The following is a 72089-nucleotide window of genomic DNA, read 5'->3' as shown; positions in this document are numbered from 1 at the left end:
CGCCCTAGCGATTTACAATCTACCTACTAGGCGAAGATGAAAACTTTTAACAAGTTCCTAGATCCTTTTATTCAAACATCTTCCCAAGAAATACACCAAATAAACCAATTATATTACTAATTTGTCTATTATCCGATACTCTCACGCGCTAGACTGAAAAATGTCAATTTAATAACATTAAGATAATTAAAATCAATCAAGGAGCATAACTTTTCTCAAGACCAGATGGACTCACAAACCAATCATATAGTTAAACATAAAAGGGCATGCGTATATATGCATCATATTAGTATAATATCAAAATTTTATTAAAATCATATAAACATAAGCATTAATCAAACCGAACAGTCAAAGAAGAACAAGATTCATGTAAACCTAAAAGATTAAAATAAACTAGTCAGTCATAGTCAAGAACATAACAAACTTAGTTGCAAACATTTCTGGAATCAAATGAACAAAAACAAAAAACGAATACAACCGAGCCGATTAACACGAATAACATTAATCAAATGATAGATCTTCACTTCAGGCTTTAAGATGTCTTAGTTTAGGCTCTACTCCAAAACCATCCCTTATGTCTTCCTTCAAACTCTGATCTCAAAACAAAAAAAAAATAAATAAATAAAAAAAATTCCCCTTTTGTCTTCCGACCTTCAGTCAAAACCCTTCTGTCTAAATTAAATTCGTGATGAAAAAGAAATTGCCCTCGTCCTCCAGTAGCCCAACTTCATAAAATATGCCTAGGCCATTTGAAATCTGAATCAATTTTAATTATGCTTTGGTTATTTCACTCTTGGCCCACTAAGTTTTGAAGCCCAAAAACCAACGTGCATGTTTCTTAATCTTTTTATTATTGCCATAAACCGATTGTTATTATTCTTAGAAGTTGCTCCACGTGATATAGTTATCTTTTTTGAATCCCGCCATACATAGATCCATGCACCAAAGATATGTTAGTGAAAATCACAATCAGAATTCAAAATATTCGACTTAAATATTTAATAATTTACTCTATGCTATAATTAAGTTAGTATTCATGTACAAACCTGCCATTAGATTTAATCTATCTCATTACTTATATTTGTATTAAAATATGTTTTACTAAAATAATTATTAGTGATTGTTCGAATTTAATATATATTGATTAATTTAGCTCGTTCTCTTGAAATCTTTAAAATTCAAATGCGAATCACTTAAGAGTAATTCAAACGCGTTTGGTCACAATGCTCCCTGTGCTATGGCTTGGAACAATTGGGTACCGTAAAAGGATACATCTTCGTTTGGCTGGTGGAGATGGATCGTATTGCTACCCGGGAAGGCCTCGTTTTTAGGAACATTCCTATTAATTAACACCATTTCTTGTCAACCATGCGAGGATTACACTGAAAATGCAGACCATCTTCTCACAACTTGTCAAGTTGCATTTCGGGGTTCGCACATGATTAGTTCATGGTGTAAAATTCCTGTCATTCATGCTTTCTCGGTTCATGACCTTCTATCCATTCACAAAACTGCTCCTTTGTGCTCTAAAAAGAAAAAAAGTTCTTCATGGCATCATCATGGCGGCGTGCTGGAGTATTTGGTAGGCAAGAAACGATGCAATTTTTGAAGACGAAACACCACCGGTTTCAAAGTTGTTGAAGGACATCAAATTCTTGTAATTTTTATGGATTAAAAATAGATCTTCGTTTCATAGCTTAAATTAGAGCGAATGATGTAATTTTTCTTTTTAATTCTTACTCTGGTGCTATTTTTTGGCTCTAGCTTCTTGCTAGGGTTTTTTTAATGAAATTTTCTGTTTGGAAAAACAAAACTTAAGAGTAATTTTTAATGAAAACTAACTCAAAAATTAATTTAAAGTGTATGAAATATTTATACAATATATGTATAATTTAAAATACATCAATTGTTTATGTTCAGCTCGTTTCATTAATGGTTTGTTTAGAAAGTCTTGCTTTATTTAACAAATCTAACTTGCGTTTGGTTGATATTATCATAATAAAACTGCTGATTGGGGAATGATTATGTTTACGATTATTATTATCTCAAGTTCTTAACTTTATATTTAATTAAGGCTATTATGTCTAATGTTTTGAATTAAAAATGCTAATTTTTTTTCGTTTGCATTCATGAACTAGCAAGTTCAATTCCATAACGAATAAACACGAACGAGATTTTTTGTTCAATTCCTAAACGAACGAACATGAACAAGGCTTTGCTTGGTTTGGTTTATTTACAGCCTAGTGGTGGGCCTAGTTATATTAAGTCGTTATTTTGTTAGTTCTTTAATGGCGGGGATGTAGTAAAAGCACTTGTTCGCCTTCATATGTTAATTACATGCGTTGATTTAACTTAAAAAAGCTAACCGAGTTAACCATAAAAAACGAAAAATGGAAAGAAAAAAAAAAGAAGAAACGTTAAGGATGGTCAGCATGATTTTAAAACATTAAAGATAGAATATGTAAGCTGATACAAACGTAAGCAATGCTTTCTGTAATTTTCTCTTAAAGTCATGACATGCGCAATACATATGAGGGTAAATCAGTCTTTTTACCCCTCCTCTATTGTAAATATATTTCACTTTTTAGAAGTAATAAATAATAAATATATTCATTTTTAAGTTAAGTCATGACATGTATAATAGTTATTCTCATTACTCTTAAACAAATGTATTATTATTTTGAATCTATACACGCCGACACTGCCCCTTGCTACTGATAGTTTGTCGCTCCTCGGCCGCCCCCTCACCAGTCACCATTGCTGGCCCTCGCCACCACTCTGCCCACACCCCACATCGCACTGCTAAGTGTCAGTCAAGTGCCAAGTGCCTAGCAACCCATTAATTTCATGTTTTGTTTGTTCATCTTAGGTTCTTTGCTATTTTACATTTGAATTTAATATTGGAATATTGGTTTTAAATAATCCCAACTATGCCCTATTGGCAAATATCAGCCCCAATTTTGCACTTGCCTGCTGGCAGTCCCAACTATTGATATATTTGTTTTTAACAGGCTGCAACTACCGGATGACTAACTCCGTTAGTGTTTTGCTGATGGCACGCCTAGTTGTCAAAAAATTGCTTTGTGTCAGCTTAGGTGGCAACCCCCAACAACATAAGCTGGAGTATCACCTTAGATCTCAATAAATCCATCTTCTTACCTCCACCATCTGCAGCTCCTCTACCTTTTTTCACTTCACGGCCACCCACTTCCACCACAGCCACACCAGACTTTCCGCCACCATTGCCGCTACAACCGCCTCTCCTCCAAGCTTTCTTCTACGCTAGCACCTGCAACCTCCGTTAACCACCTCTGCCGCCCGCCGCCGCCGCCACCTATAACCTCCGTCCCACCCTTTGCCACCGCCCTCGATCACCAAACAAGAAATTACCAAGAAATTTCTCCTCCCTACACCGGCGGAGATCAAAACGAACGTAACTTGCATATGAAGAAATCCACCAAATATTCCAACAGAAATCGCGATTCGAAACCTAAATATTTATCAATTGGTAAATCGAAATAAAATTCTAGATCCGGTTCGTTTAATTCGTCGAGAAGCATGTCACCGGTGCGACGGAGTATTGGTTGCTTGTGGTGTTCACCGAAGAAGAAGAAGAAGAAGAAGAAGAAGAAGAATCAGTCGGTGTCTTTGGGGGATGATTATGATGTCGACTTCTTCAAGACGAAAATAATGAGGAAGGCGATCGAGGAAGAAGAAGAAAAGAAGCAATCGAGTTTCTGAAAAGGGCTAGGGTTTGGTGGTGGTGGTGGGTGAATTGCAGGGGAGGAAGAGAGAGAGAGAGAGACTGATAAAATTGTTATACTGAGCCACGTAAGCTGCCATATAAGCAATTTTTGACAACTAAGCGTGCCACATCAGCAAATCATTAACAGAGTTAGTCATCCGTTAGTCGCGGCCCGTTAAAAACAAATATACCAATAGTTGGAACTGCCAGCAGGCAAGTGCAAAATTGGGGCTGATATTTACCAATAGTGCATAGTTGGGATTATTTAAAACCAATATTCCTTTAATATTTGATACAATGTGGGACAACCAGCACATATTTATTCCTTTTGCATTTGATACTTTTGGGTTCCTCGCGTCTGAGGTTGTGCTTAGTTGAGTTCATTAAGTTATGCATTGTAATGTTATAACTCAAAGATCAATCAATGTAGTTTACAAAAGACTTGGTTGGCAACTTATTGCTTGCTTGCCTTTTATTTTGATGTAAATTAAAATCAGATTAAAATAGGCAGAAATTGAAATTAATTTATTTGTGGTGGTACTAATTTGCTTGCCTTTTACTACTTCTTGTAAATTAACGTCAAGTTTGTATAAGTTATAACCGATCTGATTTGTTAATCGTGTCAAAAACTTGAACTCTAAACTGGACATGTTTAGTACGTGTTAGCCTATTTACAACCCATTTGAATGACCTGTTTAACCGATCCGAACCGTCAAACTGACTCGAAAATTCTTATGTTTAGTCATATGAAATTGAAGTATTTAAGATTAATACTGAATCATTTGAAAAAAGATTCCTAAATACATCACTGTATAAATACATCACTGTATAGTATGTCAAACGGGTAAAACAATTGTATGGTTAATTTTATCTTGAGGTTGCATGGAACCGGTAACGGTCATCACATCCAAGAGACCAAGACAACAGAGTAGGATATATATAAAATTTATTTGTAGCCATATATCATATTAATAGTTATATAATACCTAACAGAAAAAAAAAAAAGACTTCTGTAGCTATCTCGGCAGCAATTAATGCGTTTAAACTTTAAACCAAGGAAGGATTTTTTTAATGTGGATAGAGCTGAAAGATATGGAAAATATACCAATCATGGTGTTGTCATGAAATTAGTTAAAACTTGAATTAATTAGTGAATGGAGATTGAAAAGCAAAAATGATGATATTTGTGGTGGGAATTAAAGGCAACGACAGTGAAGAACATAGGACGGCAGTTGCAATTAAATTAAGAGCAAGAATAACAAGACATAATCATGTGCTGGCTAAATCACATGGGTTTAGTTACTTATATATAAAAATGTGATTTATGTGGTCTGGACCACTGCATTAAAAGAAAAAGAACAAGGAAATGACAAGTGTACGGGATTTGGCGACAATTTGGTCACCGGCGTTCATTATGCCGGAGACGGCACACTTTGCTGACGGCGTATTCTTAGCATTTTGAGTTGAGCCAAGTCAAGCAGAGTCGTTTATTTTATTTTAGTTAGGAGCTAAAACTGGACTCTATCACAATGGTTACAAAATATCTGAAGCCATTATAAGAGCATTCTCATCCAACCCCCCATATTATGTGAGGGGTATTTTTATAATTTATAGAGTGATTCAAGGTGTTGTGAGTGAAGAGTTTTTTATATTTTGGAAAAAGTAGTGATTTTTCTGTATATTTGAAAAGTTACTGTTCATCCCCTATAATTTTTTAATATATTTTGAAAGTGGTTGTGAGTGAAGAAAAGAGAAAAGGTAATGATAAAAGGTATAAAAAGTATTATTTAATTGAAATGGAGAGAGAAAATAAAGTGAGTTTTAGTGTAATTTTTGGTTTGAAATAGGGAGTGGGATGAGAATGCTCTAAGTAGCTGTATGACAAGGCCCCCAAACATTAATATGAATTGGCTCAAAAATTTTGGTAGTAGATGTAGAGCTAATAGGAAAAGGCAATTTATGTTGTCTTGCCTTAGGACAAATATCACAATGCTCGATAGATTTGAAAGATGAATTAGAAACGAAAGATAATTTTTTCAATTTGTAAACTGGCAAATGTCCTAGACAATTATGCCAAGTTTCAACGGTTACAGCTGAGTTACAAGATTTCTTGAAAAGAAAAGAATTATTAGCAAAAGTCTTGGTGGCTTCGAGAAGATAAAGACCATTGAGCATTTCACCAAGAACCAGATGGCTCTTCAGAAAAGGGGTCTGTAAAACACAATTGTGTCACACCCCGACTTACGGCCTAGGCGTGACACCCGTAGTTGGTACCTGTTTAGAAAAAATATATCAGAGTTGAAGGTTATTAGCGGAAGTCTTTGATTATAAATAATTTATTTTGAAAACCTCTTGAATAATAAATATTCAAGTATTTGTTTTACAACCCTTTGTTTACTCTCATTTACAATATTTTATTTAAAAACTGAGCCATCTCTATCTGCAAGCATTTATCTCCAAGAGTGACTCTAATGCCTTGCTACCTGTGCTATTCTTGTTTTCCTGTAATGAGGGGAAAAATACGTCAGCGATATGTTGGTGAATCGTTGACTATGAAAACATTTGACTGACAAGATAGTTTTGGAACAAACTCAGCAGAAACGTCTCTTATTTCTGGGAACTTGTGCCACTGCCATACACCCACAATTATGGTTCTCCAATAACTGATGCTCATTGGAGAACTTTCGTTATGTCTGTTAACCTGCGGCCACGTAGCCTTGATTGATAGGTTAACAGATATGTTTGAATCCAGACACATGTGTACTCGGTCTGAGTTGCTTTTATTATCTACCTTGTAACTTAGGGATCACGTAATCCCTTAAAATGTAGAGATCACGTGATCTCATATTTGACTGACTGTTTAAGATAAACAATCCGTTTATCTGACTGTAAAAGGTTTACCGTATTCACCTGTGATTGTGATTGTCTTTTCTTGAATGATGTGGTGATCTCGTTTGAAAACCCTTATGAATGAATGGGACTGATCTATAACAAAATAGGTTTATATAAATACCCGGATCGTCTCTTGATCCAGCTGCAGACCTTTAGTATGGTTTTGATAGCTTTAAACCTTGACTAATCATTTGTTTGAATAAAATATTTAGACTCGTAGTCTTTTCATATGTTTAAAATCATGTGTTGAGTTTCTTCTTCATGAAGAAACATCTATTGATAGGTTTCTTTGTCAAGAAGAAACATTGAATTGACTATAACCCTGGTACGTACAATCTTACGTTTCTTAGTTGTGAAGAAACTATTATATCTACTTGTATATAAAAACTTATGTTTCTTAATTATGAAGAAACATCATTTTAACTATAACCTTTGCATTTATAATCATAATAATGATGATCAAGGTTTTGGGCTATACCCTTGACTATGGTCTAAGCCATATAAAATAATAAAATAATATTTAAGCAGAACCCCTACCTTAATAAGTACTCGGGAATGTTAATACTAATACAGAATGACGGCTTGATTGGCAGAACCTTGTTTCCTATTTGTTTAACTGATCTACGACGCGTCAGCACTCCGATTCTCGCACGAACTTCAAGAAAACGGACCTCGGAACTTCTCGGAAAAGCTAGCACGCTTCCCAACACTAAGTGTGTGTTTGTAAGTGTGAGATTGTGATGAATGGGGCTTAATCCCGTAGCCCCCTTTTATAGGCGGAGTTTTGAAGGCCGTCGCGTAGCGCGATGGTCTTTTCCCAGGGCCATTGCGTAGCGCGACGCCGCAATTCACCAGGAAGTGCCACGTGTCCCTGATTGCTTAATGGGGTCATCGCGTAGCGCGATGCCCTTTTGATCCTAGACCATCGCGTAGCGCGGCGCCCTCTTTTCAGAATTTCTAGGGAATGGCATCGCGTAGCACGATGATCAAATCTGTCCACCCATCACGTAGCACGATGGGTCTGGAAACTCAGAATTTTCATTTTAACCCCTTTAAGTTTCAAAATTGTCATTTTTAGCCCAATACTTGAATGGGGTATTTTCGAGATGTTACATCCTCCCCACCTTGGAATGAATCTCGTCCTCGAGATTCGCTGACTTAGGTTCGGATGATTAGATTCTCTCTAATCTAATTTTCATATTTAATTCCAAGTTGATGAGTAGTTGGAACCTTTGAATCGTTGCATCATAATTGATATTATCAGTCAATGGTTCAGAATATCATAAGTAATTGTAAATTGCTAAACACAGTGGCCAGTTGTGTTTAATTATTTATCTTACCTTTTGAATTCTAAACATTTACTGAAGTTAACCAGAATGCCTTTTGGATTCAGTCTATTGAATCTTTTCCACTTATTTATTCAGGATACCACCACTGTCTCGCGTTGTCCTTTATTTTATGATTTTAACGGATTTCTTCCGTTTATATCCATCGGTTATCTTCTTGAACTTTTTCAATGTTCATACAACCGATTAAAACGCACTCCTTTTTATCCAATTTAATGCATCCTTTTCTTTACTTCATCTTTCTTATAGATGATGGACTATGTTAACTATATAGTCTTTACAATCTTGTTGTATTTCGGATAAAACCGTCTCTTTTATAAGTATAAGCATTATTGTGTGAAGACACGATCTATATGCTAATATCTTTCTTTTTTACATTTAGGGATTTAAAGACCCTATTATGGTTACAAAACTTCTCGTTTAAAACGAGTTACTAGCAGTTTATAAGAGCTAACTTAACTATTTAGTTATTTCTAATGCCTTGGAATCTTGCACATTCATTCAGCATACTCTTATCTGCTTCTATTCTTGATCGCCAGATGCTTCTTGCATGTTTAACATATTGATTCTGGCGTTTCCTTTCTTAGCTCCGCTTCCACTTACATTATTTGTTTTCTTCGGACATTCTGTGCTGAAATGCCCATTCTCTCCACATTTAAAACATACAACTGTTTTCCTTCTGTAATCATCTTCTGAATGACCAATTTTTTTGCAGAAGGTGCATGTGACAAATGGATTGGTTTTGGGAATGTTATTTGATCTCGAACATCTCCCATGATGTCTTCTTCCACAATTCGAACAAATTGGTCTTGTAAATTTAAATGACCCTTCCTCTTTAGTTTTATTCATTTTCTTTATCTCCATTTCTCTTTCCTTTTGCTTCTCATTCTTATCTTCCTCTTGATTTCTGATAAGACCATTCATAAGATATCCAGCCAATTCCATGGCTGAGTCAACTGTTTGAGGAAGATTAGATCTCACCATGTCTCTTATTTCTCGAGGTAATCCCCAGATATACCCGGTCACTTTGTTGTATTCAGGTGTTACCATATGTGGTACCAGTCTACAATCCAGTCTACAATACTCATGTGCATGATATACATAAAGAAAATAAATCTTTTGTAAAGCTTGTTAAAATATGAAAACCACAAATATGATAAGTGTGATGAGGAACTTAGAGTTTTCATGACCACCATGGACTCTTGTATTCCAACACAACATCGAAATTTTGAAAATAAATCGAACCAAAAGCTGGTTATTCGTGTATCACCACGACTTGACAGACTTTCGGTTAAAACACATTGTAAAACATAGAGGGTCGGAGTCACACGTTGCATGAACCACCATGATTTGTTTGACCCCTAAGAGTGCAACCATATCCTTATCACAAAGAGGACATGATCACGGTTGAAAACATAAAGTGGTGAATCGTATGGCGTTTGGTGTAGTATGCTTTGGTCTAATAAGTTTCATGCCCTTCCCGAACTCTCCAGGTAAGCAACCAGGTCTCGCGGCTGATTGGGATTTATACGCATTGCTTATCCTTAGGTTTCATGAACCTTGGTGTCAAGAGTTCAAGAAACAAGCACGTCCCCCTTCCAGTTAGTACATACCCGCCACGACGAGTCATCTTTATGCAGAGAATTATCGGAACACCATAATAGAAATTTTGAAAATTTTTGCTTTTAGGCATAAGCCTTGGACTTGTGTGTGCTTTGTGTACATGAGGCGTAAACGAATTAAGCAATACGTTAATAGTATGTGCGTTCAAACAATCAAGTAAAGGCCCACATAATTTCTAATCATGTAACCTAAACAATTTAAACAATTAAGCTATAGCTAATCTTAGAGCACTATGTCTAATGTCCTATCTTATAGCCACGGCTCTGATACCAATCTGTAACACCCCGGCTTAAGCAGAAATGCCCGAGTGTGATGTACAGATTGCTCAAACACACGTGGCACTATTAAGTGACCATAATACATTAATTTATTAAATAGCCCAGTACACAAGTTCAATCAAGTAAACAATACGAGTTTAAATCAAAGATAAACAATAATCAAAATGTCTCGTTTATTAAATAACCTAGGTATTCTAAGTGTCTTCTAGTCCTTCATCCTCTAATCACGGTACCTGTAACATTTTTATAAAATATGGTTAGCTATAAATATAGCTGGTGAGTTTCCACAGATTAAATACGTACATAAAAACCATACAATTCATAAACATGTGATAAACGAGCAAGTAAGTCCTTTCCAGTTGGTACAACCAACCTACTTGGATAATCGCGCAAGTAAGGTCCTTTCCAGTTGGTAACAACCAACGTACTTGGATAATGAGGCCCTTTTCCACTCGATACAAATGGACCGGAGTGCAAAGGGGGCGTATGATCATACTTAATGAGGCTTCCCAATCGTGCAAGTAATATTCGTGCAAGTAATACAAGTAACACACAAGTCCATATACGAATTGTAGTTTTGTAATAGGAGAAATAATACTTGAATTTTTATAAGAATACATATGCTACCCCAAAATATGAAAACGTTAAAAAAGGGTGGTGAAAAACTCACCTTAGTAATTGAAGTGAAAAGGAATAAGAATAACTCGAAAGCGTCAAAGGGAACCGAAGCGGTCAATCCGTACGAACTATAAATAAGAATAAACACGACTTTTTTTTAACGACTATTCTAACGGGATTTTAAAGTTGATTAATTGCATGAATAATTTTAGAAGTTAGTTATCATTTTATAGTAATTCATTACAAATTTTATGGCTCTTAGATTATTATATTATTATTTATGTTTTAACGGCAATTTGGTTATTAGTACAATTTAAGCACTTTAATGGCGAGAAAACAAAGTTTATATGTTTGAAAAGCTTGAACTATTGTTTACAAGTCGAAAATATAATTGTTGCTTTAACAAAACGATTTTTAGAGAATTAAAGTTTACTTGGCAATTATTACACAATTTTTAATAACTACTTATGAAAACGAGAAACTTGATTTTTATATGCAAAATGGTGAGATATATTTTATAGTTAGTTTACATAATTTTTATTTAATTTTAAAAGGTTTTTATAAATTTATTATGATTTTTAATGATTAAAAAGGATTTATTAATTAGGTGAAAAATTAAATAAAAGGAACATGGCTGACCCGGGTTTCGAACCCGGGTCTTGAGGTTTACATGTGCAGTGTGTAACCAGTTGAGCTAGGATGAACATTCGTTTATGCTTGGTTTCCCTTGTTTAAATATAATAACAGTTTCTAATAATTTTGGTTAAATAATAATAATGACATGTTATAAAAAAAAAAAGAAGGAAGGCATGCGTGACCCGGGTTTCGAACCCGGGTCTCTTGTTTGTTATCCTAGCATGTTAACCAGTTGGTCTAAAGAGCAATTCAGATTAAACTTGAAAAATATTATATATATATAATAATAAAAATTCATCTTCTTCCTTTATCAAGAACATAAACCCTAATTTTATCAATTGGGGTTTCTATTCTATGTTTGTTCAAATTAGTTTGGGGTTATTAATCATTGATGTTACGACAGTACAAAGCATATAACAATTACCTTAATATGCTTTGTTTTGATCGAAACCCAGTTGCCGGAAAGAATTTATAAGAATTCCCAATTACAGAGTACTCAGTGTATTAGAGGGGGATTGAGAGGAATGAGCGAGTTGTAAAGGTTGTGTAAGGTCATATTTATACTACTACTGGAGCGTATACACGTTAAATGCTTTAATTTTGATTCCCGTAAAATCCGGCGAGTGTCACGGGATTTGATTCGCGAATAAGTTTGTTATGATGTAATTAATATGCTGATTACCGTGTAATATCGATGATACAACGCGTTAAACAACTTTTTCAGGTCAAATTTTAGGGTTTAGAGGCTGCTTGGGATTTGCCGGCGCCGCCACCGGCGGCCGGCCGGAAAAACGGGGAGGGGGCGGGTAGGGTTTGAGCTTGATTATTTTATTATATTTTAAATAAGAATATTGCAGTTTGGCCCCTGAAGTTTCAATAACCCTTTAAAAGATAATTTAAATTCTTTTAAGTTTAAATAAGTTTTCAAGTTTACATTTTTAACCCAAACTTTATAATTAAATTATAGAGTCTTCGGTTTTGGATTATTTATGCGTTTTATTTGCGCAGCTCGATTAACGTTAAGGTTCGGGAATTTATAAATAACAACGAACAACGAATAATGAACATTAAATGTCGGGAATCACTTTATTAAATATATTTAATACATCGAAACGACCCAACGGGTCGGGTTTACAATACGAACACGAATCGAAAATTGACGAATGTCACATGAGTAGTTTGTAAAACCAATTAAAACCTGTCGTGTGTCCTTAAACTAACCGGAACGAGCACGTTCACTAATCATTTACTCATCACGACTAAATAAATTTCACGCCTCATAATCAACGCCCACGAGTAATTCATAAGTCCTTTAGTTGCGACGAGTAGATTATAAGGTTAAACTAGTCGCGACGAGTTAACTACTAATAAACTACACGTGTAGGGAATGCAAACCGGGTAAATTAGTCGTCGCGACTAAATGACTTATGAATTACTCGTGGACGTTGATTACAAGGCATAAAACTTATTTAGTTGTGACGAGTAAATGATTAGTGAACGTGCTCGTTATGGTTAGTTTATGGACACGTGACAGGTTCTAATTGGTTCTACAAACTACTCGTCACGACTAGATTATAATATCTATTTCTGTAACTTGCAAATGATACCTAAAATTTGAAATTTGTTTTCATAAATATTTATTTTGGGAATTTTCCCTTTGATTTATCAATTATCATAACCGTAGGTGAAAATCCTGACCGACTTTCCACACTTGTGCTCTTTTAGTTTCAGTTATTTATATAATATCACGGCTTTCTTGTAGGTAAAGCATAGAGAGGGTTAGGATCAGGTCCTTTCTTTAAGATTTTATATGTATCTTAGTGTATACTAAAAATGAGTCTATATATATAAGTTTATTATTTCCAAATTCAACTATAAATTATTGTAGCAGTAATTAAATACAAAATAAAGTTAAACGAATCAAGAGACTCTCCTTCATTCATCGAAACAAAGTCATTGATCAATTATTCATAGTTCAAATTGATGCTCTCTAATTGTGTGTGAGAGAGGAAGAGAGAAAGAGGGAGGAAGGTAACAGAGATCGACGATAAAAAATGATTGATTAATCTCAAGAAAATTTTTTATATAATATCTTGATAACTATAGGTGCATGCATGCATGATAAAAGCTACTCTATTAGTAAATTGGATCCTTAACATCGATTTGGCTTAACATCAATTTGGTAAAATGAAACTTTACCTTGGTAATCGTTGCAAATGCACACCAAAGTTTCCAAATCTGGTAATGCCATTTACCATGTCACAAAACAAAGAGTGTCTGAACATGCGCACAGCTGTGAAAAAGCTAGCTAATTATCAGTAAACCTAATTAATGTTGTATAAATAGAGAATCTAAGCCGTAAACTAAACCACACCTTAACAAAACCTACCAACTTCACCTCAGCAACAGCATCAATGGCATCCATCGAAACAGCAGCTTCACATGCCGCCCTTAGCATGGATGTACTACTCTCAGAGTACAGGTCATGTGGTCCTAGCTTCAAGAAACATGCGGTGGTTGATATGGCGTTGCGGGTGTTTCTGTTTGCAACAGCCCTGGCCAGTGTCATTGTTATGGTCACTTCTGAAGAAACCAAACAGATTCCAGTTGCTCCGGGCATCACTATAAGCAGGACTGCCAAATTCAGTTCTTCCCCACCTTTAGTGTAAGTATTATAATCAGTTTTTTCAGATTCAAAAAATCACCAAAACAATATTGATATTGAATATTGATCAGCCAATGGTCGATCATAAGAAAATAACTACTAAAAAATACATGTATGATATAGTATTAAAACTAATAATATCTAAGAGTGTCTAGAATTAGCACGTATAATATAATCAAATACGCACCAAGTCAAAAATAAAGAAACTTAAATCATCAAGCTGGTAATTAATTAAGTTTAGTCCTTAAGCTTTAGATCTTCTCCATAACCTCCCTTTGAGATCGACCGAACCTGCCGCTCGAACCTCATAGTCGCCCAAGTCTTCAAGTTCTTATTGGATATATTTTTACACCCGCTGAATTCTGACTTTGCCCATGTGCAAATCGACCGAAACTCCAACAGCTTCCACTTGGGCAATCCATTTGTTAAGGCATCAGCTATCTGAAACTTAGTGTCAACTGTCAACATACTTAAGTTCAATTTCCCTGTCTAACATATTCTCTCAAAGAAAATGGTATTGAACTTCTATGTGCTTCGTTCGAGCATGGCATGTCGGGTTTTCTGTCAACTTTATTGCAGACGTATTGTCACAAAACAACTTAACCTTGTAATACTCTTTTTGGTTCATATCTTTCATTAGCCGCTTTAACCAAACGAACTCTTAAACTGCAACAACTGCCGCTCGATACCTGGCTTTTCCCTGTCAAAAGACACCGTGTCTTTTATTCACTTGGATATTGCATTTTTACCTATAAAGAAAACATTATAAGAATAAATATATGTATTTATATATTTACATACGGCCATCATTATCATTTATATAATCATGGATCAAAATAATTAAATTATACGTTATTATTATATTAGCTACGTAATTGTTGATAGACCATACCACTTACTTGCTAATCAAGGGTTTCCCCCTGTTGTATATAAATATATGAAGAGATTAATTAACATCATAACATAACCTTAAACACACATATCAAATTCCTCTCTCTCTCTCTCTCTCTCTCTCTCTCTCTTCGGTTTTTCTCAAAGAACCCTATCTCTCTCTTATTCTCCATCATTAATATACATCCTAAATGAAAACTCGACAAAACTGACAATCATGTCGTCTGGATCATTTTCATCAGTCGTGGCTACTCTCTTTGCTGTAACATGTATGTTTTAGTTATATGTTTATCATATTATTCGTGTTTTGCATTACTAACATAAAAAACTGATCAACAAACATATATACCTAGTCATTGACCGTCTACCGTTGGGTCCCCGACATAATCTGTATCACAAAAAACGTTAAGTTCAAAATTTGACTGTCTCTTGAATTCAGTGGCGGATCTAGACGAAATCTTTGGAGCAACATTCATTTTTTTTAACATATTTCATACAATAACCCAATTCTTTTTTACCGTATTTCATATAGTAATTGATTTTGAACTTGATGTTGGATCGATAGCATTATTTTCTTGGAATTGTCGTTTAAAAAGATTGCTAATAAGACTTTGTCGTTTCATCTTCCGAGCTCCCTAATTTTTGAAGAAACAAAATTTAAACCATAAATTTATAATCAATTCCAATTTATATTATTCAAATATCCAATAAACCATAATCAATCATTCAAATATTCAATTTCTCATAAGCAATTCCAAAATAACAATTTATATAAACAAATTAAACAATTACAATTTTAGATAAAAGTAGAAGTTCCTAAATTGAACAAGTAAAAGTCGAACGGTGGAAAAGTGAGTAAGGCATCACCGGTCGTCGGCTACTAGGCTGCAGCGTGGAGGTCCAATGGCCGGAGGAGGGCAGGGGGTCGGGGCAGCGTGGGGTGAACGATGGCTGAATGAAACTTTGTTTTGTTGAATGTTGATGCCCAGGCTAAACCAAACGTCCAAGCATAAGGGAACAATGAACAATGGTTTTATTTGGTTTGAGCTTTAAACTTTGGTTGAGCTTTAATTAACTTTAGCTTTAATTTGGTTGGGCTTTAAACAAAGAGGTGTGACGTTATATTTTTTCAAGGGTAACGAAATATGAAAACCAACAAAAAAAAATAAAAAAATTTGCACTACCGACAAAATGTTGAGTGGTAGCGGAGGTTACCGCTAGTTAATTACTAAGCCGCTAGTTAATTACTAAGCACATGTGCCCGTGCTGAACCTGACCTCATAATTGAATGCATCTTTCAAGTATCGTAAGACTCTTTTTGATGCATAAAGATGAGGCTGTTGTTATCTTGGTATATGGCAATCAAATATGAACACAACAAAGAACAAACACGTTTGATACTATTTTATTAAATCAAAACTTGAATACAAATGTATCTTTCACGTATCGTAAAATCTTAATGTTTGTTTTGTAACGACGCAGATACCATGTAGCAGCCCTCTCGGTGGCTGCTTTTTACAGCTTCATCACTTGCGTGATATCGATTTTGGTGATGATGAAGCCATGTGGAAACTCCAAAAAGCTAAAGTTTCGGCTTGTGATACTTGATTCGCTGTTATTAGGCATTATGGCTGCAGCAATGGGAGCAACAATAGGAGTGGCATACATCACACTTAAAGGAACCTCTCATAGCGAAAACGACAAGTTCTGTGATACATATGGTTCCTACTGTTTCCACTTTGCAACAGCAATTCTCATGTCATTCATTGTCTCCATAACATTGCTACCGCTTATTTGGCTCTCCGTATACGTGCTTTCCAAGATTGCAAGGAAATAGTTCCATTGATACCAGGAATATATATTCTCGCTTGGTGTATGGATTCATCATTCATGCTATTTTCTTTGCAGTAATTTTTAAAGATATATACACATGTTTTAGATTTTTGTCCTGTGTTGTGATTGTAAAGTTGGTTAAAATAAGTTAAATAATACATCACATTGATGTCGTTTAGACTCATTTTCAAACCAGCTGGTTTGATCCTATCTATGAAACGATGACACACCTTTTCACAACAATAATAGAGACCAAGTAAAACACATTACCAGAGAAAACAATGCTGGCATTGAAGCAAACTAGCATCATCTGTTGGTTATCTGGATCGATCACTTATTTATGTACATAAAATAAAATATATCAATATATTACACATGTTTTTTAAGAGCGCATCATTCCAATATTTGAACTCGATTTAAAAACAAGTTTTCTTAAGACATTTCACTGTGGCTTGTTCATTTTAACTTCTACTTGAGATAGAACCCGCCTTGTATAGCCACATCTAAACATCTCTGTCTTAATTTCGTCGAGACACAAAGGATGGTAACTATTTCATATTTCCATTTAATGTTGTTAGGTTTTCAAATGTAATTTTTCTAATTTCAAATGGAAAATGACCAAAATGTCTATTTTGACCACAACATGTCCATCAAAATCCATCCGAGTTCATCTAGTCTATTGCAAAACAACTCGGTCCGCCAGGATTTTTTCCAGTAGCCGACAGCTTTTGAAAATAATTAGGCACAGCCTAAATTAATTCAGTAACCACATGGAATCGAAAAATATCTTAGCTAGTCTGATGCCTACACAATTTTCCAAGCACATTTTGTTTTTATTATTTAGCAAAACACAATTCGATTATCGTTCCAATAAATGCAAATAAAATAACAAAAGACTTAAAAGTCTTGATCAACGCGAACTAACAGTTACATTGATTCAATCATCGAATGAAAATATGGAATAATAACAAAAAAGACTTAAATGCTTAATACGACAGTTTAGGACCCATATGGCCGGACTAGATGAGTTTCACAATTATAATGCCAAAAGATCAATCCATCTTATCATGTTTAAATCCAGAATTTGTGTCTAACAATAAACCACACTTTTGAGAGAAACCCAACCTTCAATTTGCCACATTCATGGCATCCACTGACACCAAGGAATCAGGAGCACAACCGGAAAACACGCGTAGTATTGCACCGGTGGTTGATGTTGGATTGAGGTTCTTGCTGTTTGCAACTGCCTTGGTTGCACTCATCATTATGGTCACTTCTAAACAAACCAAACTGATCCATTTCGGGCCCTTAGCAATATCACTTGTTGCAAAGTTCAACCAGTCCCCGGCTTTTGTGTAAGTACATCAACGAAAATCCGATGTATAGAACTAGTTTTAACTTTGAAAGAACAATGATTGTGAGTTGTGACTAATTTACTTACTATTTGTGGTTATATATTACTTAGATACCTTGTAGCAGCACTATCGGTAGCTTGCTTGTACAGCGCAATCACCGGCGTTATATCCGTGTTGGTTCTGATAAAGCGTGGAGGAAGCTTCACAAAGCTACAGTTTCATTTTGTGATATTTGATGCTGTAAGCTCTTGAACCACACTCATTTCCTTAACATGAATTCAAGTTGGCACGACTTTAAGTTGGAAAGAATAAACAAATAATAATTATAATAGTAATAATAAAATAACTTGAAGTTTGGGGCCTAATATTTAAAGTTGTCAAATTTTCTTGCTTGACATGTTTGACTCGCATTTAATTATTTCTCTCGATCACAACTCCGGCCCTGATAAGCTCATTATAATCTCTTGAGTTTTCTTTTATTAGTTTAACTTCGTTTAATCTTCATATTTAACAGAACATATAATCAGTAAGCTAGCTAGCTAGCTTCCAAGACTATGTAGGGTGATTGTCTGCCTTTTAGAAATCGTATACAAAAAATATGTATTATACGTGTTAGGATTCTAACAAAAAAAAAAAAAAACATTACTTTTAGTGAAAGGGACTCTTTTATAGAATTTTGTGGTCACTTGTGTAGCACTCTCTAAAATATTACTTTTAGTGAAAACTCTCCAAGATGCCCAAAATAGGCATGTCTTGGCCTCTCTATTCATGTTTACACACTTGTGTAGCCTCGTTGAGACCCTTGTCGAGGTACCAACTCATGACTATTGTATGGAATTTCTTCTATGCTATCTTGGTGCCTAGAGGTGTGCAAGCTGATTATATGTTGATTATGCTTATTTGGTTTGGTGTTTTAAATTTCTTTGCCAGTTGTGAAGAATTTTTGTTCAAAATATATATTTGGTAATTTCTCTGATAATTAACTTATAAAATATGGGTATGATGCAGCTGTTATTGGGCATCATGGCTGCAGCAACAGGAGCATCAGGAGGAGTTGGATACATTGGATACAAAGGAAACTCTCATGCGGGTTGGTTTAAGTTCTGTGATAACTTTGGTTCCTTCTGCTCACGCTTTGCAGCCTCAATTTCTCTGTCGCTCATATCCTCCATAACGCTTCTGCTGCTCGTTTGGCTCTCTGTTTATGCGCTTTCTAAGAAGATCAGCAGACCATAATTTATAGCTGGTGCTGAAATTATTTCAGATGTTGGAGATTTACGTAATCGACATCTGAGCACCATGCATGAGTAATTAAAACCTAGCTAATTAGCATGCAAGCCTCACATGAGTTGAAAGAGGATGGTGTAAGTATGTATTCATGTTTATGCTTATATATTTCTAGTTTATTTGTCAATAAGGAATTGGATATATTGGCTAAACCTTGGAATTGTGTTGTTTTAGCATTATGGTGAAATTTGTGCATATTTACCATTTATAACTACAATGTTTTACTATTATAAGTCTGATTACAGTACTGTTATAACTATGTTGTACTAGGTCTTATCCTCCTGTATTATTACGGGGTTGTTTTACATTTTTTGTCACATACTAACTTAGGGCCTATAAGTGTAACCAATAGCTAGTACCTGTTTTGTAAATATATTAGAGTTTAAGGTTGCAAAACGGAAATCTTGATTAAAACTTTATATAATTCAAAAGTTAGGAATTAAACACCTGATAATTAGTACAAAAATGTTTGACTTAGAAAACTATAATTTACGTTGTCTTAGTAACAAAAACTGCATCTGAGCCATCAGATTGTCTAGTGGCTATCCATCATCTCCAAACATCTATTTCTGATTACCTGTAAAACAGTTTATAAAATACGTCAACAACACATGCTGGTGAACACGTTGATACTAAAATAATTGGTGATACTTAATTATCCCTCGGGTATCTTATGACCCGGCCCATCGTGGCTCAAGAAATAATCAAGTTCTAAAAGTCTGAATTACTATTACAAACTCCAACTCAACTTGAAACCACTCAGCAAACACCACGGCGTTCGAGTACTTACCTATCAACTACCCATATACATAAGATTATCCCCACTCGAGCATTACTTAGGCTTGGCCCAACATGGCGGTGTCATAATCAGGCGTGGTGCGGTGCGCCCCCCGTCTACCCACATATGAAAGGATCCAAACAAAAATATACGATAGCCTGAGGGCCAGCGATTACCTTTGTTCATAAAGTTTTAGTGATACATAATGCCATGTAAACAGTTGTAAGACTCGTTATAAAAGTTTGCTTGTAAAGAGTTTAGACGTATTCATCTTTTGCTCTTGATCAGTGTGTCTCACTGAGTTATGCTTGCTTGTTACCTCGGACTTATACGAGAATAACCTTTTATAAATAGCGAGATCAACGATCTAGCTTTAGATCTCTAGTCTATTTACATAACATTTACCTTGATAATAATTTCTTTATAAAATATAAGGACTTTTAACCCCCTCTTTGTTTATCATTCATGTACCATGTTTCTTCTTTATAAAGAAACGTATGTATTCTTCCTCAAGAAGACACATTATAAAAACTTTGTATTATAAAGAAATAATAATTTAACCAAGTCCTTGTTTTATAAAAATTGTATTCTACTTATTATTTAATCAAGGTATGGGTTATATCCTCGACTAGGATCTGAGCAATATATAATAAAATAATCGGCAAAACCCCTACTTTGTATGGATACTTTTATAAGAAATGCCTAGGCTTGACGTGGAGAGCACTCCTATTTGTCATCGGGAATTTGAGGGAATAAACCGACAGAACTTCCACCCTTAGTACGTACTTCAAGAAAAACGAACACGTCGGAAATGTTGATCGAGATCGTGGCACACTTTACGAGGTTATGTATGTGTGTAAGGTTTTTGGGATAAATGGGGTTTCACCCCGTGGCCTCCTATTTATAAGCTGAAATTGTGTTCCTTCGCGAAGAACTTCCATCGCGTAGCGCGAAGAACTTCCATCTTGATCGTTCGCGTAGCGCGAAGGACAGACTAACCGCCATTGAATATTTTATTCCTTCGCGTAATGCAAAGGATTCTTGGTTGTCCATTCGCGTAGCGCGAAGCCATCCTATAGGTCTGGTGTGTCAACACCTAGACCTGCCACGTGACACCACGGAGTGACATGTGTCCCGTCACGTGTCGATACGTGGTACAATAACTTCGTGGCTACTTCGCGTATCGCGAATAAGAAATTGGTGGATTTTCCGTGTAGCGCGAAACCACTCTTTCTTGGTTTTTGTGTTTTGTCTTTCACTTATCGTGAAGTGTTCCTTTCTGATTTCTTTGATATTTCAAAATTTTTATTTTAATCCCTTGACTTTTAAAATTTACACTTTTGGCCCAAAATTTTAAAAATGTAACATTTTTTGTTTTAATATTTATATTTTTTTTGTTTTAATTTTATTTATTGTAAGGAACTTAATAGCATACTTAAGATTTCATGATGAAAGAGTTTCACAAATAAATGAGATGTTATAACCCGCTTATTTTTTAATATAAAATTGTTTCTTAATTATAGATAATATCTTAAAAAACGAATATTAATTTTTAATGTATACTTATTTTATAGAATTTTTCATATCAAATATTTGGTTAGATTGACTTTTAATTTAATGAGATGTTATAACCCGTTTAAGAGCTATCTAGGTTTGATGAAACCCATACCAGTGAATTAATCAAATGTATGAGAAGCCTATATTTACAAATAAAACAATCTGGTAACTTGTGAGGATGTAAGAAACAACTAGAGAGCTTTTAAATATTTCATTTATATATATTTAAGATTTGATAAACCATTGCCTTTATACCATACAAACTTTGTTGTACTTTGTGCACTTAATACCCAAGAGCCTCTACAACAACAAATTCATGCAAGCCATCACATCATAGCTACATCAAATTTTAAACATTTGTTAAAAACTTCACTTTTTTTCTACAACAAATTAACATCCACACCGCTAAATCATCATCCACCCCTACAATAATTTAATCAAATAATTTTTTTAACAAATTAATTTTTTTGTATATATTTAAATATTAAAAAATATATTTAAAATAAATAGAAATCTATAACTAAAAATAAAGCATTTAAAATTAAAAATAAATACTAATGTTTTAACCTTTTAGTTACCAATCGGTTTTTGTAATAAAATAATGGACAAGAAATTGATTTTACAAATTGTTTTGTTGTAATGAAAGTAAAACAAAGGTTTCTTTGTTGGTTAGGGGTACACAACAAGAAAGCAATTGCCATATTAATTTATTACAGAAAAAGGAGAGTAAATCTCATGTGGAGTCTGCTTATCGTTGGTAAACTGCAAACTTTATCTTCAAGCATTCAAGCAGCACCCAAGAACCAAGCCCACATCGGTAAAGTCCAGCACTCTTTTGTCCGCTAGTATACAGCTAGATATAGACAATGCCACATTGGCACTGTTGTAGGGGCTCTAAATGAACACAAATACCGTCGGTCCACAAAAGGAATCACATTTATATGAGACACGTTCTTATTCCGCCCTACCAAGAAGAAAGCCTAGTGTCCGTGTGTTGTCTAATCAATTGAATTACACTAACCGACCTAAAACGAGTTATTGGAATCGATTACCATTCCTTTAAATTCTAATTCTCTCACTAACATTCTACGATCCTAACGAGCCATAGTTAAATTTATTGAATTTTTTTTATAGTACTAACCCATGGATACCATACTTTAAACTTAGATATCTATCTGTAATATATATAAATGAAACCACTAAAATCTTACGTGTCACGATGTGGTCGCTCCCCCTTTTTATAGAAGCCACCAGATTGCTTGATTTTTAAATGGAGGTCTCTCATTGATTTAACCCAAATTTATGGGTATGGGTCTTACCAAAACCAGATAACTCTTAAACGGGCTATAACTTCTCATTAAATTAAAAATTAATCTTACCAATTATTTGATATGAAAATCCTATAAACTAGCGATATATTAAAATTTAGTATCCAATTTAAAAAGAAAAGATATTATTATTAATAAACAATTTTATAGTAAAAAATATAAGCGAGTCATGGGCCACTAAATCCAGATAGTTTTTAAACGGGTTATAACATATAATTTATTTATGAAACCCTTTCATCATCAAACCCTAAGTATATTATTAACTTTCTTACAATAAAAAAAATTAAAATCCAAAAAATAAATATTAAAAAACAAAAAATGTAAAACAACCATTCTTTCAAGCCATCAGATTGATTTATTTGTAAATGAACCCTTCTTACGCACTTGACCCGAATTCATGGGAAGAGGTCTCACCAAACTCAGATAGTTCTTAAACGGGTTATAAAATCTCATTATATTAAAAATTAATCTCATCAAATATATCATATGAAAATCCTATAAAATAGGGATATACTAAAAATTAATATCCTACTTTATTTAAAAAAAGATATTATTTATAATTAAGAAAGAATTTTATAATAAAGAAAACAAACGGGTAATGGGTAACTCATATAGCTTTTAAACCGGATTATAACATATTTTTATTTGTAAAATCATTTTATTATCAAACCTCAAGTATATTAATTATTAACTTTCTTACAATAAATAAAATTAAATCCAAATATATATATATATATATATTAAAAACGAATAATGTAAAACAATCCACGTAATACAAGAAATAAAATCTAGTTTACACTTAAAAGAAGATATATTATTTACGTATCTTTCTTTAATCTTTTGAGTTATTGATGGCTACAAGGAGTATTGAAGTCCCAACTCCCAACCTTGAGTTGGGACTTCAATAATAAACCCGTCTGTCCTACACCCACAAGTATATTAATTAACTCCCATATTAATTAACCTTGAGTTGGGACTTCAATAATATATTAATAATTAATATACTTGAGTTAATTATTAACTCAAGATTAAAGAAAGTTAATAATTAATATACTTGAGGTTGAAGTCCCAACTCCCAACCTTGAGTTATTGATGGCTACAAGGAGTATTGAAGTCCCAACTCCCAACCTAGTTTACACTTAATCTTTTGAGTTATTGATGGCTACATCGACATAATTGTTAAAGCACTTACCTTGATGAACATACGATTGTAGGACAAACCGGAAGCCTCGGGATGGATGAAAGTCGCCCTAGAACACCTATTCTGCCTCTGGAAGCCGTTCTTAACTGAATGGGGAGGTTAAGGGGTTTATATAAGGCAAAACCTAAATTTTTGGCCGACTTAAGCATCTTCGCGAAAAGGGTGCTTTTTCGCGTATCGCGAAGAACAAAATAGTCGCCGCCGAGATACGCGAAGTTGCCCTTCCTTGCATCTTCGCGTATCGCGAAGATGTACAATATCAAATTTTCATTTTTTCTTTTTTTGAATGCCTCGTGATGTGTGCACTTCCAATCTTTCACTTCTCGATCTTCGTTCCAAGCCCGTAAATATCCTCATTAAGCTCCATAGCTTCCAATATCCTGAAAACACGTAAACAATGCTTGAAGTACCAATTTTCATTCGTTTGTTAACCTAAATATAACTAATTAATATATAATAATAACTAACTTTTACCCAACCATCACATCCCCACACTTATCCTTTTTCGTCCCGAAAAAGATTTTGCAATGGAATCAGAATCAGAAATCATTCTCGAAATACTTCATAGATTATCTTATTTAAGCACAAAGAACACAAAAACCGCGATTGTCGATATTGTTGTCCACTTAAACCCATGCCTTAATACTTACCGGGAAAAATAAGGTGCGACAGTTTTATTAGTTCATTGATTAAAATGAAACCCACACCTCAAAGCCCTGAAGCCGCCTTACCATGCTTCATTATAGTTTTACCGAATCAGACCACCCCAACTTGACTTAAACCTTAAAATTAGACGATCAAAATTTTGCACATGTGTACAACTTTTAAGCCCATATGTAATAGCTAAGACAATCTAGGATATTTTTATCGAACAAAAACCCAAACTTAAGTATTAAAGTCTACCAAAATGGCCGTTAGATACGATTAAGGTGCAATTAGGTAACCAACTAGTAAATAGCCCCCACTACATGACATACCCCCGTTAAAATTTAGTATCCAATTTAAAAAGAAAAGATATTATTATTAATAAACAATTTTATAGTAAAAAATATAAGCGAGTCATGGGCCACTAATTCCAGATAGTTTTTAAACGGGTTATAACATATAATTTATTTATGAAACCCTTTTATCATCAAACCCTAAGTATATTATTAACTTTCTTATAATAAAAAAAATTAAAATCCAAAAAATAAATATTTAAAAACAAAAAATGTAAAACAACCATTCTTTCAAGCCATTCTTTCAAACCATTCTTTCAACCGTCTGTCATACACCCCCAAGTATATTAATTAACTCCCATATTAATTAACCTTGAGTTGGGACTTCAATAATATATTAATAATTAATATACTTGAGTTAATTATTAACTCAACTACGTCCCCCTTTCAGTTAGTACATACCCGCCACGACGAGTCATCTTTATGCAGAGAATTATCGGAACACCATAATAGAAATTTTGAAAATTTTTGCTTTTAGGCATAAGCCTTGGACTTGTGTGTGCTTTGTGTACATGAGGCGTAAACGAATTAAGCAATACGTTAATAGTATGTGCGTTCAAACAATCAAGTAAAGACCCACATAATTTCTAATCATGTAACCTAAACAATTTAAACAATTAAGCTATAGCTAATCTTAGAGCACTACGTCTAATGTCCTATCTTATAGCCACGGCTCTGATACCAATCTGTAACACCCCGGCTTAAGCAGAAATGCCCGAGTGTGATGTACAGATTGCTCAAACACACGTGGCACTATTAAGTGACCATAATACATTAATTTATTAAATAGCCCGGTACACAAGTTCAATCAAGTAAACAATACGAGTTTAAATCAAAGATAAACAATAATCAAAACAAATGTCTCGTTTATTAAATAACCTAGGTATTCTAAGCGTCTTCTAGTCCTTCATCCTCTAATCACGGTACCTGTAACATATTTATAAAATATGGTTAGCTATAAATATAGCTGGTGAGTTTCCACAGATTAAATACGTACATAAAAACCATACAATTCATAAACATGTGATAAACGAGCAAGTAAGTCCTTTCCAGTTGGTACAACCAACCTACTTGGATAATCGCGCAAGTAAGGTCCTTTCCAGTTGGTAACAACCAACGTACTTGGATAATGAGGCCCTTTTCCACTCGATAGAAATGGACCAGAGTGCAAATGGGGCGTATGATCATACTTAATGAGGCTTCCCAATCGTGCAAGTAATATTCGTGCAAGTAATACAAGTAACACACAAGTCCATATACGAATTGTAGTTTTGTAATAGGAGAAATAATACTTGAATTTTTATAAGAATACATATGCTACCCCAAAATATGAAAACGTTAAAAAAGGGTGGTGAAAAACTCACCTTAGTAATTGAAGTGAAAAGGAATAAGAATAACTCGAAAGCGTCAAAGGGAACCGAAGCGGTCAATCCGTACGAACTATAAATAAGAATAAACATGACTTTTTTTAACGACTATTCTAACGGGATTTTAAAGTTGATTAATTGCATGAATAATTTTAGAAGTTAGTTATCATTTTATAGTAATTCATTACAAATTTTATGGCTCTTAGATTATTATATTATTATTTATGTTTTAACGGCAATTTGGTTATTAGTACAATTTAAGCACTTTAATGGCGAGAAAACAAAGTTTATATGTTTGAAAAGCTTGAACTATTGTTTACAAGTCGAAAATATAATTGTTGCTTTAACAAAACGATTTTTAGAGAATTAAAGTTTACTTGGCGATTATTACACAATTTTTAATAACTACTTATGAAAACGAGAAACTTGATTTTTATATGCAAAATGGTGAGATATATTTTATAGTTAGTTTACATAATTTTTATTTAATTTTAAAAGGTTTTTTATAAATTTATTATGATTTTTAATGATTAAAAAGGATTTATTAATTAGGTGAAAAATTAAATAAAAGGAACATGGCTGACCCGGGTTTCGAACCCGGGTCTTGAGTTTTACATGTGCAGTGTGTAACCAGTTGAGCTAGGATGAACATTCGTTTATGCTTGGTTTCCCTTGTTTAAATATAATAACAGTTTCTAATAATTTTGGTTAAATAATAATAATAATGACATGTTATAAAAAAAAAAAGAAGGAAGGCATGCGTGACCCGGGTTTCGAACCCGGGTCTCTTGTTTGTTATCCTAGCATGTTAACCAGTTGGTCTAAAGAGCAATTCAGATTAAACTTGAAAAATATTATATATATATAATAATAAAAATTCATCTTCTTCCTTTATCAAGAACATAAACCCTAATTTTATCAATTGGGGTTTCTATTCTATGTTTGTTCAAATTAGTTTGGTATTATTAATCATTGATGTTACGACAGTACAAAGCATATAACAATTACCTTAATATGCTTTGTTTTGATCGAAACCTAGTTGCCGGAAAGAATTTTTAAGAATTCCAATTACAGAGTACTCAGTGTATTAGAGGGGGATTGAGAGGAATGAGCGAGTTGTAAAGGTTGTGTAAGGTCATATTTATACTACTACTGGAGCGTATACACGTTAAATGCTTTAATTTTGATTCCCGTAAAATCCGGCGAGTGTCACGGGATTTGATTCGCGAATAAGTTTGTTATGATGTAATTAATATGCTGATTACCGTGTAATATCGATGATACAACGCGTTAAACAACTTTTTCAGGTCAAATTTTAGGGTTTAGAGGCTGCTTGGGATTTGCCGGCGCCGCCACCGGCTGCCGGCCGGAAAAACGGGGCTGGGGGAGGGGGCGGGTAGGGATTGAGCTTGATTATTTTATTATATTTTAAATAAGAATATTGCAGTTTGGCCCCTGAAGTTTCAATAACCCTTTAAAAGATAATTTAAATTCTTTTAAGTTTAAATAAGTTTTCAAGTTTACATTTTTAACCCAAACTTTATAATTAAATTATAGAGTCTTCGGTTTTAGATTATTTACGCGTTTTATTTGCGCAGCTCGATTAACGTTAAGGTTCGGGAATTTATAAACATTTAAATAACAACGAACAACGAATAATGAACATTAAATGTCGGGAAACACTTTATTAAATATATTTAATACATCGAAACGACCCAACGGGTCGGGTTTACAATACGAACACGAATCGAAAATTGACGAATGTCACATGAGTAGTTTGTAAAACCAATTAAAACCTGTCGTGTGTCCTTAAACTAACCGGAACGAGCACGTTCACTAATCATTTACTCATCACGACTAAATAAATTTCACGCCTCATAATCAACGCCCACGAGTAATTCATAAGTCCTTTAGTTGCGACGAGTAGATTATAAGGTTAAACTAGTCGCGACGAGTTAACTACTAATAAACTACACGTGTAGGGAATGCAAACCGGGTAAATTAGTCGTCGCGACTAAATGACTTATGAATTACTCGTGGGCGTTGATTACAAGGCATAAAACTTATTTAGTTGTGACGAGTAAATGATTAGTGAACGTGCTCGTTATGGTTAGTTTATGGACACGTGACAGGTTCTAATTGGTTCTACAAACTACTCGTCACGACTAGATTATAATATCTATTTCTGTAATTTCTTGCGAATGATACCTAAAATTTGAAATTTGTTTTCATAAATATTTATTTTGGGAATTTTCCCTTTGATTTATCAATTATCATAACCGTAGGTGAAAATCCTGACCGACTTTCCACACTTGTGCTCTTTTAGTTTCAGTTATTTATATAATATCACGGCTTTCTTGTAGGTAAAGCATAGAGAGGGTTAGGATCAGGTCCTTTCTTTAAGATTTTATATGTATCTTAGTGTATACTAAAAATGAGTCTATATATATAAGTTTATTATTTCCAAATTCAACTATAAATTATTGTAGCAGTAATTAAATACAAAATAAAGTTAAACGAATCAAGAGACTCTCCTTCATTCATCGAAACAAAGTCATTGATCAATTATTCATAGTTCAAATTGATGCTCTCTAATTGTGTGTGAGAGAGGAAGAGAGAAAGAGGGAGGAAGGTAACAGAGATCGACGATAAAAAATGATTGATTAATCTCAAGAAAATTTTTTATATAATATCTTGATAACTATAGGTGCATGCATGCATGATAAAAGCTACTCTATTAGTAAATTGGATCCTTAACATCGATTTGGCTTAACATCAATTTGGTAAAATGAAACTTTACCTTGGTAATCGTTGCAAATGCACACCAAAGTTTCCAAATCTGGTAATGCCATTTACCATGTCACAAAACAAAGAGTGTCTGAACATGCGCACAGCTGTGAAAAAGCTAGCTAATTATCAGTAAACCTAATTAATGTTGTATAAATAGAGAATCTAAGCCGTAAACTAAACCACACCTTAACAAAACCTACCAACTTCACCTCAGCAACAGCATCAATGGCATCCATCGACACCGCAGCTTCACATGCCGCCCTTAGCATGGATGTACTACTCTCAGAGTACAGGTCATGTGGTCCTAGCTTCAAGAAACATGCGGTGGTTGATATGGCGTTGCGGGTGTTTCTGTTTGCAACAGCCCTGGCCAGTGTCATTGTTATGGTCACTTCTGAAGAAACCAAACAGATTCCAGTTGCTCCGGGCATCACTATAAACAGGACTGCCAAATTCAGTTCTTCCCCACCTTTAGTGTAAGTATTATAATCAGTTTTTTCAGATTCAAAAAATCACCAAAACAATATTGATATTGAATATTGATCAGCCAATGGTCGATCATAAGAAAATAACTACTAAAAAATACATGTATGATATAGTATTAAAACTAATAATATCTAAGAGTGTCTAGAATTAGCACGTATAATATAATCAAATACGCACCAAGTCAAAAATAAAGAAACTTAAATCATCAAGCTGGTAATTAATTAAGTTTAGTCCTTAAGCTTTAGATCTTCTCCATAACCTCCCTTTGAGATCGACCGAACCTGCCGCTCGAACCTCATAGTCGCCCAAGTCTTCAAGTTCTTATTGGATATATTTTTACACCCGCTGAATTCTGACTTTGCCCATGTGCAAATCGACCGAAACTCCAACAGCTTCCACTTGGGCAATCCATTTGTTAAGGCATCAGCTATCTGAAACTTAGTGTCAACTGTCAACATACTTAAGTTCAATTTCCCTGTCTAACATATTCTCTCAAAGAAAATGGTATTGAACTTCTATGTGCTTCGTTCGAGCATGGCATGTCGGGTTTTCTGTCAACTTTATTGCAGACGTATTGTCACAAAACAACTTAACCTTGTAATACTCTTTTTGGTTCATATCTTTCATTAGCCGCTTTAACCAAACGAACTCTTAAACTGCAACAACTGCCGCTCGATACCTGGCTTTTCCCTGTCAAAAGACACCGTGTCTTTTATTCACTTGGATATTGCATTTTTACCTATAAAGAAAACATTATAAGAATAAATATATGTATTTATATATTTACATACGGCCATCATTATCATTTATATAATCATAGATCAAAATAATTAAATTATACGTTATTATTATATTAGCTACGCAATTGTTGATAGACCATACCCCTTACTTGCTAATCAAGGGTTTCCCCCCTGTTGTATATAAATATATGAAGAGATTAATTAACATCATGACATAACCTTAAACACACATATCAAATTCCTCTCTCTCTCTCTCTCTCTCTCTCTCTCTCTCTCTCTTCGGTTTTTCTCAAAGAACCCTATCTCTCTCTTATTCTCCATCATTAATATACATCCTAAATGAAAACTCGACAAAACTGACAATCATGTCGTCTGGATCATTTTCATCAGTCGTGGCTACTCTCTTTGCTGTAACATGTATGTTTTAGTTATATGTTTATCATATTATTCGTGTTTTGCATTACTAACATAAAAAACTGATCAACAAACATATATACCTAGTCATTGACCGTCTACCGTTGGGTCCCCGACATAATCTGTATCACAAAAAACGTTAAGTTCAAAATTTGACTGTCTCTTGAATTCAGTGGCGGATCTAGACGAAATCTTTGGAGCAACATTCATTTTTTTTAACATATTTCATACAATAACCCAATTCTTTTTTACCGTATTTCATATAGTAATTGATTTTGAACTTGATGTTGGATCGATAGCATTATTTTCTTGGAATTGTCGTTTAAAAAGATTGCTAATAAGACTTTGTCGTTTCATCTTCCGAGCTCCCTAATTTTTGAAGAAACAAAATTTAAACCATAAATTTATAATCAATTCCAATTTATATTATTCAAATATCCAATAAACCATAATCAATCATTCAAATATTCAATTTCTCATAAGCAATTCCAAAATAACAATTTATATAAACAAATTAAACAATTACAATTTTAGATAAAAGTAGAAGTTCCTAAATTGAACAAGTAAAAGTCGAACGGTGGAAAAGTGAGTAAGGCATCACCGGTCGTCGGCTACTAGGCTGCAGCGTGGAGGTCCAATGGCCGGAGGAGGGCAGGGGGTCGGGGCAGCGTGGGGTGAACGATGGCTGAATGAAACTTTGTTTTGTTGAATGTTGATGCCCAGGCTAAACCAAACGTCCAAGCATAAGGGAACAATGAACAATGGTTTTATTTGGTTTGAGCTTTAAACTTTGGTTGAGCTTTAATTAACTTTAGCTTTAATTTGGTTGGGCTTTAAACAAAGAGGTGTGACGTTATATTTTTTCAAGGGTAACGAAATATGAAAACCAACAAAAAAAAATAAAAAAATTTGCACTACCGACAAAATGTTGAGTGGTAGCGGAGGTTACCGCTAGTTAATTACTAAGCCGCTAGTTAATTACTAAGCACATGTGCCCGTGCTGAACCTGACCTCATAATTGAATGCATCTTTCAAGTATCGTAAGACTCTTTTTGATGCATAAAGATGAGGCTGTTGTTATCTTGGTATATGGCAATCAAATATGAACACAACAAAGAACAAACACGTTTGATACTATTTTATTAAATCAAAACTTGAATACAAATGTATCTTTCACGTATTGTAAAATCTTAATGTTTGTTTTGTAACGACGCAGATACCATGTAGCAGCCCTCTCGGTGGCTGCTTTTTACAGCTTCATCACTTGCGTGATATCGATTTTGGTGATGATGAAGCCATGTGGAAACTCCGAAAAGCTAAAGTTTCGGCTTGTGATACTTGATTCGCTGTTATTAGGCATTATGGCTGCAGCAATGGGAGCAACAATAGGAGTGGCATACATCACACTTAAAGGAACCTCTCATAGCGAAAACGACAAGTTCTGTGATACATATGGTTCCTACTGTTTCCACTTTGCAACAGCAATTCTCATGTCATTCATTGTCTCCATAACATTGCTACCGCTTATTTGGCTCTCCGTATACGTGCTTTCCAAGATTGCAAGGAAATAGTTCCATTGATACCAGGAATATATATTCTCGCTTGGTGTATGGATTCATCATTCATGCTATTTTCTTTGCAGTAATTTTTAAAGATATATACACATGTTTTAGATTTTTGTCCTGTGTTGTGATTGTAAAGTTGGTTAAAATAAGTTAAATAATACATCACATTGATGTCGTTTAGACTCATTTTCAAACCAGCTGGTTTGATCCTATCTATGAAACGATGACACACCTTTTCACAACAATAATAGAGACCAAGTAAAACACATTACCAGAGAAAACAATGCTGGCATTGAAGCAAACTAGCATCATCTGTTGGTTATCTGGATCGATCACTTATTTATGTACATAAAATAAAATATATCAATATATTACACATGTTTTTTAAGAGCGCATCATTCCAATATTTGAACTCGATTTAAAAACAAGTTTTCTTAAGACATTTCACTGTGGCTTGTTCATTTTAACTTCTACTTGAGATAGAACCCGCCTTGTATAGCCACATCTAAACATCTCTGTCTTAATTTCGTCGAGACACAAAGGATGGTAACTATTTCATATTTCCATTTAATGTTGTTAGGTTTTCAAATGTAATTTTTCTAATTTCAAATGGAAAATGACCAAAATGTCTATTTTGACCACAACATGTCCATCAAAATCCATCCGAGTTCATCTAGTCTATTGCAAAACAACTCGGTCCGCCAGGATTTTTTCCAGTAGCCGACAGCTTTTGAAAATAATTAGGCACAGCCTAAATTAATTCAGTAACCACATGGAATCGAAAAATATCTTAGCTAGTCTGATGCCTACACAATTTCCAAGCACATTTTGTTTTTATTATTTAGCAAAACACAATTCGATTATCGTTCCAATAAATGCAAATAAAATAACAAAAGACTTAAAAGTCTTGATCAACGCGAACTAACAGTTACATTGATTCAATCATCGAATGGAAATATGGAATAATAACAAAAAAGACTTAAATGCTGAATACGACAGTTTAGGACCCATATGGCCGGACTAGATGAGTTTCACAATTATAATGCCAAAAGATCAATCCATCTTATCATGTTTAAATCCAGAATTTGTGTCTAACAATAAACCACACTTTTGAGAGAAACCCAACCTTCAATTTGCCACATTCATGGCATCCACTGACACCAAGGAATCAGGAACACAACCGGAAAACACGCGTAGTATTGCACCGGTGGTTGATGTTGGATTGAGGTTCTTGCTGTTTGCAACTGCCTTGGTTGCACTCATCATTATGGTCACTTCTAAACAAACCAAACTGATCCATTTCGGGCCCGTAGCAATATCACTTGTTGCAAAGTTCAACCAGTCCCCGGCTTTTGTGTAAGTACATCAACGAAAATCATATGTATAGAACTAGTTTTAACTTTGAAAGAACAATGATTGTGAGTTGTGACTAATTTACTTACTATTTGTGGTTATATATTACTTAGATACCTTGTAGCAGCACTATCGGTAGCTTGCTTGTACAGCGCAATCACCGGCGTTATATCCGTGTTGGTTCTGATAAAGCGTGGAGGAAGCTTCACAAAGCTACAGTTTCATTTTGTGATATTTGATGCTGTAAGCTCTTGAACCACACTCATTTCCTTAACATGAATTCAAGTTGGCACGACTTTTAGTTGGAAAGAATAAACAAATAATAATTATAATAGTAATAATAAAATAACTTGAAGTTTGGGGCCTAATATTTAAAGTTGTCAAATTTTCTTGCTTGACATGTTTGACTCGCATTTAATTATTTCTCTCGATCACAACTCCGGCCCTGATAAGCTCATTATAATCTCTTGAGTTTTCTTTTATTAGTTTAACTTCGTTTAATCTTCATATTTAACAGAACATATAATCAGTAAGCTAGCTAGCTAGCTTCCAAGACTATGTAGGGTGATTGTCTGCCTTTTAGAAATCGTATACACAAAATATGTATTATACGTGTTAGGATTCTAACAAAAAAAAAAAAAAACATTACTTTTAGTGAAAGGGACTCTTTTATAGAATTTTGTGGTCACTTGTGTAGCACTCTCTAAAATATTACTTTTAGTGAAAACTCTCCAAGATGCCCAAAATAGGCATGTCTTGGCCTCTCTATTCATGTTTACACACTTGTGTAGCCTCGTTGAGACCCTTGTCGAGGTACCAACTCATGACTATTGTATGGAATTTCTTCTATGCTATCTTGGTGCCTAGAGGTGTGCAAGCTGATTATATGTTGATTATGCTTATTTGGTTTGGTGTTTTAAATTTCTTTGCCAGTTGTGAAGAATTTTTGTTCAAAATATATATTTGGTAATTTCTCTGATAATTAACTTATAAAATATGGGTATGATGCAGCTGTTATTGGGCATCATGGCTGCAGCAACAGGAGCATCAGGAGGAGTTGGATACATTGGATACAAAGGAAACTCTCATGCGGGTTGGTTTAAGTTCTGTGATAACTTTGGTTCCTTCTGCTCACGCTTTGCAGCCTCAATTTCTCTGTCGCTCATATCCTCCATAACGCTTCTGCTGCTCGTTTGGCTCTCTGTTTATGCGCTTTCTAAGAAGATCAGCAGACCATAATTTATAGCTGGTGCTGAAATTATTTCAGATGTTGGAGATTTACGTAATCGACATCTGAGCACCATGCATGAGTAATTAAAACCTTGCTAATTAGCATGCAAGCCTCACATGAGTTGAAAGAGGATGGTGTAAGTATGTATTCATGTTTATGCTTATATATTTCTAGTTTATTTGTCAATAAGGAATTGGATATATTGGCTAAACCTTGGAATTGTGTTGTTTTAGCATTATGGTGAAATTTGTGCATATTTACCATTTATAACTACAATGTTTTACTATTATAAGTCTGATTACAGTACTGTTATAACTATGTTGTACTAGGTCTTATCCTCCTGTATTATTACGGGGTTGTTTTACATTTTTTGTCACATCCTAACTTAGGGCCTATAAGTGTAACCAATGGCTAGTATCTGTTTTGTAAATATATTAGAGTTTAAGGTTGCAAAACGGAAATCTTGATTAAAACTTTATATAATTCAAAAGTTAGGAATTAAACACCTGATAATTAGTACAAAAATGTTTGACTTAGAAAACTATAATTTACGTTGTCTTAGTAACAAAAACTGCATCTGAGCCATCAGATTGTCTAGTGGCTATCCATCATCTCCAAACATCTATTTCTGATTACCTGTAAAACAGTTTATAAAATACGTCAACAACACATGCTGGTGAACACGTTGATACTAAAATAATTGGTGATACTTAATTATCCCTCGGGTATCTTATGACCCGGCCCATCGTGGCTCAAGAAATAATCAAGTTCTAAAAGTCTGAATTACTATTACAAACTCCAACTCAACTTGAAACCACTCAGCAAACACCACGGCGTTCGAGTACTTACCTATCAACTACCCATATACATAAGATTATCCCCACTCGAGCATTACTTAGGCTTGGCCCAACATGGCGGTGTCATAATCAGGCGTGGTGCGGTGCGCCCCCCGTCTACCCACATATGAAAGGATCCAAACAAAAATATACGATAGCCTGAGGGCCAGCGATTACCTTTGTTCATAAAGTTTTAGTGATACATAATGCCATGTAAACAGTTGTAAGACTCGTTATAAAAGTTTGCTTGTAAAGAGTTTAGACGTATTCATCTTTTGCTCTTGATCAGTGTGTCTCACTGAGTTATGCTTGCTTGTTACCTCGGACTTATACGAGAATAACCTTTTATAAATAGCGAGATCAACGATCTAGCTTTAGATCTCTAGTCTATTTACATAACATTTACCTTGATAATAATTTCTTTATAAAATATAAGGACTTTTAACCCCCTCTTTGTTTATCATTCATGTACCATGTTTCTTCTTTATAAAGAAACGTATGTATTCTTCCTCAAGAAGACACATTATAAAAACTTTGTATTATAAAGAAATAATAATTTAACCAAGTCCTTGTTTTATAAAAATTGTATTCTACTTATTATTTAATCAAGGTATGGGTTATATCCTCGACTAGGATCTGAGCAATATATAATAAAATAATCGGCAAAACCCCTACTTTGTATGGATACTTTTATAAGAAATGCCTAGGCTTGACGTGGAGAGCACTCCTATTTGTCATCGGGAATTTGAGGGAATAAACCGACAGAACTTCCACCCTTAGTACGTACTTCAAGAAAAACGAACACGTCGGAAATGTTGATCGAGATCGTGGCACACTTTACGAGGTTATGTATGTGTGTAAGGTTTTTGGGATAAATGGGGTTTCACCCCGTGGCCTCCTATTTATAAGCTGAAATTGTGTTCCTTCGCGAAGAACTTCCATCGCGTAGCGCGAAGAACTTCCATCTTGATCGTTCGCGTAGCGCGAAGGACAGACTAACCGCCATTGAATATTTTATTCCTTCGCGTAATGCAAAGGATTCTTGGTTGTCCATTCGCGTAGCGCGAAGCCATCCTATAGGTCTGGTGTGTCAACACCTAGACCTGCCACGTGACACCACGGAGTGACATGTGTCCCGTCACGTGTCGATACGTGGTACAATAACTTCGTGGCTACTTCGCGTATCGCGAATAAGAAATTGGTGGATTTTCCGTGTAGCGCGAAACCACTCTTTCTTGGTTTTTGTGTTTTGTCTTTCACTTATCGTGAAGTGTTCCTTTCTGATTTCTTTGATATTTCAAAATTTTTATTTTAATCCCTTGACTTTTAAAATTTACACTTTTGGCCCAAAATTTTAAAAATGTAACATTTTTTGTTTTAATATTTATATTTTTTTTGTTTTAATTTTATTTATTGTAAGGAACTTAATAGCATACTTAAGATTTCATGATGAAAGAGTTTCACAAATAAATGAGATGTTATAACCCGCTTATTTTTTAATATAAAATTGTTTCTTAATTATAGATAATATCTTAAAAAACGAATATTAATTTTTAATGTATACTTATTTTATAGAATTTTTCATATCAAATATTTGGTTAGATTGACTTTTAATTTAATGAGATGTTATAACCCGTTTAAGAGCTATCTAGGTTTGATGAAACCCATACCAGTGAATTAATCAAATGTATGAGAAGCCTATATTTACAAATAAAACAATCTGGTAACTTGTGAGGATGTAAGAAACAACTAGAGAGCTTTTAAATATTTCATTTATATATATTTAAGATTTGATAAACCATTGCCTTTATACCATACAAACTTTGTTGTACTTTGTGCACTTAATACCCAAGAGCCTCTACAACAACAAATTCATGCAAGCCATCACATCATAGCTACATCAAATTTTAAACATTTGTTAAAAACTTCACTTTTTTTCTACAACAAATTAACATCCACACCGCTAAATCATCATCCACCCCTACAATAATTTAATCAAATAATTTTTTTAACAAATTAATTTTTTTGTATATATTTAAATATTAAAAAATATATTTAAAATAAATAGAAATCTATAACTAAAAATAAAGCATTTAAAATTAAAAATAAATACTAATGTTTTAACCTTTTAGTTACCAATCGGTTTTTGTAATAAAATAATGGACAAGAAATTGATTTTACAAATTGTTTTGTTGTAATGAAAGTAAAACAAAGGTTTCTTTGTTGGTTAGGGGTACACAACAAGAAAGCAATTGCCATATTAATTTATTACAGAAAAAGGAGAGTAAATCTCATGTGGAGTCTGCTTATCGTTGGTAAACTGCAAACTTTATCTTCAAGCATTCAAGCAGCACCCAAGAACCAAGCCCACATCGGTAAAGTCCAGCACTCTTTTGTCCGCTAGTATACAGCTAGATATAGACAATGCCACATTGGCACTGTTGTAGGGGCTCTAAATGAACACAAATACCGTCGGTCCACAAAAGGAATCACATTTATATGAGACACGTTCTTATTCCGCCCTACCAAGAAGAAAGCCTAGTGTCCGTGTGTTGTCTAATCAATTGAATTACACTAACCGACCTAAAACGAGTTATTGGAATCGATTACCATTCCTTTAAATTCTAATTCTCTCACTAACATTCTACGATCCTAACGAGCCATAGTTAAATTTATTGAATTTTTTTTATAGTACTAACCCATGGATACCATACTTTAAACTTAGATATCTATCTGTAATATATATAAATGAAACCACTAAAATCTTACGTGTCACGATGTGGTCGCTCCCCCTTTTTATAGAAGCCACCAGATTGCTTGATTTTTAAATGGAGGTCTCTCATTGATTTAACCCAAATTTATGGGTATGGGTCTTACCAAAACCAGATAACTCTTAAACGGGCTATAACTTCTCATTAAATTAAAAATTAATCTTACCAATTATTTGATATGAAAATCCTATAAACTAGCGATATATTAAAATTTAGTATCCAATTTAAAAAGAAAAGATATTATTATTAATAAACAATTTTATAGTAAAAAATATAAGCGAGTCATGGGCCACTAAATCCAGATAGTTTTTAAACGGGTTATAACATATAATTTATTTATGAAACCCTTTCATCATCAAACCCTAAGTATATTATTAACTTTCTTACAATAAAAAAAATTAAAATCCAAAAAATAAATATTAAAAAACAAAAAATGTAAAACAACCATTCTTTCAAGCCATCTGATTGATTTATTTGTAAATGAACCCTTCTCACGCACTTGACCCGAATTCATGGGAAGAGGTCTCACCAAACTCAGATAGTTCTTAAACGGGTTATAAAATCTCATTATATTAAAAATTAATCTCATCAAATATTTGATATGAAAATCCTATAAAATAGGGATATACTAAAAATTAATATCCTACTTTATTTAAAAAAAGATATTATTTATAATTAAGAAAGAATTTTATAATAAAGAAAACAAACGGGTAATGGGTAACTCATATAGCTTTTAAACCGGATTATAACATATTTTTATTTGTAAAATCATTTTATCATCAAACCTCAAGTATATTAATTATTAACTTTCTTACAATAAATAAAATTAAAATCCATATATATATATATATATATATATATTAAAAACGAATAATGTAAAACAATCCACGTAATACAAGAAATAAAATCTAGTTTACACTTAAAGTAGATATATTATTTACGTATCTTTCTTTAATCTTTTGAGTTATTGATGGCTACAAGGAGTATTGAAGTCCCAACTCCCAACCTTGAGTTGGGACTTGAATAATAAACCCGTTTGTCATACACCCCCAAGTATATTAATTAACTCCCATATTAATTAACCTTGAGTTGGGACTTCAATAATATATTAATAATTAATGTACTTGAGTTAATTATTAACTCAAGATTAAAGAAAGTTAATAATTAACATACTTGAGGTTGAAGTCCCAACTCCCAACCTGAGTTATTGATGGCTACAAGGAGTATTGAAGTCCCAACTCCCAACCTAGTTTACACTTAATCTTTTGAGTTATTGATGGCTACATCGACATAATTGTTAAAGCACTTACCTTGATGAACATACGATTGTAGGACAAACCGGAAGCCTCGGGATGGATGAAAGTCGCCCTAGAACACCTATTCTGCCTCTGGAAGTCGTTCTTAACCGAATGGGGAGGTTAAGGGGTTTATATAAGGCAAAACCTAAATTTTTGGCCGACTTAAGCATCTTCGCGAAAAGGGTGCTTTTTCGCGTATCGCGAAGGACAAAATAGTCGCGGCCGAGATACGCGAAGTTGCCCTTCCTTGCATCTTCGCGTATCGCGAAGATGTACAATATCAAATTTTCATTTTTTCTTTTCTTGAATACCTCGTGATGTGTGCACTTCCAATCTTTCACTTCTCGATCTTCGTTCCAAGCCCGTAAATATCCTCGTTAAGCTCCATAGCTTCCAATATCCTGAAAACACGTAAACAATGCTTGAAGTACCAATGTTCATTCGTTTATTAACCTAAATATAACTAATTAATATATAATAATAACTAACTTTTACCCAACCATCACATCCCCACACTTATCCTTTTTCGTCCCGAAAAAGATTTTGCAATGGAATCAGAATCAGAAATCATTCTCGAAATACTTCATAGATTATCTTATTTAAGCACAAAGAACACAAAAACCGCGATTGTCGATATTGTTGTCCACTTAAACCCATGCCTTAATACTTACCGGGAAAAATAAGGTGCGACAGTTTTATTAGTTCATTGATTAAAATGGAACCCACACCTCAAAGCCCTGAAGCCGCCTTACCATGCTTCATTATAGTTTTACCGAACCAGACCACCCCAACTTGACTTAAACCTTAAAATTAGACGATCAAAATTTTGCACATGTGTACAACTTTTAAGCCCATATGTAATAGCTAAGACAATCTAGGATATTTTTATCGAACAAAAACCCAAACTTAAGTATTAAAGTCTACCAAAATGGCCGTTAGTTACGATTAAGGTGCAATTAGGTAACCAACTAGTAAATAGCCCCCACTACATGACATACCCCCGTTATCAAGCAATACCCCGAAGTCCATCACCATACGTGAGTAGGCATGAATTCATCTGTAGGGCTTACATATGACGTGTCCCTTGTGGTCCATTTCTTAATGGTAATGAGACGCGAGCACGGGGACCCCATATGACTAACAGCGTGGATGATCAAGTCAGTAGTGAATTTGTACTTTTAAAGCACTTATTGTGATCATGTTTATTGACTTATGAATTGGCAGATAAACTGCGGGTTTGCTCTTTTTAAGCTTTTTTAATATGAATAAATCCACTTAGGATTTACGCATACCAGATGATAAACCGCATACCGACTCATGGTCTCCGTTCCCCGGGGCATCCCATCAATATAGGATTTAAGGCCATAAACATCAATATAGGATTTAAGGCCATAAAACCATACGCCTATGAAGTGTTAGCCACTTAACTAACAGTATTTTCATTTATGTTCACAAGCCATTTAGCATACTCTAATGTTAAGCATATCCAACCATTGTACTAGACTATTCATATTAAAATATATATTTGGTGATCAAATCTAATAGTAAGGCTTGAGTATGGCCTAATCTTTCATTCCAGTCCTTACAAAGGCTTAGCTAAACACACAAAACCTTGAAGGCGTTTCCCACTAAAAATCAAGTATTTAAAGTTCAATTAAGTCAACAACCAAATTATACTTTCATTCTCAAAGCTGAGCCTACCGACACATCCCAAATTAAGTGTGTTCCCGTTTTGTTATCTCATATTATATAATAATTTTGAAAAATAATCCCTGATTTTCTATCATTTTCCATTATTATGCAAAAATCTTAATTCAAGGAACAATAAAACTTTTAAATTTCCAATTTCTCCCCCATCCCCACACTTGAGGCAAATATTGTCGTCAATGTTTTAAAAAATTAGCAATTAAAATTAGGGACGAGGTTAAAATTCACTTGACAATTTTCAAACCGGGCCTAATGTGATGGTGGTTATTAAAATACAAGAATACAATTACACTCTTAACACAAAAAACTAATAAAACAAAGAAGATTATGAAAACGAAATCACCTGATAAAAAATAAAACTCTCATATGCAACTCTCGTGCCCTCGGTGATCTCTCGGTGAACCTTAACTCCTCAACTCTCAAAATAAAATATGCAAACTCTCAAACATGTAGAAGCAAGCTTCTCACAAATGTTAAAAATATAGGTCTTTTAAACCGTTTGCAAAACCATTAATTTTAAATTACCAACCGAGATTAATAAATTTCATAACCAAATTTGTTAAACGAGTAAAAATGTTAAAAGACCTAACTCACTTTCGTAGGAATCACGGTTGCATTTAGCGTATGTAACAAGCCCTTTAAACCCCCCGGTAGCCCGGGTGGACGAGTATGGTCTCGTGAGGGTTTATAGTGAACTACACCCACAAAGTTCAACTACAAATATACACAAGCAATCACCCACAAGAAGAAATCTCATCAAATGTCCCAACCAAACCACCCATAAGCAAAATAATAATAATAATATCAGTACAACCCATAAGATAATGAAAACATAATAAAATAAAACCCCAAACATTGACCGGGACAGCTGCTTCCATCAACTCCTACTCCTCGTTAGAATCCTCCTGGTCATTACTATCACTATCTCCACCAGCTCTTGATCCTCCAGCACCTGCATAATAAAAATCACTTGACCCATACTGTCCATAACTGCCATACCCAGATCCTCTAACACCAGCTCCATACCCACTAGATCCACCATATCCTCCTCCACACACATGTCCAGCACCAAACCCAGAACCACCCATGTCAAAGCCACTAGTAGTAGTCGGCGGTGGCGGCTGCAAAGTACCTGGCAGTGGAATATGCCAGTGATCAAACATGGTTTTGAAATAACCCCGGGACTCATCTCGATAATAGCGAAATTCATCGTGATACTCATGCAAATCCTCCCGCATCTGCAACTGCTGCTGAAACATATAATCCAATGTCATGGGCTCCGGGTGCTGTACCGGCGGTTGCCTTCTCTGTCGTGGTCGGGCGGGTGTCCTTTCTACACGCTGGCCCAGCGAACCACCCTCTTCTCTCAAATCCGCCATCCACGACGGATCACCATAAGTCATAATGCCCGCTTTTTGGGCATCGTTAAGCGTCACAACATCAGTATCCGGTCCCTCCGTAAAATACTCCTCTGGATAACGTCCAAATACACCCAAAAACTGAGAAATCCTCATAATCATGGGCCCCAACGCCAACTGAGTCATGGCCGCACTCACTCTCCGACTACCCCTACTAAATGAACTTAACAACAATGTATCCAGATTCACATTCATACCTCCAATCATGGACATCAGACACATCAAATCCAGATTATTACATTTATCTTTCCCCGAATGTCGTCCCGTGAATGTAGAAGCAACCACCCTGTGTAAATACCGGTGCAGTGGGTCCCGAATTTGTGAAGCAACAACACTACTCGAATGAGCACCATCACCAATAGTACTCCAAAACATAGCTAAATCAGTCGTCGAGATCCAGTGAGGTCGAGAAGCAGTCGACCTCGTGGTTAACCCCCTAATACTCTCCCGAAACTCGGGAGCCTCAACCTCATGTGGCCCATACAAACCCGCAATTACCGCAAACCTGGGTACCGTAAACTGAAACAACTCTCTTCCCAACGCAAAACTAACCGCGTATGGCTCATCAAAATCTTTTGGATTATACCTGAAAGTAGAGTAAAATTCGTAAACCAATTCCTCGTACTGCGTTTGCTCAAACCTCAAAATATCTCTCCAACGTCCAGGTAACAACCTATTAAGTCTCGGAACTTGACCAATAGTTTCCAACACCTCCCAATCAAACGTCCGGTGTTGTAATATCTCCAAATCGCGAATCTGTCCAAACAACTCATACTCGGGAGTACTGGGGAGAAACCGTAGAATGATGTGGTCCTTATCTTCTCCCCCAGTAATATCCTCGACCGCGGCCCCAAAAACCTCGATCTCGGGAACAGTGTCTCTGATCGATGCGCGCGTGTACTGCTAAGACATATTGTCAAACACCTGCTGTTGTTTCGACAGTTTCCTCGACATCTGTAAGTAAATATATCAAGTAAGTCCATGTCAATGTCACAACGGGCGACAACCTATAGCATTTCGGTCACGGTTGCCCCCAAGAATTTTTTTTTGATTAAATGATAAACTATAACTCTAAATGGACACACTCCTCAAACCGTTCGTGCAAAACGTTTTTCTTTGAAAGAAAAAATCCAAACCGAACAAACCAACGAACACTTCCAACTCACTTGTTTTCACAAACCGATACTTTTCAAAACTTTTTACTAACCAAAGTGCCGGAAAAAATTTCCTTTATCTAAAAACACACGACCTTACCTACAATTGATCACAATACCGACCCAAAACATCACCAATGATTTATAAACTTTTCCAACTTTGACTCGAAAACTCGCCGGAAAATATTCCGGTGACCCATTTTCAAAAACACATCTCTAACAATCCCAAAAACATGAATAAGCTTATAAAATTCCGACCAAACTTCATACAATCCGGTAAACCCAACCGGAAAAACGTCATCAATTACCCGTAAATTTCAACAAGACCCGCAAATCCCGACCAAACATCAACCCACTAACATGCATTCCATACCCATAAACAACCTTTGTAATGCCCAATTCAAACCCGAAATAAACCAATTGCAAACAAATTTAAACACTTACCTTTCAATCGGGCTAAATGTATTTGATGAGGAAAGATAATGAAAGTGACAGTGGTGACAGTGGTGACCGGCGACGGTGGTGACACGGGTGGTGGTCGGATTTTTAATGTGTGGATGGGGTTTAAGATAGAAGATGAATGGTGAAAGTGATGGGGAAATCTGAGTTTTTATAAAAATTTTTCGTCAGATCCGAGCATCTTCGCGTATCGCGATGATGCAAGGCATTGCATCTTCACGATACGCGAAGATGCAAGTTTGACCGTTGACTACTGACCATTGACTTTGACTGGCAGTTTGACTTTTTATTATCTTCGTGATACGCGAAGATGCAACTTTCCAGAAGCCAGTTTTACTTGTTTTCAGCTTGAAAATTTAATCTTTTACGTTTCATTTGAGCTGATTTCCTCCGCCACCCGCTTCGGTCGCCACATACCCATCACGTATGTACCTGGGGCTCCCTCTAGCGACGTATGTGCTCGTTTCCCCACACTCTATCCTTGCTCTACACTGCACGATTTGAGGAAAACTATTAGCTAACTAGACTCAATATACAAAAATAAACTTTACAAATGCCGGGTTGCCTCCCTGTAAGCGCTGAATTGAATGTCTATAGCTCGACATTCCTTGGTTCTTTAATCAAACGAGTACGTCGGCTCGTCTGCCAAAAAGCAAACTTCCGACTCGTGTATCTCTTTGTTCAAATCCGCATCCTCCAAGTAAGGCTTCAATCGATGACCATTCACCACTTGCCTCAGATGATCATCAAAATCTTCAATCTCAACCTCTCCAAACTTTCCAACTCTCTTGACTTGATAAGGTCCTGCCCACTTGCTCTTTAATTTGCCCAGGAAAAGCTTCAATCTTAAGTTATACAACCACACTCGTTGACCTTCCTCAAATGTCCTTCTTCTTAGCTTAGCATAGTGAACTCTCTTCATCTTGTCTTTATATGCGGACGCACATTCATAAGCCTCATCTCTCAATTCCTCCAACTCGCATATGTTTAATTTTCTTTGTTTACCTGGACGTTCATAGTCTAGGTTAACATTCTTAACTGCCCATAGCGCACGATGGGCTAGTTCGACAGGTAAATGACAACCCTTCCTGTAAACCAACCGATATGGAGTGGTTCCAATAGGAGTTTTATAAGTGGTACGGTAAGCCCATAAAGTATCGTTTAGTTTATTTGACCAATCCTTTCGATCGGGCCTTACCGTCTTTTGTAAAATCTCTTTGATTTTCCTATTAGAAACCTCCACTTGCCCACTCGTTTGAGGGTGATATGGAGTGGCAATGCGGTGGTTTACGCCATACCGTTTAAGTAGTTTGCCAAAATTAAAGTTTTTGAAATGTGAACCCCCATCGCTAATGATGACGCGGGGAACACCAAAACATGAAAAAATATTAGACTGGACAAACTTACAAACAACGGTATGGTCATTCGTCTTGGTGGCGATTGCTTCTACCCATTTAGACACATAATCGACCGCCACCAAGATATAAAGATTACCGAAAGAATTAGGAAACGGGCCCATGAAATCAATCCCCCAAACATCAAAGATATCGACAATGAGGATTGGTTGCATGGGCATCTCGTCCCTCTTTGAAATACCCCCCCATCTGCTGACATCTAACACAATTCTTCACAAATGCTGCTGCATCCTTGAATATAGTAGGCCAATAGAATCCGCATGCAAGCACTCGATGTCCTGTCTTCTGGCCGCTAAAATGGCCTCCACAAGGTGATGAATGGGCATGATACAAAACACTCCGCATCTCCTCCACCGGTATACACCGCCTCATTACTTGATCCGCTCCAACTTTGAACAAATCCGGATCTTCCCATGCATAGTGCTTTGCCTGCAAGAGAAAGTGTTGCTTCTTCTTCTTTGGCCAAAACTCCAGAATTGTATTTGCAACAAGAAAATTAATAGTGTCAGCATACCATGGCAAAGTTGAAACAAAAAACAATTGTTCATTTGGGAAAGACTCATTGATAGCCCTCTCATCTTTCTCATTTTCTTCTTGTCCCACAAGTCTCGACAAATGATCTGCCACCACATTTTCGCTTCCTTTCTTGTCACGGATCTCCACATCAAACTCTTGGAGCAATAAAATCCACCTGATCAAGCGTGGCTTCGTGTCTTTCTTCTCCATCAAATACTTGACTGCACTGTGATCTGAAAAAAAAATTACCTTGCTCCCCCAAATGTAAGATCGAAACTTATCAAGTGCATATACTACCGCGAGCAACTCCTTTTCCGTAGTGGTAAAATTAATTTGAGCATCGGAAAGGGTTTTGCTTGCGTAGTATATGGCAACGAGCTTCTTATCCACCCGTTGACCCAACACGGCCCCGACTTCGTAGTCACTTGCGTCATATATGATTTCAACTGGAAGTGACCAATCAGGTGACAACAGGACCGGGGGTTCAACCAATTCATTTTTAAGTACATTAAATGCATTAAGACACTCCTCGTTAAAAATTAATGGCACATCTTTTAATAACAAATTACACAACGGTTTAGAAATGATACTAAAATTCTTAATGAACCGTCGGTAAAAACCGGCATGACCCAAAAATGCCCTTATCCCTTTTATATTAGTAGGCGGTGGTAAATTAGATATGACTTGGATTTTCACCCGGTCAACCTCAATCCTCCTCCTTGAGATGACATGTCCCAAAACCATCCCCTTTTGAACCATAAAGTAGCTCTTTTCCCAACTTAAGACCAAATTCGTGTCCACACATCTTTTCAAAACTTTAGTTAATTCGTTTAAACATTTTTCAAAAAATGATTCGAAAATCGAAAAATCCTCCATAATAAATTCAAGTGAATCCCCGACCATATCTGAAAAGATACTCATCATACACCTTTGAAAGGTGGCTGGGGCATTACACAAACCAAAAGGCATTTGCCTAAATGCGAAAGTACCGTATGGACACGTGAAAGTGGTCTTATGTTGGTCATCGGGGTGAATAGCAATCTGATTGTACCCCGAATAGCCATCTAGAAAACAATAAAACTTCTGACCTGCAAATTTCTCAATGATTTGGTCAAGGAACGGCAAGGGAAAATGGTCCTTAGATGTTGCCGCATTCAACTTTCTGTAGTCAACACAAATCCGCCACCCGGTTACCGGTCGGGTGGCGATTTCCTCACCTGTCTCATTACGGGTTATATGAATACCCGCCTTCTTTGGAACTGTTTGTGTCGGACTTACCCACGTGCTATCTGAGATCGGTAAAATGATACCTGCATCCAGCCACTTCAAGACCTCCTTTTTCACTACCTCCCGCATATTTGTGTTCAACCTTTTTTGTGCATCATGAGCGGGTTTTGCCTCGGGATCGGTGATGATTTTATGCATGACAATGGATGGGCTGATCTCTCTCAAATCTGCTATCATCCAACCAATCGCCGCCTTATGCTCTTTCAGGACTTCCACCAACGCTTTCTCTTGCTCGTCCTCCAAATTTGCAGCGATGATGGCCGGTAAAGTCTCTCCTTCCCCCTGAAACACGTATTTCAGGTGTTTCGGGAGCTCTTTCAATTCAACAGCCGGCGGACTCTCCAATGAAGGCCTCAATTGTGAATCAATGGTATCGGGTAACCGCTCCACTTGCTGAGACCATTGTGGTTTCCCAATACTCGCAGCATACAATTCCACTGCTTTCTCTTCTTCTTGTAACTGTAAGACATGCTCAACGGTTTTCCTGCAACAAATAGCACACTCCTCTGTGGCATCATCCCCACTTTCGTGAGGGTTCAACCCGTCAATGACTTCAGCCGCGAAGCATTCGTCACTCATCAGAGGGTTAGACACATTTGAAAACACATTAAGCCGAAGATTTTTATTACCAAAAGCCATGTCCATTACCCCGGTTCTACAGTTTATCAAAGCATTTGCGGTGGCCAAAAAGGGCCGACCGAGAATCACGTTCGGTTGCCGTTTCGGGTCAACTGTCACGTAGTCTAGAACCAGGAAGTCAACCGGGTAATAAAAATCTTCTATCATCACAATCACATCGGTCACGATTCCCCTGGGAAGCTTGAGTGTCAAGTCGGCCAACACCACGGTGGTGTCGGCTTTTCTAAGTGGACCAAAGTCATACTGGTCATACAAGCTTCTCGGGAGAATACTCACCCCAGCCCCAAGATCTAACAACGCTCTAGTCATTTTAAAATCGCCCACTTGAATGGGAATAATTGGCGTTCCCGGATCTTGTAGCTTTGGGTGGGAGGATACCCGTCAAAACCGAATTCACATTTGCAGTTAAGTCAACTTGTTTGGGCAACTTGTGAGTTCGTTTTTAAGTACAGAAGTCTTTTAAATATTTAGCATATGCGGGGACTTGTTTAATTGCATCTATGAGGGGTAAATTAATTTTTACTTGTTTAAATATTTCCCACATTTCCTCCTGCTATGGGCCCCTCTTTCTAAGTGTCGATGAGGTCTCGGGGTTCACCAATAACCGAGGGAACGGAACCGTTTTACTCGTTGAGCCCGTCTCCTTGGCGGTTGGTGTTCCCGTCTTAGTTTTAGTGTCAATTTTATTTTTATTTATTTGATTTGATTTAGTTTTCGGTTTAATTTCAACCTCATCGTCACTTTTCCCATCTTCCCCCAAGTCCGCCGCCACACCTTCAACAAAGGGTGGTGGAGTCACCCCATTATTATATATCTTACCGCTTCTAAGGGTACTTACCTAGTTGACATAGGCATTCCTACCACTCGAAGAGCTGCTACTCTGATGGCTCGGGTTCTTCAAGGTACACTTGGCAACTTGGATGGATTTCTTTTCAAACTCGCCACTTCCTCAGCTAACTGGCTCACCTGTTTATCCCTTGCAGTATTGGCTTTCTCTTGGAGCTCTAACCTTTGGTTCACACTTTTATTCTGAGCCTCCTGGTCTGTCTTCATCTGCTTCAGAAAATCCATCACGTCCTTAATCGACTCCTCCTTGTTACCAGAAGAACTTCCTTGACCTTGTGCTGCCCCTTGACTTTGATGACCCTGCTGATAACTCTTCTGATAAACCTTATTATATCCCCCCGATTCTCTTTGATTGTACCCGCTGTGACCGCTACCCCTCTCGTTCCCATATTGCCGTTTATTTGACTGATAGTTTGCTTTCTGGGAACTACCTTGAAAGTTCGGGTTTTGTTGCGTGTTCGGGTTTCCATAACTGAAGTTGGGGTGGTTTCGGAGGCCCATGTGATAGGTGTTTGAATTCATATTATTATTGTACCTCTTCTCACCTTGAACAAAGTTCACCTCCTCTTCTTCATCTTCCAACACGACCCCACAAGTAGCCACTACATGGCCTTTTCCACCACAACCGTCACCACTGGATATGTCTTTCCTGATTTGCCTTTCTCTTTAACTCCCACACCCATCAATTGATCCAACTTTCTCTCCAACCTAGCCATACGATAATCCGACTCACCACTATCCACGGCTTTCACAACCGCCCGTTTTACCATGCGATTTGACTGAGCTTGCCTCTTTGAGTTCATTGCATGCCTTTCCAAATGTTGCCAATATTCATTCTCATCATTAGTCAAAAACAACCCATTTGTGGTCGACTGAAGATCACGCACATCGTCACTTGACAACCCGTCATGAAATGCTTTGATCAACTCCCACAATGCAATCCCGTGATGCGGACAAGTTCTCAACAACCTCTTAAATCTCGTAAAAGCTTCGTGGAAAGTCTCACCCTACCCTTGCTGAAAGTTTTTGATCGAGGTTCAGTCCTCGGATGTTCTTTGTGGTGTGTAGTACTCGTCCAAAAACTGCTGAGCCAGATCTTGCCACATATAAATACTTGCTGACGGTAACGATAAAAACCACTGCTTCGCTAGATCTTTAAGGTTGAACTGAAACACCACTAGCTTGACTTCATCAGCAGTGAAACCTTGACTTGAGATAGTGGCACAAATTGCATTAAACTCGCTCAGATGCAAGTACGGTTCTTCTGATGCTTTCCCATGAAAAGTAGTCATCCCGGTCAAGTTACTTCGCCTTACTGAAAACGTTCTTCCTTCTCTCACCGGGATCACAATGGGAAGTGGGTTTGTGGCCACTTGTGGAATTAAGTGGCTTTGAACCCCCCGAACGGGCAGTGGAACGAATGCCCTCGGGACCCCATCGTCAAATCCATACTCGGGAAACTGTGGCTTGGGGGGATCTTGTCTTATTCTCTCTCGACGGTTTCTTGGTTGTTTAGCGGGCTCGAGTGTTCGGTTTCTGGGAGGTTGTTGTTGTCTTCTATAATACCGATCCCCTTGCACGTCTTCCATCTCCTCTTCATCCTCGAACTCATCAAAATCGTCAAATCCCCTCCGCCGATCATACTCGAACTCGACTCTATTGTGCAGTGGTTCAGACCAGATTGAACGATCATCTCTCATTTGATATCTTCTTTAAGCTCTCAGGTTTTGGTTTTGGTGAATGGGTGGGTTGAATGGTGGTAGGTCATGGATTGGTGGATTTTGTGGAATGTTTTGTGGGATATTTTGTGGAATGGGTTGTTCTCGATTGTGCGGCGGGTTAAGGTCATCGGGTTGAAACACCGGTGGAACCGGGTAGGGGTTATCTTCTTGATGATTCATGTCTTCTTCTTTCGGTCTTGAAGTTACACCCCTTCTTTGTTTTGCTTAGTTTCTTCTCGCGGCTTTCTCAATATCGGGATCAAACTGCAACACCTCCTTGTCTCGAGCAAACCTCGTATGCATCAACTTGAAAGATTAACTGCACACCACAAACAAGCACACCCTGCGTAAAATCAACGAAGAAAAGAAATTAAACTAAAATTAAACTAAATTACGCTAATTTAAACTAAACTAAACTAGCACTAAGCGCGTTGAGTCCCCGGAAATGGCGCCATTTTGACGTAGGTTGTCGCGGTCTACTCAAACAATTAATTTTAAGACTTAAATACCTATAATAAGTACGGGTAAGTAAGGTCGTCTCCTCAAGGACTCAAGGAAAGTGCAAGTTTATTTAATTTATAACTAATTATTTAACCTAAGCGAACAGACGATGTCAAGCGATTTTTAGAAAAAGATTTAATTAAAACTAATGATTACTTAAAACGATTTGTAAACAACATTAATTAAAAGTATTCATTCTAGGTTCGGGTTATGTGTTCCATATGTTAATCACGGATTCTTTAGTCTTTGGTATTATAATAATTGCTAGCCCTATGGTTTGATTTATGATGACAAACGATACCCTAACCGAATTGTTGACACAAATGCACCCGGACACCACAATTACCAATTCTATGTCTAAAATGATTAACTCAATGATAAGGTTTGATGATTCTAGTCCAATGACACAAGAGCTTAACCCTAAGTGTTGATGAACAACCAAACAAACGTTACAAAAATCAATAATCGCAAACTCAAGCTTTAAGCAACCTAATACTAATTAAGCAAGACAAATCATATAATATTAATCAAGCTATATTCATGAAGCACAAGAATCTGATCATAACAGTATATTACACAAAACCTTAGCCTAGTGTTGGTGCATAAATGTCAGTAGTTCATATGTCTAATGTCTGTAATCGAGTCTGTAATATTGTTTATGTATTTGTTTGTTTAAAGCGAAGTTGTTGACAAGTTCGCTTAGGCGAACTTGTTAACCAAGCGAAGTTGTTGACAAGTTCGCTTAGGCGAACTTGTTAACCAAGCGAAGTTATGGACAACTTCGCCTGAAGCGAAGTTGTCGTGTATTTATATAGGTTACGGCTAGTGGTTCAAGTTGTTCGTGTATGTCAGTTATTGTTCGTGAGTCAAGTGACGTGAGGTCGAGAGTCTGTAACTGTGATTATATCACGTGTTGAGTTATTAATATAACGTGTGTTTGTTCGTATCGTATTCGTGTGTTCGTATGTTTGTGTTCTACGTCCGTAACGATCTACACAGGGATTCCGCACCTGTGTATATCGGGATATCTCGTGTGATCCGTCCAGGGAACCTACAATTGGTATCAGAGCATTTGCTCGATTGTGTGGTTCGGGATATTCACGCGAGTGTAGATTTCGTCCCGTTTCGACTTTTCGCGGGACGTGTTTTCGGTGTTTTTGCTCATTCTAACCTCCTACCAGTGTGTTCAAGCCTTTAAACTGTCAAAAACCTCGTTAAAATCCGTTTTACAGATCTGCAGAAACTGTGTTGTTCGTCAGGCGAAGTTGTTGTTCATCATGCGAAGTTGCCGTCAGGATACGTAGGGTTTCGGCGAAGATATAAGGAGAGGCGAAGTTATTCACAACTTCGCCTACTTTTTCAAGTTCGCCTAACTCAGCGAAGTTCTCTTCAAGTTCGCCTACTTCCTAAGTTTGCTCACCCTAAGCGAAGTTATTCTCAACTTCGCCCAGTCACGCGAATTTAAGAAAGATCCAGCGAAGTTATTACTTAAGCGAAGTTATTCTTAACTTCGCCTACAGTACTTTATTAAATTAAAAAAAAATTTTTTTTTTTTTTATTTTTCAGGTTTCTTCTCTTCAAGAAGGATGTCGTCGATCAACATCTTGGAGCTTGTAAAGATGGAAGTTGAAGCGGGGTCAGCTACAAAGGCCCCAAGGTTGCTGAAGGGAACCGATTTTGTCGCATGGAAGGATCGGTTCATCCAATATGTAAAGTGCCAGGATGCGAAAATGTGGGTGTGCATCCAAGATGGCTATATTCCACCTGTAATGGAGTACGAAGGTAGGGACCATATCAAAAAGTACAGTAAGATGGAAGAGGAAGAGAAGAAGATGTATGAGGCCGAGAGCAAGGCCCATGCTGCAATCACAATGGCTCTTCCACAGGAGATCCTCCATACATTCAGAAAATACACATCAGCTAGAGAGCTTTGGGAAGCTCTTGAGAACAGATTTGAAGGGAATGTAGGAATTCGAGCTTCAAAAATCAAATTGCTCAAAACTCAGTTTTCCGTCTTCAAATTTTTGAAGAACGAATCTCTAGATGATATTATCACCCGATATTATCATCTAATGACTGAGCTGAGCAACTATTCTATTTCCTACCGAGAAGAAGAAATAGTTGAGAAGCTTCTCGATGCCCTCCCACCAAAATGGGAGATGTATACTGTACTGATGAGGGAAGACAAGGACTTCCCTACTTATGATCTTGAAACCACTGTCAACAAGCTCAGAACTTTTGAGCTTAATATGGTAAGAAAAGAAACATCTATGGATCAGGTTCAAGATCCAGGCATGTACGGTGCTAAAGTAAACTCCAATTCAAGTTCAAAGACTGATTCTGCCGCCTACTACACGAAGGGCGAGTCGGGTGCCAAGTCTTCACAGGAGGGGCATGTGTCAGTAAACTCAAATGGGGATGTTTGCTTTGTAGCCGGTGGATCAAGTGGTACTAAACAGACAGCAAGCCAGAGTAGTGGCTCTTCAAGTTCTTCAAGCATTAACTACTCTAAGATGCCAATGAGCGTCAAATCTGCTGAAGAGCAGTTTGGCCTCTATGCTTCGTTTATTGCTTCATATGAGAACTATATCCAAGGGAAGGTTGTTGATCCAGCGATGCTGGATGAAGACTATGACCAAATAGATGCTGATGATATGGAAGAGATGGATCTACAATGGCAGATGGCCATGATTGTGAGGAGGGTGAAGAGGTTTATGAGGAAGACAGGGAGAAAGTTTGTTGGTGGCAGGCCTGGGTTTGACAAGACTAAGGTGAGGTGCTATAACTGTCAACAAAACGACCACTTTGCTAAAGAGTGCAGAAACGAGAGAGTTGAACGTGGTCAAGGCAGGTCTGCACAGTACATTGGGAGTAGTAAAGATTTCAGTGCCATGATGTCTAGAGAAGCAGGTGAATACAACTGGAACCTGCATTCGGATGAAACTTTTGAGCAGGCAAATATGGCTAAGGTTGAGAATGAAGAATGTGAGAAGGTCACCGGAGAAGTGAAAGCTACTGGAGAGGAAAAAGCTTTCATGGCAGATCTCAAGGACCAGTCCTCCGAGGTATGTTCTAAACCTATATGTACTAAATGTGAGAACTTGTCTGAGCAACTTGCTACCATAACTGATCAGTATGTTCGTTTAGATGCTGAATTTAAAACTCTTAAAGAAGATCATCACTTTATGAAAGCAAGAGAGAACAGTTACAAAATTAAAATAAAAGCGTATGAAAAAGATGTTAAAAGCTTAAAAACAAAACTTGCTGAAAAAATTGAAGTGATAGATCTAAGTTATGAGGTTTTGGAAGAAAAGACCAAACTTATTGCTGAACGAGAAAAACAGATTGCTGACCACGAGGTGAAAGTGGTGGAACTGAACCAAAAACTTGAGCAGTTCAGAAATTCCTCAGCTATTCTTGATCATCTTGTTAGTGATCAAGGTACCTCTGCGAAGAGGGGAGGAATTGGTTATCACGAGGTTCCACCACCTTATAACCACAATTATACTTATAACCCTAGTGTTCAGAAATCTGTTGATTTTGAAGTTCCTCAGACAGTTCCAATCATGGTTTCTAGTAAAGAACCAATTGTTAGTAAAGGCGAAACAAGTTCGCCTGTTTCAAGTGTGAAAATTTCTGTTGCAAGTCCAGTCTCATCAGATTCGGAGAAGTCGTCCGAATCAGGTAAGACAAAAGAAGAGAAGGTGTTACTCAATGGTGGAGAAAAAGATAAAACTAATAAGAAAAGTACTCCACTAAACCCGTACGTCCCACCTTATGTGAAACGAACGGCCGGTAACACAGCCTCGAGATTCAAAACAACCTTTGAAAAGAAAGTGGAGCATAGGTGTTGTTTTAGGTGTAATAAATTAGGACATCTTGTTGCAGATTGCCCTCTGAAGCCGCGATTCAGAGGTGTGAGGCCTAATAAAACTGAGAATAAGACTAATACTATTAAAAATGAAAACCATTCAAAATTTCGAAATGTAACTAATTCAGGTTTTCACAGAAACAAACCTTAGTTTTACAATGCAAATAACCAAACCACAAGATATAATTCTTTCAATTCACTTAGGTTTGGAAGGTCCCACACTCAATCTCCAAGGTGGTTTCCTAATAGGGCTTACAGAAATTTTGCGAATACTAACTGTGAAAAGCCAAAGTTCGGGATGTATAGATCCAAGACCAATTGGTCTTGGGTCCCAAAATTCTAATCTTTTGCTTTATTGTGCAGGAACAGTTGAACATGGCTGCTCACAATCTTTGGGTTGTAGATAGCGGCTGTTCCCGGCACATGACGGGTAACAAATACTTGTTACACGATTTAAAACCTGTTCAAGGAGGGAGAGTTAGTTTTGCCGGTGAAAGTGGTGGCAAAATTACTGGAAGAGGAACGGTGTCGAATGGAAAAATGACTCTTGAGAATGTGAACTTTGTAGAAGAGTTGAAGCACAATCTGCTGAGTGTGTCGCAGATTTGTGATAAGGAGTACACTGTTCATTTCACGAAGAATGAGGCGATCGTGTTGAAGCCTGGTTTTCAGATACCAGACGAGTGGATAGTGATGAAAGCTCCACGTGATACAAATACTTATGTGATGGATATGAGGTCTACTGAAATGGCCACGGAAGAATCATGTTTAATGACGAAAGCAAGCGAATCGGAATCCGAACTGTGGCACAGAAGGATGGGGCACATTCATCTTCGGAAGATGAACCACATTGTCAAGAATGGGCTTGTGCTGGGCGTTCCCTTGAAAAATTTCAATTTTGAAGATAAATGTATAGCATGCAAGAAGGGTAAGCAGCACAAGAAATCCCATCTCACCAAGAAAGTAAATTCAATTGCTAGTACTCTAGAATTGCTTCACATGGATCTCTTCGGTCCCGTGTATGCAAAAAGTCTAGGAGGTACTTCATACTGCTTGGTGATCACTGATGACTACTCACGATACTCGTGGGTATATTTCCTGAAATCAAAAGATGAAACGGCTCAGATGGTGAAGAATTTGATTACCAAAGTTGAGAACGTTATGGATAAAAGGGTTAAGTTCATCAGAAGTGACAATGGAACAGAGTTCAAGAATTTTGAGATGGAGATCTTCTGTCTTCAGAGAGGGATTGAACACCAATACAGCGCTCCTTATACACCGCAACAGAACAGAGTGGCTGAAAGGAAGAACCGAACGTTAATTGAAGGAGCCAGAACTATGCTGGCTGATTCGAAGCTTCCTGTGGTGTTCTGGGCTGAAGCTGTTGCTACAGCCTGTTATGTCCTAAACAGAGTCTTAACGGTTAAGAGGCTTAATGAAACGTGTTACGAGCTTATGCATGGGAGAAAGCCCAATTTGAGTGGTCTTGAACCATTCGGGTCCCCTTGTTCGATTTTGAAGACAAATTCTAAATTTGGTGAAGTAGCCGATGAAGGAATCTCAGTCGGTTATGTTGTTGGGACTCCTAACAGACATGTCTTCAATACATCGACCAGCAAGGTTGAGGTGGTGTGTAACACCGACATCACAAGTTACCAACCGCCAAAACCAAGCAACGGACCTGCTGAGTTTTTCGACTATGTTAAACTCTTCAAGTCTTTTAACGTACCGTTTTTGGATATTGCTGAAGAAGAAGAGAGAGTTGCAACGAAGATGATCCTTGATGAGAAAGACATTCTATTACAAAGACAGCTGATTGATAAATGTCAACCTTCCTCATCAAACACTATCGGTACCCCTGCTGCCTCGACTGAAGAAGAATTTTTCAATCCATTTCATTCTCAGCATGAAACAACCATTGACGAGCTCTCTTCTAACTTGGAAGACAATTTGCATGTCGGTTCTGTACCAACCACGATAATTCATAAAGATCACCCTTTGGAGAATGTGATTGGTGATGTGTCCTCCGGTGTACAAACTAGAAGTAGCTTGAATGAGCACACATGTGTTTATACAAGCATTAAGGAGACAGGAATAATCAATGAATGCCTGTACACCTGCTTTATAAGCCAGATTGAACCGAAGAATTATAAAATGGCTTTAAAGGACAGCTCATGGGTCGAAGCCATGCAAGAAGAGTTGGCTCAATTCGAGAAGATGGAAGTTTGGACTTTGGTTGAAAAACCAAAGAATGTGCATGCTATAGGCACAAAATGGGTGTTTAAGTGCAAGAGAGTTGATAAGGGGATCATTATAAGGAATAAGGCAAGGCTAGTCGTTAAAGGTTTTAATCAACAAGAGGGGATTGATTATAATGAAGTGTTCGCTCCTGTCGCCAGGTTGGAAGCCATAAGATTGTTTTTGGCGTTTGCTGCTTATGAAAAGATGAAGGTATTTCAGCTAGATGTGAAGAGTGCGTTTTTGAATGGGAAAGTTGATGAGGTTGTGTATGTTGAGCAACCTCCGGGTTTTCCTGACCCAGACTTTCCAGATCACGTGTACAAATTGAGCAAGGCGTTATATGGATTACATCAGGCACCTCCTGCCTGGTATTCAACTTTATCAGATTACTTGCTCGAAATGGTTTTGAAAGAGGGAAAATTGATAGCACGTTGTTCTTCAAAAGAGATGGAAGCGACTTCCTGCTGGTGCAAGTCTACGTGGATGACATATATTTGCTGCATCAAAAGTCTCCATGTGTCAAGATTTTGAGGCCGTCATGAAGAAAAGGTTTGAAATGAGTGCTATGGGTGAACTAACTTTCTTTCTAGGATTGCAGGTTGATCAGAAGAAGGACGGGATGTTCATTCATCAGACGAAGTATGTTCATGATGTGCTCAAACGCTTCAAGATGGAGGACAGTTCTCCATATGAAACTCCAATCTGCGTCAATCACAAATTGGGTGCTGAATCAGTCGGTGATGCAGATGTGGACCCAACTCAATATCGGGCTATAATAGGTTCTTTAATGTACTTAACTGCTTCTAGGCCTGATATAATGTTTGCTGTTTGTCTTTGTGCACGTTTTCAGGCAAATCCAAAAGAATCTCATTTGAAGGGTGCGAAGAGGATACTGTGGTATCTCAAGGGCAAGCCGAAGCTGGGGTTGTGGTACCCGAGAGGAGGAGACTTGGAGCTAGTCGCCTACACAGACTCTGATTATGGAGGGTGCAATCAGAGTCGGAAGTCTACAACTGGAGGATGTCAGTTTCTTGGTGGCAGATTGGTGTCGTGGCAATGCAAGAAGCAGACTTCAGTCGCAATTTCAACCTGTGAGGCAGAATACATGGCAGCATCCAACTGCTGCTCTCAGGTTCTTTGGATTCAACAACAGTTGCGCGACTATGGTCTGAATTTCTTACTTACTCCTATTTGCATTGATAACACAGCTGCTATCTCAGTAACTAACAATCCCGTGAAACACAGTAAAACTAAACATATTGACATACGTCATCATTTTATACGGGATTGTGCTGAGAAGAAACTGATTGTTCTTGAAAAGGTGGATACGCTTGATAATTTCGCTGATTTATATACTAAAGCGTTTGACAAATCCAGATTTCAAAACCTTATTGAACTAAATGGGATGATCAATCCCGAGTAACCATGCTTTTTGTTCGTAAAAAAAAAAAAAAAAAAAAAAAAAAAAAAAACGTCACTATCGTTTAAAATTATGTCGGTTACCTCAGTTTGAAGGATATGTCTTAGGATATGTTTGGTCCTCATTTCTACTTGTAGAATATAAGGATAGCCATTAACCAGATGACTGACAGTGACCGGGGCGGTTTATGATGAGTTTTCATTCTTTCGCTGAAAAGTTAGTCGATCATACTTAGTTATAAGGACACATACTAGTATGTGGTAGGTCCAGCTGATCCATTGGATCTTCGGGATAGCCGTTTACCTGAAGACTTTGTTTTGGTTGGGGCGATTAATGTTAAATTTTTTTTTAAAAAAAAGGGGAAATGAAATTACTTTTCAAGTCTACTACTTCGTAAGAAGTTCATTTGCTATGTTTAACAGAAAATTGATCCAACCTTGGAAAATGATAGTTATACTGATTCTGTGTGCTTAACTAGTGAAGTTATTAGGCTTAAAAGGCTTTAGAACAGTCATTGCATGTCATGGTAGCTTTTTAATGGTGCGTAAAAGTAGATGTGATACAAACTAAATTTACTTGATTTTACGTGGAAACTCCTTAAGAGTTTTGCATGTCTTCATATATATCTTTCCGAATGATAGGCAGAAAAGTTATTACCCAGTCATACACGAGCCCGTAAGTGTTCTGATTCCCGTGAAGATAGCGTTTCAACATACTGCAGTGCTCCAGATTCGGGACTTGCAGTTAATTTCTACTTTGAAGTCTATGTTTATTAAAAAAAAAAAAAAAAAATTTTGAGTTATTGAAACATTTTAGAAATGACAAAATCAAGACTTCACAATCATTGAGTAAGAGAGAAGAACGGGAAGCAGATCAAGAATACTTACAAGTTTAATCAGACACTATGGGTCGAAGTCAATTCGGGGTGACTTGGGGAAAGCCAAATACGCTTTGAGAATAGATAGGAGGCATCAAAATCTCTGAGTTATTGCCCACTTAAATTTTGAGGCTTAATCGAATCTAACTCGTATCACAGACACGATGAAAACCACTTTAAGTTATACCTGCTTACAACCTGTCTCTATATGTCATAATACAGCTAAACACGGATCTATGTGACAGTCACGTAGTTAGTATGATTCCTGTTCGGATCTTTTCTAAAACGTGGTAGTCCCTAACTAGACTGAAATTTGATCCCTTATACTTTAAATTTTTAAAGTTTTTGTACTTAGATAGTTTTATGATTTTTTAACTGGTTACTTAGAATTGATCATGTCATTTATTTCTTAAAGGGAAGTTTTAAAGAGTTAATTGAAAAATGTTCAAATTATAAGGTTTGATTTTGTAAATATAGGCGATGTTGTTAAACAGGCGAAGTTATCCGTAACTTCGCCTGTATAACTCCGCCCCTATATAAAGGATTTTAAGTGTCAACAGTGTTCATTATTCAAAATCAGCGAACTTATTCACTCATCTTTTCCGGCGAACTTATCCAATATTTTCCGGTGAACTTGTGTTTATTCCGATTCCGAGTTATTTTTTTCCCAGATTTCATACCGATTCAAGGTTCGAGATGCAATTATATCATATCATCAATGTACAAGGGCATTAATCTTAGGTCGTTTCGACCCGGTTATTAACCTCGAATCGCCGGCCATTCAACCGATTTTCAAAAACTTGTTTTTACGTGTTAAGAACCACTTTGATCGTCTAGATAACCTTAACATCATGTTTTCCGGATTCCTTAATCACGAAATCATCAATTGCACGTTGTTCCATAATCCTTACTGTCGCCGATTCAGATTCAGGCGAACTTAAGGTTTAGGCGAAGTTATCCGTAACTTCGCCTGAGGCTTATCTTCGCCTGAGGCGATGTTGTCATTAACTTCGCCTGAGGCGATGTTGTGATGAGGCGAAGTTAACATTAACTTCGCCTAGATCAATTTTACTGAATGTTAAATAGACGAACTTAAAGCTGAAGCGAAGTTGTTCCCAACTTCGCCCCACCTTTAACTTCGCCTATAAAAAGTTTATCACAACTTCGCTCATGGTAACAAAGCGAACTTGTGCTAAGTCTTAATGTTTAAGTAACTTGGTTCGTTTGTTGCAGATATGGCCGCAGTAGCTGGTGCTGGAGGTGCAGGAGGAGACGACGGTGACAATCAGAGGCAATTTTTCCCGGGTCACAATATGTACATCACCCTTGACCCGGAAGCGAGCGGCGTTGAGGATTACCGCGAGATTATTACTTTCCTCATACGCTCGAGGATTTTTCATGCTATCACGACGACTCTGCCGATATCCTTACCAAATATCGAAGACTTTTGGCAGACGGTAGAATACGATTGTCGTATTGAGCCCCCGGTCATGCGAGCGACTGTGAACAATCAACAGGTTCAGTTCAATTTTGAACAGATTCGGGTGGCGTTACGGTTTGGAGAAGAGACGAGGGACGACCCAACTGAGTTTGTGGCTCCGTTTCGTGATGGAGCGTTTCTCCGAATGGGCTATTCTGGTCCATTAGGCGATACACAGAGACGGAAGGGTTTTCTACTTGATCAGTGGCGCTTCCTTATGCACGTCATGATAGTTTGCATGTCAGGAAGGAAGGCGGGCACTGACGGTATGGGTGCGACCATGCAGTCCGCAATGACTGCACTGACTTACAATAAACGCTATAGTTTTAGTCAGATGGTCTTTTACGAGATTGACAGACAGAGGAGGGCGATGGCTCGTGAGCGGTTCATTATGTATCCACGTTTCATCCAGATGATATTGAACCATGTGGCTCCGAATCAACCTCAGAGACGACCAATCAGATACGTGGAGTCTGTGAGCAAGCGTATCTTCGCTCAATGCCGCACTTCGAGTGCGAGGAACAAGCCTGAGCTGCGTCCAAGGCATACTCCACTGTTTGGGTTTTTAATCAACCCAGAGTATGTTCCTGCTGGTGGGGACGAGTTTAGAGATCCTCAACCGCGACAGGCAAGAGCAACTCAAGCTGCATCTGTTGTGCCTGTTGTGACGGCTGAGGAGAATATTGATCTTGATGAAGTATTTGGTGGTCAAGATTACTTTGATATGGACCGAGTTGATCCGCTGGAAGAGGTGCAGGTCTCTGCTGCACAAGGTTCGGGTGTGAGTGTTACTAGAGCAGCAACGTCGATGGCTGACTCAGATTTGGATGAGATCATGAATGAGGGGAGACGGTTGATGGTGTCTCGAGAGAAAACGTTTGGGAAGAGAAAGAGAACGGAGGATGATGATGAGTCAGAAGAGGAAGAAGATATACATAAGCTGATAAGACGATCAAGACGGGAAAGGACAGGTGCTGGTATGGGAGCTGGAGAGACTTCAAGAAGGGTACGTTTCGCTCCGGCCGCACTGTCTGGTATGTCTATCGTTCCTACTTCTGTACAGGTTACAAGTATAAGCACTGCGGATGTTCCCGTGGTGGCTACATCGTCTGCTGGCATTACATCTACCACTACTATCCAGATGTCGACTCCGGAGATTGTGTCTCTACCACCTCCAACGCTTACTCAGTCGGTGGTTGCTGCACGATTTGTAGAGTCAACGGTCGTCACTACTGCAGGGTTATCAGGTATGGTACCACCTGCGGTTACGCCTGCTTCTGATGTCTCGCCTACGCCTACTTCAGACTCAGAGAGAATAGCTTCACTAGAGCGGATCGTGGCAGAGCAATCTAAGACTATTCAACGCCTAGTAGAAGCAAATCAACTACAGTCATCCCTCCTGGTTGAGCATGGGAAAATTATAGATGCCTTGAAGGAGTTCTTGGCATCTCAGGGGGAGATGAGCTGTAAAGGCGACGAGCTAAGGACGAAAAGAAGGAATGACAAAGACGATGATCCCAATGCATCGAAAGATGCAGGTGGTGAGTTGCCAAGAACTACTCTAGCTCTTGGTACTTCCACAGCTCAGGGGGAGTCTGCCGACGCGGCTGGTGGTTCTGGTGGTGATGATGTGGTGTTGGTTGATGATGAGAATATAGGTGATGACGTGATTGATGCGTTGAAAGAACTAGATGATGATATGTTCAGCGATGATATATTGTTTGATGAGGATGTGCTGCCGAGTGATGTGATTGAGAAGATCGGTGAGCAGATTGAGATTGAGAATGAGATTGAGGAAGGAGAGATAGTAGAGGAAAATGTCGAACATGACATTCCAGAGGTTGAGAAGGCCGGTATGGGTGATCAGACGGCAGTTGAAGATACTGAATGGGAAGAGCAGCCGAGGTGGAAGGAAGGATACGCTCAATGGTTCGTCAAAACGAAGAAACCGGCAGTCCCTACCATGTTCAAAAAGAGTTACAATATTAAGGGCTATGCTGAAGCAAAGAAAGGGATTATATGCTGGATTTATGATGAGCAGTTGCGGCTCTTCGTGATTAAACGATATGATGGAGTTCAGTACCTTAGAAGAATGTTGAGATCGTTAAACACACTGCCTGAATGTGAGGTTAAAGACTTAGCCAGATTGGGGTTGATCAATCGAAGTGACGATAATATGGCTAGAGTCATAGGGAAATCGTATGGAAAGAGAGCATAAAGGAAAAGAAGTTTGAGCTGTTGAAACCACAGAAAGGGAAACTTGTTGAAGACAAGGATAGAGGTTTGAGAGCTGATGGAAAGCCTTGGATGGTTATGAAGTATAAACCAATCCGGTGCCTTAAAGAAGTACCGATGAAGCTTATGCCCAAGGATGTGCTCAAAGACCTAAAGTGGTGGTTCGTTGATTGTGAGACAGCGGAGGCAGTGATGGAAGATGAGGATGAACAAGAGATCCTTAGAGTTTACGATCCGATGCATCTTGTTAACTTATCGCAAGCTGATCTGAAGACGCTTAACGAGAAAAAGATCTTTTATATTCCTGCTTGGAAGAATGAAGCAAAGAAATATCAAAGGGTTGTGTCGGTGTGCGTTAGAGAAGGAGTGCACGCTTGAAGTTACAGGATTACGAGACAAGAGCTGAAAGATCAAGATATGAAGCTACTGCCAAGGGGGAGTCTGTTGGTGCATAAATGTCAGTAGTTCATATGTCTAATGTCTGTAATCGAGTCTGTAATATTGTTTATGTATTTGTTTGTTTAAAGCGAAGTTGTTGACAAGTTCGCTTAGGCGAACTTGTTAACCAAGCGAAGTTGTTGACAAGTTCGCTTAGGCGAACTTGTTAACCAAGCGAAGTTATGGACAACTTCGCCTGAGGCGAAGTTGTCGTGTATTTATATAGGTTACGGCTAGTGGTTCAAGTTGTTCGTGTATGTCAGTTATTGTTCGTGAGTCAAGTGACGTGAGGTCGAGAGTCTGTAACTGTGATTATATCACGTGTTGAGTTATTAATATAACGTGTGTTTGTTCGTATCGTATTCGTGTGTTCGTGTGTTTGTGTTCTACGTCCGTAACGATCTACACAGGGATTCCGCACCTGTGTATATCGGGATATCTCGTGTGATCCGTCCAGGGAACCTACACCTAGACACGCGACTAACCGGACATCGACATAATCGTTAAAGCACTTATCTTGATGAACATACGATTGTAGGACAAACCGGAAGCCTCGGGATGGATGAAAGTCGCCCTAGAACACCTATTCTGCCTCTGGAAGTCGTTCTTAGCCGAATGGGGAGGTTAAGGGGTTTATATAAGGCAAAACCTAAATTTTTGGCCGACTTAAGCATCTTCGCGTATCGCGAAGATGCAAAAGGGTGCTTCTTCGCGTATCGCGAAGGACAAAATAGTCGCGGCCGAGTTCTATACGCGAAGTTGCCCTTCTTTGCATCTTCGCGTATCGCGAAGATGTAAAATATCAAATTTTCATTTTTTCTTTTCTTGAATGCCTCGTGATGCGTGCACTTCCAATCTTTCACTTCTCGATCTTCGTTCCAAGCCCGTAAATATCCTCGTTAAGCTCTATAGCTTCCAATATCCTGAAAACACGTAAACAATGCTTGAAGTACCAATGGTGGGAACACATTAAACTTAAACTTGTCATTCTTATTTTGATAGGATAGTATGGTGGTTAGAAGGTCATGGGTTTCACACTCTATAGTGTGCAACAAATTTAGTCGTTTAAAAAAAATAAACTTGATAAATGATTTAATTATACAAAACAGTTGTATAGTTTAGTGACTTTATTTGTGGAATAAAATTGCTCTCTTAACAATATGTCAGGCAGTCAGGCTATATTAGCAAAATCATTCAATGTTCGTAACCAACTTTTTTTTTCTTTTCTACATTAACAAAAGGAATTGAACCCTTGATCTCTTATTTTACACTCTAAGCATCTTACCATATTCGTAACCAACTAGTCAACTACCATGATGTGCTAAAGTAATTATTTTATTTATTTTAGTAATGATGTGCTAAAGTAATTATTTTGTTTATTTTAGTAATTTGAGAAAGAAACTTTTATTAGCTATAAAAACTAACTTTAATTTAGATTTAACTGTGAAAAATATAAAAGAAGTCTAGTTTTTATTTCTGATTTTCTTCCTACCCCAACTAATCAAACACATTCAGACAATTAATTAACGTCATATTGAACTCCACATCTTTGTCAAAAATCAAAATATAGAATAAATTGCATATTTATTTGTGCTTTTTTGAACATGCGCTACCACAAGCATCCCAAACAAGTTGAAAAACTCTAGTATAAATGTACGATGGTACATAAAACTACACTTAAGTAGCCATGACATCTACTACTCCACCGCATTCTACCCTATCAACAACGTCTCCAGAATCGGAATACAAGGGTATAATTGGTGCAGGTGATCTCAAAAACCATGTGGTGGTTGATGTGATTTTGAGGGTCATGCTGTTTGTAACTTCCTTGATTGGTATCACTCTTATGATCACTTCTAAACAAACCAAGTCGATACCTGTTGCGCCGGGTATGACAATACCCATGGCTGCAAAATTCAGTCAATCCCCGGCTTTCATGTAAGTAGGATTTTTCTAAGATTATTAGGTGATTTAGGAATCCGCAAAGTACTTTAAAACATTTTCTTAAAGTTCTTTTAATTAATTAATCTAGATAGTTTGTTACCCATACAAATAAACTCATGCAACTCATGGCAACTTTGTTTTAGAGTTTGCCAATGTGGAAAGCGAGCACCATAGAGTTTTTCATCAAACTTAATCCGTCAAAGTTTTTCACCTAACACATTACAACAAACTAGGGCTATCTCGATGGCTTTTGTTGTTGCTATAGCCCCTCTTTGTCGTCGATAAAGCCTTCTCAACAACTAGTTGTCAAGATAATGTCGTCGCAACATGTCGCAACGTATCGGACGCAATAGCTTCAAAAAAGTCGTCGCAAAAGGTGTACCCAAGGCAGGGTTTCCACTTGGCGGGCACGCTTTTCACCGATCCCTTTAAAGTCAAGTTTTGAAAATATTTGGGGAGGTCCTGTCTCTAGGACTTGTCCTCGAGATAAGTTTAATGAAACGACAATGTTTTGAGTTTTTCATTTAAAGAATAAAACATATATATTAAAAAAAAGGAAAACCTCCAATTAACCTCGTCTTAAGGACATTTTACTTGACATATATTTGGGAACCCTATATCGGGAATAAATTGTCGAGATAGCCATGGCTATATTGACGACTTGGTTTCGTCGAGATAGGTCCTGTCCAGACAGATCTCATTTCTTGTAGTGACTCTATGGAGTGCGCTTGCCACCCAAACGAACTTGCTTGCATGGGTAGGGAACCGCCTAAAAGTACAAGAAACACTTAGTTGAATCTGAGCCCCTACTAATCCAAACCAAATTCCATATAACGTGTCTTGAAAAAAGTACTAGATTTTTGTTTACATTATGATGCAGATATTACGTGGCAGCACTGTCGGTTACTTGTTTTTACAGCATCATTACTGTGTGCTATCAGCTCTAATAATGTTGAAACCAAAAAGAAGCTCCACTCGACTGCTGTTTCGCTTTCTTATCCTTGACACAGTATGAACAAATAACAAACTTATCGTTATTGTAAGGTAGTTCATATAAAAGTATGAACAAATTACAAACTTGTAATTATTATCTCTTGTTTGCATGTTGCAGCTTTTGTTTGGTATCATGACTTCTGCTACAGGAGCAGCAGGAGGTGTAGCTTACATAGGATTTAAAGGAAACTCTCATACGAAATGGAACATGGTTTGCAACATGTACAATTCGTTCTGTGGTCATATTGCCGGATCTATTGCTCTATCACTCTTACCCTCCATAGGACTTCTACTGCTAATTTGGCTCTATATTTTTGTGCTTTCCAAGAAGATCGTTAGATGTTAGTTAGGTTGGCATGCTAAAAAGTTTCTCATATGTTACAACATTTGCTATTTTCTTGTCTGTCTTGAGATTTGAAAGGTTGTATGCAATCCTTGTTGGCCCAGACGGATCGAACAATCAAATCAAACGAATGAACAAACAAAGGAACACGATATATTGGGGTGACAACCCGCGACTCTTTTCATATAACCAAACGAACTTAACAAACTCACATGGAGAAGAGACTTCTCATGGCTCACACACATAAAACTAATAATCTAGACTCTATTTATATAATTATAGACCCACTAAACTTGCTCTCCAAGCCAAACTTAACTTGGGAAACAAGACAAACTTATTCTAGAATAATCCATAATATTCTTACCATACTAAACAAATATTAATATCAAACTTAACAAGACAAACCCTGAACTTTAATCACTTAACAATCAAGATTAATTCTTCATTCACCCCCTTAATTAATCTTGAATTGTTCTTCTTCTCACTTTTACTACTTCTTTTCAGCTGACCATAACATAATTGCTTCACCGATTCTTCAAACTTAGCATTCGTTCCTTACGTACCTAACTTTGAAGCCACATTGCTACTTTCTTTCTCGACTCGCTTCTTTTCATCAACTCGATCTTGACCAATACTTTCACAAACTCCAAACAAATCATTTGGAATCGTTCCAAACCGAATATCCCTCACTTTCATAATCGGTTTCACATCATAACATTCACTCTTTTCATCTTCAAAGTTGTTAGAATTACAACGTACCTGAAGCTTAATGTTGTACGTCATATTCAGATTTCTCTAAATCTTCATCAACAATCTCTTTTTCTGATCATATAGCCTCAATATCCCATTGACTATTTCAATCTTACATCCTTCTTCATCCAACTAACCCAAGCTAAGAAGATTGGTCTTCAACTTAGGCATACAGAAAACATCATAAAACGCTTTCTTTTCACCAATCTTACTTACCACAGTCACATTACCTTTACCTTTGATTTCGATCTCAGATTCATCACCAAACTTCACTTGACCCAAAACTCGTTCATCTAAAGTGGTAAAAAAACTCTTTCTTTCTGACATATGATGACTTGCACCATTGTCTAAGTACCACGTTCCTTCATTCTTTTCATCGTTTTCAAACACACCAGGGATAACCCTCTCTTCATTCAAACTTACTTTCTTTATTGAACAAATTTCCATGAACAAAGAAGGATCAACATCATTTTCTTTCTTTGTCAAATTCACTTCTTCTTTCCCTTTTCTTGGATCTTTACATTCATTCGAGTAGTGCCCAATCTTATCACAGTTGTAGCAGGTTACATACTTCCTTCTGTCTTGCCATTCTCCCCGGGTTCTTTTTCCGGTATTCAACCCGTTCATCATTCTCGCGTTCATCATTCCATATTGGATTCCCTCTTCCTCGTCCTTTATATCTTCCACGGCCTCTACCACGTCCTCGTTAATTTTCAACTTTCTTTTTGGTATGGGTGAACATGAGCTGACTTTGGGATGAACTTCCATTCACATTCTTGAACTTATTTCTTTCTTCATATGCTTTTAAACGCCCAACCACATCTTCAAACGCTATTGTTTCGATGTCTGCGAGTAGATCCATCGAAGAAACAACAGGTAAATATTTATCCGGCATAGAGTTCAAGAATTTTCTTACCAAAACTTCTTCTTCAAGTACTGCTCCCAAACTCTTGTACTTTGACTGTACTCCACCCAACTTCGCTGTATAATCATCAATACTTTTTGTCTCCCATATCTTCAATCCATCTAAATCGGTTCTTAGCATTTGAACATGAGCTTTCTGAGTTCTTTCTGCACCAAGATAACGAACTCTTAACGCTTCCCAAACATCTTTCGGTCCTGAATACTTGGTCATCTGAAGCATCACGTCTTCAGGTAGGGTTTGGAAGATAACACCTAACGCCATAAACTTCTTTCTTTCTTCAATTCCAGTCCACTTTTCCTTATCAATCGCATCATGCAAACCGTTCAGGCCCAAAATAATTTTCACCATAACTGACCATGATGCGTAGTTGGTCGAAGTTAACTTTGGTGCTTGCAAAACAAAACCACCTATCGATTTTTTCATTGTTCCTGAACTCCCTGAATTCGCTTCTTTATCACCAGCCATGGCTTGACGGTCCGCAAAGAATTCCGTTTAGCGGAAAACGAAACTCCCTAAGTGTTATAGTCAAACTCTAATCGCCAATATAATAGTATGATATTTTCTTTCTGTGTTTGTTGTATCGCACAACAGGAAACAAACCACAAACAAATTATTTTATTTGGTATATGAAGAAACACTAATCGGACCCCGGGCAGATTACTAGTAACCTGGGGGTTAGATAGATGTTTCCCACGAGGGGTTAGACCCTGAGAAGATGGTTCTTCTGATAACCTGCAAAACAGACACCGTGAGCTTGTCACTGAGAAGGGGGGGTTCCTCCTTGTGACCACCCTCCGGCGTGAGAATCAGACTAGATTGCTCTTTAAATATAAAAGTATATTAAGAGATTGCTAGAGCATATATCAGGTATAATATGATGATATAAGATAAGATATGATGGTCATACCATTTGGGGTATTTATAGCCGAAGGTAGGTTTCCAAGGAGGTATGGCCGGCTGCAACAGTGTTCCTGTTCCACCAACAGTGGCCTACGCACGTGCCCTGCTGGTAGTTGGTGGGTAGGCAGCGGCTGATAGTGACCAGGCCTGCTGTGTACTATTCCTTTTCCACTAACTGCCGGCTACGCACGTGGTATGGCGGTAGTTGGTGAGTAGGCAGCGGCTAATAGTGACACAGTACAGGAGCATGCTGCTCGCCATACTGTGTCAGTAAGCTGTCGTATCTTTAGTCAGATCTTTTTCCCATACCTCGTCAGGTACAGTACAGAAGATCTTCCTGTATCGTACGGACTGGCTTATTTGGGCGGGAGTATTCCCCCTCCCGCCCTTGTGCGGGATAGTCCCCGGCTTCGCTCATTCCTTCAGGTGACACTGAGTGATATGAGAGCTAAGTGCCTTGTGCGTGTAGCCTTGCTGCGCGGGTGGCCTTCCCTGATGGCTTGTATCCGAGGCTGCGGGGACAGGCGGAGTCCTTCACCATCGGGAGGCATTTCCTGCGGGACCAGCTTGCGTACTGCGTGTAAGGACGTCACGTCTCTGAGCATGGTTGGTCCTGCGGATCCAGTTGGTTTCTGCGCAGACGTCCCTCTTCAAGGTGAGTCTTGCGGGTCCAACTGGGCTCTGCTGGGACCTACCTCTTCAAGTCCCCCCAGTCCAATGTTCTTCTCATGAGTGTTTAATAAAGTGAGGTGAACTTTTGGACTTTAAGCAGAGGGTTTTGAAAAGGGTTTTTTAAGGTTTTCCATGGGGATTCTTCCCGCGGAAGTCCTTGTCACTTGCAGAAATGCCCGAGTTTCCTGCTTGGTCTTTGGGTATGATGCGGGTAGGCTGTAACCTCCTCGCAAGTCAGGAGCGTTGAGTCCCACTTGTGTGGATTCCCCGTGAGGTTTTGGTAGTTTTGAACATAGTGATCAATTATGTTAAAACCACCAATTCCATCCTGGAGCTTCAAACAACGTAGTTCTCGACGTTCCCGCTATGCGGGGATGTTATTTCCGTTTACGCAAGCATTGCCCAGAAGATCCTTCTTGGTTTCAATTCCCAGCGGAGTGCTAGGTATGTGAAGGGTTTTGCCTTAACACTGTACCTGCGCTCGTCTTACGGTTACTTTACTTCCAAGGTATTCCTGGCGTCAATTCCCTGCGGGTGCTAGGTATGTGAAGGGTTTTGCCTTTACACTGTACCCGCACCCGTCTTATAGTTACTTGGTTGCCGAGGAATACTTGGCTTCAATTCCCTGTGGGTGCTAGGTATGTAAAGGGTTTTGCCTTAACACTGTACCCGCAGCCGTCTTACGGTTACTTGTTCGCCAAGGTAAGGGGTATTTTCCCGCCTACTTTTTAATCATTTTGAATTTTGAATTTTGAAATTCGAAGAGTTGGTGGAAAGAAGAACAGTCCAAAACTCTGAAACGTCGTGCGACGGTTTCTTCTGACTGTGTCAGATCGTGCAGGAAGTTATGGTGACGTGACAGTACATGGTCATTCCAGACGCTTTTACAGGCGCGTGGGCGCGATTTTTCGGGCGCGTGGCCGCGAAATTAATGGTACGCGTCCTGTCAACAGCTGTTGCCAGCTTGTTTTTTGCCACGTGTCATAGTTTTATTGCACCTTCGTTTTCTCTCTCTTCCGCATAGTTTCAGCGCCTCGGTCTGACTCGGAGACCGAGAGCGAAGAGGTGGCGGGGAATCCCGGTGGTGACAAGATCATTCCAGAGGCTGTGACAACTGTCATCGAAGAGCCCAGGATGACAACGGTAACCGGCGTGAAGAGGCCGGCTCCATCGGGTTCGTCCCCGCCTCTCCGTACCTTTAGGCTCAAGAAAACCCGTAAGTACAACTTTCCTTTAGCTTTTATCTTCAGTTTAATATCGTTTTAACACTTATCTTCTTTGTGCAGGCGTGGATGTTGACGCATTCCAGGGTATATCTCAGAGTAGTACTTCTCCGCCAATGACGGTAGGCCCGGTCAGCCTACCTGAGGCGCCGACCCAGGCGGCTGCGTCTGCGCCTGTTTCCACTGGTTCAGTTGCTCGCTCCGTTGAGCCGACTGTTCCAGTTGTGATGAC

At 37.4% G+C, this 72089-nt stretch overlaps 4 protein-coding genes and 1 pseudogene across 5 annotated transcripts; all 5 read left to right on the top strand.

Annotated features, from left to right (window-relative positions):
- The first annotated feature begins 13552 nt into the window (after nucleotides 1-13552).
- On the top strand, nucleotides 13553-16531 carry LOC143542969 (CASP-like protein 1). The gene is made up of 2 exons (XM_077035415.1): nucleotides 13553-13803; nucleotides 16177-16531. The coding sequence occupies exons 1-2, from the start codon at nucleotides 13553-13555 to the stop codon at nucleotides 16529-16531; spliced, it is 606 nt and encodes a 201-aa protein (XP_076891530.1).
- Nucleotides 16532-17654: 1123 nt separating this feature from the next.
- On the top strand, nucleotides 17655-19377 carry LOC143542968 (CASP-like protein 1). The gene is made up of 3 exons (XM_077035414.1): nucleotides 17655-17882; nucleotides 17993-18122; nucleotides 18891-19377. The coding sequence occupies exons 1-3, from the start codon at nucleotides 17671-17673 to the stop codon at nucleotides 19116-19118; spliced, it is 570 nt and encodes a 189-aa protein (XP_076891529.1). The 5' UTR covers nucleotides 17655-17670; the 3' UTR covers nucleotides 19119-19377.
- A 10036-nt stretch (nucleotides 19378-29413) lies between these two features.
- LOC143542967 (CASP-like protein 1) lies at nucleotides 29414-32399 on the top strand. Its single transcript, XM_077035413.1, has 2 exons — nucleotides 29414-29664; nucleotides 32045-32399. The coding sequence occupies exons 1-2, from the start codon at nucleotides 29414-29416 to the stop codon at nucleotides 32397-32399; spliced, it is 606 nt and encodes a 201-aa protein (XP_076891528.1).
- A 1052-nt stretch (nucleotides 32400-33451) lies between these two features.
- LOC143542966 (CASP-like protein 1) lies at nucleotides 33452-35062 on the top strand. Its single transcript, XM_077035412.1, has 3 exons — nucleotides 33452-33749; nucleotides 33860-33989; nucleotides 34758-35062. The coding sequence occupies exons 1-3, from the start codon at nucleotides 33538-33540 to the stop codon at nucleotides 34983-34985; spliced, it is 570 nt and encodes a 189-aa protein (XP_076891527.1). The 5' UTR covers nucleotides 33452-33537; the 3' UTR covers nucleotides 34986-35062.
- Nucleotides 35063-65601: 30539 nt separating this feature from the next.
- On the top strand, nucleotides 65602-67390 carry LOC143542980 (CASP-like protein 1 pseudogene; annotated as a pseudogene). Its single transcript, XR_013136992.1, has 3 exons — nucleotides 65602-66045; nucleotides 66932-67060; nucleotides 67163-67390. The product of XR_013136992.1 is annotated as a CASP-like protein 1 pseudogene (transcript).
- The last annotated feature ends 4699 nt before the right edge of the window (nucleotides 67391-72089 follow it).

Source organism: Bidens hawaiensis, unplaced genomic scaffold, assembly GCF_021521415.1.
Source record: "Bidens hawaiensis isolate Kalapana, Puna unplaced genomic scaffold, B.hawaiensis_p1.1 tig00013007_1, whole genome shotgun sequence".
Lineage (NCBI taxonomy): Eukaryota > Viridiplantae > Streptophyta > Magnoliopsida > Asterales > Asteraceae > Bidens > Bidens hawaiensis.
This window is presented reverse-complemented; position numbering and strand designations above follow the sequence as displayed.

Excerpts from the sequence above, each read along its gene's own strand:
- LOC143542967 (XM_077035413.1), top strand. The coding sequence starts at position 29,414 with ATGGCATCCATCGACACCGCAGCTTCACATGCCGCCCTTAGCATGGAT. Across the intron at positions 29,665-32,044 it reads AGTTCTTCCCCACCTTTAGT|ATACCATGTAGCAGCCCTCT; the intron begins GTAAGTATTATA and ends GTAACGACGCAG.
- LOC143542969 (XM_077035415.1), top strand. The coding sequence starts at position 13,553 with ATGGCATCCATCGAAACAGCAGCTTCACATGCCGCCCTTAGCATGGAT. Across the intron at positions 13,804-16,176 it reads AGTTCTTCCCCACCTTTAGT|ATACCATGTAGCAGCCCTCT; the intron begins GTAAGTATTATA and ends GTAACGACGCAG.
- LOC143542966 (XM_077035412.1), top strand. The coding sequence starts at position 33,538 with ATGGCATCCACTGACACCAAGGAATCAGGAACACAACCGGAAAACACG. Across the intron at positions 33,750-33,859 it reads AACCAGTCCCCGGCTTTTGT|ATACCTTGTAGCAGCACTAT; the intron begins GTAAGTACATCA and ends TATATTACTTAG. Across the intron at positions 33,990-34,757 it reads ATTTTGTGATATTTGATGCT|CTGTTATTGGGCATCATGGC; the intron begins GTAAGCTCTTGA and ends GGTATGATGCAG.
- LOC143542968 (XM_077035414.1), top strand. The coding sequence starts at position 17,671 with ATGGCATCCACTGACACCAAGGAATCAGGAGCACAACCGGAAAACACG. Across the intron at positions 17,883-17,992 it reads AACCAGTCCCCGGCTTTTGT|ATACCTTGTAGCAGCACTAT; the intron begins GTAAGTACATCA and ends TATATTACTTAG. Across the intron at positions 18,123-18,890 it reads ATTTTGTGATATTTGATGCT|CTGTTATTGGGCATCATGGC; the intron begins GTAAGCTCTTGA and ends GGTATGATGCAG.